General features: G+C 37.6%; 1 protein-coding gene across 4 annotated transcripts; it reads right to left on the minus strand.

Annotated features, from left to right (window-relative positions):
- Positions 1 to 26,680: 26,680 nt before the first annotated feature.
- On the minus strand, positions 26,681 to 48,656 carry PPDPFL (pancreatic progenitor cell differentiation and proliferation factor like). 4 transcript variants are annotated; one of them, XM_041473620.1, is made up of 5 exons: positions 48,500 to 48,656; positions 29,818 to 29,912; positions 28,744 to 28,833; positions 28,561 to 28,660; positions 26,681 to 28,130 (listed from the first exon to the last, which is right to left on the minus strand). In XM_041473620.1, the coding sequence occupies exons 2-5, from the start codon at positions 29,870 to 29,872 to the stop codon at positions 28,118 to 28,120; spliced, it is 258 nt and encodes an 85-aa protein (XP_041329554.1). In that variant the 5' UTR covers positions 29,873 to 29,912; positions 48,500 to 48,656; the 3' UTR covers positions 26,681 to 28,117. The 4 variants fall into 4 exon arrangements, with proteins under 4 accessions (XP_041329554.1, XP_041329552.1, XP_041329555.1 ...); XM_041473618.1 differs by lacking the exon at positions 48,500 to 48,656 and adding an exon at positions 48,355 to 48,493; XM_041473621.1 differs by lacking the exon at positions 48,500 to 48,656 and adding an exon at positions 33,782 to 33,860.
- Between the last annotated feature and the right edge of the window lie 12,292 nt (positions 48,657 to 60,948).

The following is a 60,948-nucleotide window of genomic DNA, read 5'->3' on the forward strand; positions in this document are numbered from 1 at the left end:
ATTCCTATTTATTCACAGAATTCATAGAATGACTGGGTTGGAAGAGACCTTCAAGATCAAGTCCAACCCATGCCCTAACACCTCAACTAAACCATGGCCAAGTGCCACATCCAGTCTTTTTTTAAACACATCCAGGGATGGTGACTCCACCACCTCCCCAGGCAGACCATTCCAGTATTTTACCACTCTTTCTATAAAATAATTTTTCCTAATATCCAACCTGCATTTCCTTTGTCACAGTTTAAGACTGAGTCCTCTGATTCTGTCAGTTGCTGCCTGCAGAAAGAGACCAACCCCACCTGACTACAACCACCCTTCAGGGAGTTGTAGAGAGCAATAAGGTCACCCCTGAGTCTCCTTTTCTCTCCAGACTAAACAACCCCAGCTCCCTCAGTCATTCCTCTTATGCCATGGCAACTTGGAAGATGAGAAATAAAATGTCCCCCCAGGAAGCTAAATACTACCAAACACAGACTAAAATGCTGTCATAGCAAGGGGAGGATTGAAATACAAGCATGTGGCCGCTAAGCTCTTACTTATTCAATAGTGGGTTAAAAACCTCTTGAAAATTAAAACTCTGGCGAGATGCATGAAATCTATACATTTCTTAATTCCCACTTTTCAGATTTGAAGGAATGTTAATTTATTTGGGGTTAATATAGTCAGAGTAGCTCCATTTTTCTTAAACAATAGGTGACAAGCTCACATCTTTGTCTAATCCTTCCCTTATCAACACCAAGATATAGAAAACCAGGCTATTTGTTACTGTGGTTAGGGTACTGTAGACAAACATGTGAGGAAAATAAAAGAAAGATGTACCGTGTTTTGAGGGGGCATCTGCATAGAGGGGCACCAGAGAACCTGGCAGGGTATGAGGCTCTGGGGGGATGAATATTGCACAGGGCACTGCAGGGTGTACACAGGTACAGGTCAGATATCCTCAAGAAGGGTGCCCCAGCCTGCCTCCATTGATGCAGGGAAGGTGAGGTCAAAGATCAGGTCTTTCCTTGGTTTTCCAGCTAGATCACAGAGATGCATCTGAATATCAGCCCTGTCTTAATAAACCTGAAATATTTTGCTACTCTTTTTCTAAATTGAATATTTAGTGTTATTTTCCATGTATAAACTAGAAAAAGAGTGAGAGACTCCTACAATAAGTAATGGAATGTTTCAAGTAAAGTACTGCATTAGTTAAATGTCTTATAAATATCAGTGCTACACTCATCAGTTTCACTGGCCCTCAAACTTACCCTGCAAACTTGAAGAGAATAAATCATTTTATGCAGAAATGTAGATCACGATGTAGCACAGTTAATTATTCCTCTGACCATCTTCCTCAGATGAAACTGGAGAAGCTTCTGTTTGCAAGATTTTGAGATTCATCTTAGCATTTCTGTGGTGTCATGTTTAGACTGTAATGGTAATCTAGGAGCACGCTAGACATTTTCCAAGCAGAAGTCTATACTCCAGGGACATTTTAGTCATAATATATAGTTTTAAAATCTCTCTGTTACAAACAAATGTGCAGTTACCCAGTTTATTAGGCTCTGTTTTTTTTCTTGAATGTTCATATTTGCTCAATATTTGAGGCACTGCCCCATAGAGCACAAGTGAAATGCTTAGTGCCACTGTCAGTGTAGAGGTGTGCATCCCTTCAAACTGGCTAGATCAGAGGACATCATCTTGAAGAGCTTTCCTGGAAGAGTCCTAACTTAGCAGAGATACAGAGGTGGCAAAAGTGCTGAGAGCTCCCTAGGGGATAAAGATTTCCAGTATTTACCTGTGAATTCCAAGTTAGAAAATAGCTTTCAAGTTTGCAGAAGCTTGTTTATATTTGTTAGTGACTTTGTGCATATGTTTGTGTGTGTGAGAGAGAGTGTGAGAACATGTGAGAGAGAGCCTACAAGAATTGAAGCAGAGAAAGGAACCATTTGTGATTAGGAAAAAAGAGAAATGCTCTGCTCTGCTGCACATTTCAGATATGCCAGAGATTCGTAAAGGTCATTGCCAAGAACAGTTTCCTCTGTTGCAGACACACAGTAAATGTGAGAAGTGGCCCTGAGGGCAAGGCTGATAAGACTTAGTACAAACATGTTTGATCTGTGGGGTTTTCTTTCCTTTTTTTGTTCAGTCCTGTAATAAAGCTGTTAGTCACAACCATTTGCAGGCAAAACTGTGTTTTTAAAGCAGAAGATATGAGATCCTAAAAACTAGGATAAGAACAAGGGAAGAAAGTTGCTTAAGGAAATGGATCTGTCAGCTGACACGGAAAAATCATGCAATAAGAGTTGAAGCTGAGCATTTCTGGTTTCTCAGGGAAAGGCAAGGGCCATGTTTTGAACATCTGCAGGCAAAGTTTTATCCTTAATCTTCCTGTTAGGTATTAGCAGCATTAATAAACAGGACATACAACATAAAAGTGCTACAGTTTGATCACCATTTAAACTTCCTTTAACCCCAGGTTCATTGCACTTTTCTTTTTATGTTTGTCTTGCTACTTCACACAGAGAAACAATGTTTCTGTGGTTTTGCACGCCAAATCTGTATTTCAAACATGAAAAGATGCACTTGTAAGGAAAAACATAGCAGGACTTTCTAGCTGAATGAGATATAGATGTTGTAACATGCTGTGTCATATCCCTGTACCATCCAAAAGATTGATCCTCACTACAGTTTTACTCTCAGTATACACATTTAAATCCTTCTGTTTAATTTTTTGATATTTTGCTTTGTTTTGTTTTGCTTTTTTTTTTTTTTTCTTTTAATCAGTAATACTTCCCCAATGTCCAGAGATTGCTAGGTCCTTTCATCTTTTCCCAGGGATTTTTTTGATACTTTTTTCCAGGTAATCTAGTTACAACTACCTAGGCAAAAAAACTGACCTCACTAAAAGACACTATGATTCAGCTGCCCCTTTTCCAACCATACTTTCAGCAAATAGAGTACGGGTTTTTCCTCGTTTGTCTTCTAGATTATTCCCATTCAAGAAACTTAATGCATCATGCTATACTTCAAAGTTTTTAGGGAAGGTTGAATTATCTTGTAGGCAGGAAGGTGATACTGGCTCATTAAATGCCATTTTTCTACCACTCCTGACCAGCTGTCTGAGTGATTCTATCTAGTTTCTGACCAGCTCTTCTGTGTCTCCCAAAGCTTGCTCTAGAAACTGTCCAACTAGTGAGCTACTACATAGCTTCTTTCTTCCTGGGCTGTGCAGTTAATGTAACATTATTCTGGTTGATAGCAGCTCCAACACCTTAGTAGAACAGGCTGAAATTTATTGCAGATGGTGAGTTACACAGCAGACCTTCTTGGTTATCACCTTCTCAAGCATCAGCAGTTTCATTTTATCACAGAAGCACCGCTTTTACTGGGATAAATATTCTTGCACAGCTACTCTGACCAGTAAATGCTGGGGATATGGCTAAAGCTCCTGGGAGTCACATACCTAAACCTAAATTTGACTAAAAGAGCTCACAGACTTGAAGGACACTTTCATTTCTTATCTCAGTAGCCTTCTAGCCATCAGGTTCTGAAATTTCCAGCTTCTTAAAATGTGTTCTGAATGCTAGTTTTCAGAGAGTAAACTGTTGTGGTTACTTAAACCAGAGCTAGGTTAAGAGCCCAAAGGAAAATTGCATGTAGGAGTGCAATTCTTGTCAATGGAATTGTTGTGTATACATCTCTGCATGCAACACTTAACAAGTTAGACAAGTATTTTAACAAACAATTCTCACACATTAGATTGTAGTCAATAATGTATTCGAAGGCAAGGGTAATTCTGCCCTGCTGATTTTGAACAATGAATGCTTTTAAGCACTCAAACATTTTAATGGCATTTTGCTTTTATTCATTTTACATCTGCTTATGGGATATATGCTATCATACTTCACAGAAGCTGTTATATTAATGTGCATTTAATGAATGTTTACTGCTACACACAGCAGCTTTGAATTTTAGTTCCCATTATTTCTGGAAAGTGTTTGAAACAATTTTATGCTGTTGGGGAAGGCCTTGATCAGCAGACCTGCCCTTGAGAGGAAGCATGGAGAAATTTCAGGTGATGATACAAACTCACTAGGGTGAATCAAATCTTATATTGGCTTTTTCTAGAGGACTTTTAAAAGTAGCTTACAACAAGGCATTATCAGGCAGTGTCTAGTTTCAAAAATGTCCAGGAAAGGATCTTGCATAATCTCCTGAGAAGGGGTAGCCTATAGATTAGGTACAGAACTGTCTTCTAGACACAGCACTTGAAATTTTAGTCCCTTACAATCTGGAATATACTCCACCTAGAGCAGAGCTTTGCTTTCTTATACATTTTCATCTGAAAGGTAAGACTTTGCTTAAAGGTATTAAACAAAAATATCTATTTTGCACTAAAAACTGAATTATAAGTTGTAATAGGGAAGGCACATGTGAATGGACAGGTGTAGAAAGATAAATAGCAAAATATTTTCCCTTGAACTCACCAACACTTGACAAAAATCAGACTTAATATGGGGGGAAAATAGAGAAAGACTTATGTGTACTTATACAAGACTAACTTTTCCATACCCAGGTACCATGTGGGGCCAGGAGTTATGAATTATGAGGTATGTGCCCAAGCTGGCCCTCAGCATAATGAAACAAGATGGGAGAGGATGTGAGTTGGAGAGAAGAAGAGAAAGGAACAGTAAGCCTGCACTGATGGCACCAGGCAGAGGCAGAGTTAATATCAGCAATTTCTAGTGAGGTACAGCAACCTCATCATGGAGCTCTTTTTGTAAAGGAAGCTGCAGTACTAACAAAGGTGGTGCCCCTATGTCTGTATCAGTAACACAGACATAGGGAGGTAGATGTATGTGTATTTATTGGTGATCTGCATTAGTAGCCAATGGTCTCACACTTTGATTTTCAGTGTAGGTGAGTTTTATTATTCTGAGGAAAGTTTAGAAATAAGAAATGGTTTATGAGATTTGTTGTAACACATTTTGTTACTGTAATGTGGTTTGACATTACTACTAGAAAGCAGCATTAGCCTGTTGGTTTATGATCTCAGTATTTTGAAAGAGTCATTAAGCTCACATAATTATCTTTTTCAAGCAAGCTAAGGTAAAAAATAAGTATCTGCAGCTGAAAGCAGCCACTTTTTATTTCAATCAAACTTTTTACTGTGTGCTTACCTAACTTAAGCATTTGCAATCCTTTCACAGTCTTCTGAGAGCCTGATTGATTGTGATGTGGCTCCTGGATCAATACCTCCGCAGCATACCAAAGAGTTTCCAGAGCAAGCTGTGCAACTGCTTTGTGGAAAGCAATCTGTCACTTCTCTCTGTCATGCAGATATGCTAATTCAGCTGTTTATCTGGATGCAAAGCATTTTCTCTAAGTGTGATATCTGTGGCATTTTCTCTAAGAGTGATATCTGTGTGTATGCAAAGCGCTTTCATTGACATATGTTTTCTGAATACCTGAGTATTTACTGGACAAAGCGCATTCAATACCAAAATGGGAACCACAAGTAATGTATTTTAATATAGTCTCCAGCTGATATAAAAAAGCTCCCCAGATTCAGGATACTATATTGCATTTTAGCTTGCACCTCAGATGCAGAATATCCATTTCAGGTATTAACCATATTAACCTAAGTTATTAACCATTGCTTGAAGAAGCAGCCTTGCAGAACCCATCCTTGGGGCTTCCTGCTTTGTGTAAGTGAGGGTTTTGTCTTGTTACCTTGTGATAAAACATATTTTTAAAAGTTTCAGTAAACAGTAGTATTTTGTTCTTGGAAAAAGGAAAGAGAGAGCTGAAGTTTTCCTTATAACCTTATCCATTAGTCCTTTAGAAGATTTACAAGGCATGAGCTAGTGAGCAGAGAAAAATCTCAAGTCCTCTTCTTCACAGAGCAACTCACTATTACTAAGAATTGTTCTATTTCTCTTAAGGCTTGATCTTTTAATATCCACCTGAACCATCTCATCATCAAACTAAGAAGGAGCAAATTAATGCAAATATTAGAGATTTGATCCGCATTGTGCGGGGTGGAATGTACCTCCTGCTAATCCTAAAGAAAACAGAAAGATTTATTAAAGGTCAACACCACATCCAAGTTAAAAAATGTTTATTGTGGACTAACTTAGCAATGGGACTCCACAACAGAAGGTAAAGCTGAACAGGGCAGATGTGTTGCAACGGCAGCCATGCCTACCAATTTTAGTAGTTTTTAACAACAATGCAATGCAAGGTTGCTATGTTACTGGCATTTTAAAAACATTTCTCTTTTGGGCCACTGTGTATACTGAAAAGGAAATCTGAAACACATTTTTAAATAAAAGTATATATGGCTATGGCAATTTTTTTGGGTACCCATTCCTTTGCTGTGGTAAAGCAAAAAATTAAAAGTGCTAGTTTCAAATTCTGATGGACTAAACGTCTGTTTTGCAATGATGCCTACATATTATAATTATGTGTATTCAAGACAAAAATCTTTTTTTTGGCTCATCAGTATTATTACAGAACCAAGTAATCACCTTGTTTTCTTGTAGGACACAGTTTCAAAGAAAAGCTTCTAGTTGCCTAATGACTAGCAAGTGTTTAAATTAGATATTTAAACTTCCTACATAAAACTGGAACATAAAATTTCTTTATGAAAATAATACTGTAAGCATAAATCAAATTTAAGTTTAGACACACAGGAATAAAGACTTTTTAGAGCACCCACGTACAACATTTAGGTTAACATATTAAAATGTGTTTGGTTACAGCAACAGTAAATTTAAATCCTGGATCAGCATCAGCAAAAGCAGCAGCAGATGCTTTCAACCAGAGGAAAAGCAAACACTGTCAGCTGATGTTCAAACAGTGAATACAAGATCAAGGTAATTCTCAGGAATATACAAACCTATTTGACCACCTGCATAAACATGTGTAAGGTTCAATTCAATTATAGTTTCTTTCAGGACTGGGGGCAAGGTTTTGTGCTTGTATTGCTAACTGCACTTAATAGTCATGCAAAAGAACTTGAATGTTAGATTACTTAGAAAAACTCCATTCCAGTAACTGCTTAAAAAACATGCTTTGTAAAATGAACACATGCAAAACCAGCAATTCATAGGGTTTTAATTTAATGAGAGTTATAAGAGCAGTTGTATCAAATAGTATCTATATCATTAGTTCAGCAGTTCAAACAGAAGGCAAAGGTAGAGCTGAAAATTCAAATATAAAGCTTGGTAATAAACTAAGCTTGGTCCAGTATGTTTATTTCTTTAAACACTGACCTCTCAAAGAATACAGTAGTTTTTCACCAATCCAGATCAGCACTGGCAAAGCTAAATTTAGGCTTTTAGAGTTTGATCATGAAATGATTGTTTAGAGCTACCTTGTTACTGAATCCTTCCTTTTTTTTTTCCTTAGTAAATGTTTCATTTTGAGAACACTTTCTTTTTTGACAGTATTTATCTTTCTAGCTCTCATGAGGGGAAAAAAACCAAATATGTTCCCTGCTTTGGGTGATGATAGATTCAAGAAGATTGCTGCTGCCAAGGATAGTTCTGGAATAAAAAGCAGAGAACTTAATAATTAAGATTGGGTTATTTGTAAATAAACACTACCAGGGAACATAAGCATGTGAAAATATGTATAAAGCAGAAACCACTTTAACTAACTGCATCCTACGTCACATTTGTCTGTTTGCCTGTGAAAAGAGAGACATAGGCAGAAAATAAGAAAGAGAAGTGTCCATTTTCCAGCTTAACCTAACACCTAGGGGTTTTAGCTTTCATGATGCAAAACTGCATGGATGGGTTAAGATACATTTAAGGTAAATTCAGTTCCTAATAACTGATACTCCAGTGCTCCCAAAGCTCATTTGAGGAGCTAAGCATTTCTTCCCTACACTTCATTGCAATGCCTGAGTACTCTGCAAAAACAATTTCTCATTCATTTATAGAATGAGATGTAATTGACATTACTTTTATTTAATCTTCAATAGTACTTTAATTGTGCTTTTCAGTTGCAAAGGTAGACTGCAAGAAAGAAGGAACAGAACACTAGAAAATCTTCAGGAGACCTCTAAATTTCTATTTTTAAATCAATGACCAGCATGTATTTTTAGATGTGTGGTTTTAAGTATTCAGAACTGAAAATGTGGACCTATGATTTATGGCTCTCTCAGAAGAGGTCTATCTGAAATTAGGGTAAATAATGTCCTGGAAAAAATGTGAAATATTTTGTGACAGGACCTAAATTCAGCCAAAGCCTTGAGATGAACGTGCCTGCTATTTTTCTTAAGGAAAATATGTCAAAAGGAACACAAGATAGAAAAGCTTTCTGAGCACAGCAAGTTTCTGATCAATTGGCAGATCAAAATAAAATGCTTTGGGAACACATACATCCTTCACAGCCAATGTGACCTTGCGGGTTGTTCCAAACTTAATCTCTGTCCAGCAAATTCCAGTGGCATTTGGTGTTGCAGGAGGAAATAACATCCCCACAGGGTCCATAGGAAGCATCTGTCTTTTCTAATCCTTGGAATCGTGACTCTGAGTGTCCTCCACTCCCATCTAGGGTTTCCCTTCCATGTCCTCTCTTACTTTTTCCTACCCAGCAACCTGCATGTTCACACATACACACTCTGGCATGCACTTTGCCATGGCTAATTCATTCACCTGTGGAGGAATTATGCTGTATATAAACCCAATAAGAATGGTTGCTTCTTCTGGAGAGAAGATTCTTAATAAAGGCTCCTGATCATTACACACATGATTGGCTAGATGAATGAAGGCATGCAGAGTCATCATGGTATATTTAAATTTCCTTTAATTCAGTAATTTCATAGCTCAGTAATGATGCCACTGAGTAAAAATAAGCCAACATTTCTATTTAATCCTCTAAAGCGTTTACTTGCATGTGGCGGTGAGGTGTTTCTTTTCAGAAAGCCTGAAGAATATTGTGCAGTGATTGTGTGCATACAGGGTGTGATGGAGCAAAACTATACCTTAATTAAGTGATGATTATTGTCTCAGAAGTTTCTGAAGGCAAAGAATAGTAACAAGCATAGACAATAGATAACAAATAGTTTAAATACTTGCTTTTTGCTTTAATTTAAGAGTTCATTGAGAGGAAGAGGGCTTTTAAAGCCACTGTGGAACAGCCCCAAACCCCAAATGCTTCGAAGGAGATGGTCTTCACAACTTACAAGTCAGTTAACTCCTTTATATATTTCTAATATATGTGTCTGTAATTTTAGGTTCTGTATGAATTACAAAGCTTCAGTTGGATCTGAGAATGTGATTTTCTGTTTTGTTTTGTTTTTTTTTAATTCCCATGCAGTGCTCTACAAGCAATTTTTTTATACTCTAAAAAGTGTTGTGATATTAAAGCCTGTGAAAAATCAACTTTTTTCAGTTAATATATACATAATATTTACTATTAGTTTCAGCTGATTGTAGCAACCTCTGACAAAGAATAGATGGTGGAGACATTCAGATTTAGAAATTTCATTCAGGACTATATAAAATACTGAAGCCTGGAGTTTGGGTTAGAAGTCTGAAGCAAAATTTAAAAGTTAGTCAGATTTGTTTTTAAAATATGCTTCATTATCTCTAATGTGGGTACCCACATTCTTACCTGAGATGGCAAATTGTGGTGAGAAAAAAGCAGTAATTTAATTAAAAACTTAGTTTGAAGTGAGCTTTAAAAAAAATCAAGTTTTTTTTCTTCTTTTTCCCTCGTAAAGACTCTAATTCCAATTAAATTTAGAAAGAAAACCCAACACAATAGCAATTTATGAAAAAATCATAATGTCTGATCCTGTACATCTTGTTCTGGTGAAATTGTCATAGTTGTGTGAGTCCTAATAATTTGTGGGACTGTGGGACTTATTCCTTAATATGAAAGAAAAAAATCAAAACCTATTTCTGGGAGCAGAAGTACATCATACCTTTTTTTAGGAAGAAAACCCCACATTTTATCAACTTTCAGATTTTCAAATTTCCATTAAATGATGAGCTATTTCTGGCTTCACATCCTGAACACAAGAAAGTCACTGATCAAGGATGGACCCATTTGGTTTCTTCTTAAACCAGATTTTTGTCTAAGTAGTAAAAGGAAGAGGTGCTTTAGAAAGACATTTGTTTCTCATTAGGAACAACACAAAACTTTTTGAAGTTTCCAAAACCAGAAAATGAATGACAGGGAAAGAAGGAAGGCTGAAACAAAGTCAACTTCCCTTATTGAAGTGATTGTAATTTTTTTAATCTTTTGAGTAGTCAGTTGAAAGGGAAATTGGAGAAAGGATGAAAGGGAAGTCAAGTTACATTTGTGTAGTCTAAAGTATCATTTTTTGTCAGAACAAGATGAGTTAAGTAATGATAGAAAGTGTTAATATTAGAGCGGAGAATCCTAATGAATGCAAACTTGAGGAGAATGAGTTTTTCACAAAAAGAAAAAGAAAAAAATAGTTTCATCCAAAATTTTATTAAAATAAATATTTTAGCATCTTTTGTGCATATAGGGATAGCATGAATTCCATGTTACTTCATGTAGTTTTTTTGTATGAGAGCTTTCATGCAATTTTCATGTAGTCCTAAAAAATCTAGCTTTAAAAACAATCTCTACTATCAATTATAAAAAAGATCAATTTTATAATAACCTGAGAATTATTAATATAATTAATTATATTAAATATATTATTCTGATTAATTATATAATATTAATTATTCTTAGTTTCTGCAGACAGTTTAAAAATACACTGATCAGTCAAATTCATAATCACTGGAAGTTTAGTCAAGTCAAAATAGAATTTTTAAGTTTTGAGATAGTCAAGAATTTAATCTCAGGATGCATGATAGAACATTCTGAAAATTACAGCATTCTAATAAAACACTAGCATATTCAAAACAACTATAAACATTTCAAATAAAACAATACAACTTTTTACTGCCTAAAGAAATGGAACCAGGAGGAAACAGCAGTAGTCTAGCCTACATAAACAAGTTCATGTGATTTGTACTTTGGATCTGGTATAGACATGGTCCATGCCTACACTAACATCAAGCCACATCCTGGAAGCCAGCTGTTCTACTTCTGTCACTTTTGTAAGTCTTTAATTCTTGAGTAAATGATGATGTAGCCCTCAGGAGCTGCTTCACAGTTTAAGAGCAGTTGATATGCTTTCATATTCACTGAGTTTAAACAATTTTTGTTTTCTCATCTTAAAAAGAAAACTATGCAAATAGCAGTCATTATTGTTGCTGTCCACAGTTAATCCCTTTTTCCTGGAGGCAGCTGGTTTGCATCAACCAGAAGTGTGGAAGTTGGTTGTCTCCTCAGTTTCCTCCCTGTCAGGGCTGTTTCCCCCACTATATTCCCAATGCTACCTCTAATTATTTTATAAGCAAGCAAGCCTATATTAATTTCCAGCACCAATTTGTGAATTAGTAAAAATTCACAAAATTTAATTTTTAATTAAAGAAATTATTTTCTTTTGTTGCCCATTTTAATTGAGCTAACTTATTTTCCTCATCTTGAAAACTTCCAAATACATCAATATTGCTGTCTTTTCTCTTTTTTTCACCATTTATTGAAAAAAGAACTATTATCCCAAATTTATTTGTCTTTTTCAATTAATGGCCTTTCTACCTATCAAGTCTTTCAAGAGATGCTGTCCTTTTAGCTCTCTTTTCTTAGTCAAACTTCTAGAAATATATCAAAAAAAAAGAAAGAAAAATTTTACCCCAAGTGTATGCAGAATATTTATCATTAATTTTGAAAAAAATATAATCTCTTCAAGTACTCAAACTATGCCCATGGTATTTTAGTTGAAAGTGAGTTCAAAGCATAAAAATAAAATTTAGTTGTGGTGTAGGTGGGTTCTGGTGCTGTGCCCATGTGAATGCCCAGTGCACACTTAACTCCTTGAGGGGTTCAGGATTTCCCCAGCCAGTCACATGCATAAGTGAAATAATAAATCAGCTTGAGGCAATGGACCAACCTGAAACCTGACTGACCCATCATTAAATGTTTGATTGATGTTTACAGCAGCCCTGCTGTTGGTAGGTCTGAATGGTTGCATCTATTCACAGCACCTTCCCCTCTGCCTGGCCCTATTTGTTCTCCTAGATGTGCCCATTAACATCCATGGTGGGAGTGTCCCAAAGTGTCACATCCATGGTGTGTCCCATCCATGGAGTGTCCCAAAGTGTCACTCCTGCAGAAGTGTGGGACTGTGGACGGATGAGACATTGTAAAAGAAATCGCTCCAGCAGAAACGGTCACTTAAGAGGCGCTTTGTGAGAAGTTAGGATGTATCCATAACAGCTGTACATGCACTGGGATGATCACACAGCATCACGGCCAGCTGACTTGTAAGGACAGAACAAAATGTCAATTTGAGGAGTGTCTCCAGATTCAGCTGAATGCTGCACTGCGAGGATCCCCTTGACTGAGCCACCTATCACCACCAGACAGACATCAGTCATTCTGATTCAGAGATCTGGTTCTCCATGCAAGTGCTATACTATTCCAAGATTCCAATAAATTATTACTTTTTCCTTTTGAAAAATACTTTGTCCAAATGTCTCTGCAACAAGGCCAGATTTGAAAGACAATATAGTATAGAAAAAAATAAAATTGCATTTCCTACTTTTGCCGGGTGATTTTTCAGTTCTATTGCCTCCTAATGGCAGATTTCTCTGCCAGGAGGCAGCTTTCACCCTTTTCTAAGTGAATCTTTTTAATTCCTCTTGCAGATGAGGTTTCATGGAAAGTAATATTTTCAGGCTGCAGCAGAACATGCACGGGGTATGGAAATAGTTCTTCAGCAATTACAGTTAATTGGAGTTAATTCTTAACGTTTTTGGTGGATTTTTCCCTTCAGAAGGTTTTATCACTGAGCTCCTATGTCTGGAGACAGTTGATTCTCATGAAACAGCATGAGCTGATCCTCATGAGCAGTAGCAACATGGAGTGAACTCCTGGTTTCAGTGAAGAATTGCTTCAAATGCAGTTGCTCCACACCTTTGCCCTGTAAAAGAGCAAGATCTTCCCTCATAACATTAAGTAAGAGATGAACTTCCTAAACAGGCATGGATTTGTGACATCGATTAGCTTTCTCCCTTGGACAGGTGAAGTACTTGCTCCCATGTCATGTCTTTGTGTCCCCGTGGCACAATTCTCCTTTCTCTCTTGATGTCAGGCTGGGCCATCACCTCTTTAGGAAGTTAATATGAACACTGCTCTTTGCTAACTGTTTTCAACCCTTCTCTGATGCTTCCAGGATACTCTGTGGCTCTTGTTTCAGAAATCTCAACATTAGCAGCACCGAGTTAGTACTTCTTAAATTTAAGTGCTGGAGCATGTGGTGACCTGCCTCTTTCAAGCCTCCTTAGATAAACTACTTCACCAGTTTTACTTTGTTCAGTGACTAGCAAGACTAATATTTTTCTCTAGGGAAAAAGGGTACATGGCAAAAATTCTACTTACTCCTTTTTCAGCTGTTAATTAAAAAGGGAGAAATATTTCCCAGGAAAATGAAGGTATCAATGCTTAGTGTTCAGGGCTTCTTTATCCTTGACAGAAAGTCTCAAATGATGTCTCAGAGGATTTGGTTCACTGTTGCTCCAATTTCTCTTGATGATATGTCCCATTTTTAACAAAAAAGATGGGTATTTTCTTTCCAAACATTTTCCCTTTTATATTTCTTGTTTAATGAGGCTTCACAGGTATGTAATATATTTTCAGGATTACACTTCTCCTTTTGGGTAGCTGTGAAGTCCATATCCACTTCAAAGGATTTTCCGAAAAAACTGCCTATGATTTTCTAATTTTTTATGACAACTGTTTCTTGCAAATATCAAATGAATAGAGATTGCTTAATCCTTCTCCATTTGTTTTGTTACAGTGCCATAGCATTTTAGTTTACTTGAAGCTGTTCCACTAACATAGTTTCTTGTGCTGTCAGCTGGTATTCACTCACAACCACTGAGGTCCAGAGAAGTCTGTTGCATTTAATGTCCCTTAAAACAAGTCCTCGTTGTTTAACATGAGTCTATGGCCTGACACACCACCACTGAGGCAAATGCATTTCCCTAAAAATGCTTTAGCTTAAAAAATATTCATTTCCAAATTGTTCTTGCTTTATCTCCACCACCAATGCTGTCCACTAAACCCTGCAGGAGAGACCTGTGTCTCACTCAGCACAACTTTGGGCAAAACATAGTGGAACCAGCAGTAAGGGTATCGCATTCCCTCTGCTTATGTATAAATGCAATGGAAGTAAGAAGACAGGGCATCTTAACTTATCCAAGTCAGTGTTTGGCAAAAGGTAATTCTTTGAACAGAGTCCTTCAGTCTAACTTTTAATGTATCTTTTGCTATCTGGATTACTATTTAATAAAGTAATGGAGAATTTATGATACAAACGAATTAACCCTCTGTGCTGAAGGAGGTATCTGTCCTCTTGTACCTCATTTGGAATTGTCAAAAGTGAAGAAATATAGGAGTCACTTTGTAATCATGTGTGAGCTGAACTGACTTTTAAGGAAAGGGAGAACATTTTGCTTTTCTTGTACTAATAATTCATGACTAGCTTCCTCCTTCAGATGTGCCTTGACTAATCTAATATTTTATTCTTCACGTTTTTCAGAAATGTGATTTTTTTGTTGTTGTTTGGCTTTCATTTTATACTTCAAAAAGTGACTTTTAAAAAATTGACTATTGATTATTCTTAAAGGCAATCCAGACATTGCATGTTAATTTTATGGAACTACGTGTGTTTAGTATGCTGAAAAAAGTCTAGGGTAAAATTATCTCCCATCAAAGCAGAGGACTTTGCTGTCTCAAAAGTCATTTGGTTTGCATAAGGAGTTCTCACCTAAATTCTGAGGAAAACTCAGAATTATTTCTCACCTAAACTCTGTTCATGGGCTCTTGGTTGAGATTTCAGTGACAGCAGATTTCACTCCCATATCTTCAAAAAGCTTAGGAAAGTGGTAGATGCAAAAATTGACTGCCATAAATCCTGATATAAAATTGGCATAAAGATCCCAGGGGAAAAAAACCCAAAACACAGAAGTTCTAGAAAAATAGTGAAATAATGCCTCAAACCAGAACCATGGACAGCAGCTACATTGCTTATTCAGCCATGATTCCTATGCCATGGACCATGGTCGGGTTCAATGTTCTTTCGGGCTGGAATTCAGAAGTTTGACATGCAAATTATGCTTATTTAAAAGAATGAGCCCATAAATAATTAGGAAATATGTACTAAGTTAGACATTTTTGTGCATATTTCCATCTGTTAAGGGATAATTACAAACAAAATTGATTTATATTATCATTGATAAATTATTTGTAAACCATATACTGAGTGGAAACTTGAGTAAGTTGGACACCTATCATCCCATCTGTGAAAATTTAGATGGCTGTCTGAAAATCACATTATCTGACTCATCAAAACAAATGAGGGCTTGACATTACTGGAAGTGACATCTTCTGCAAAGGTTATAACACATTCTTTGTCTTTAAAAAGCTATGTGGCATTTTCCACTGAAACAATACAGAAATAAGCAACTAAAACAAAATAATTCAAATTATTTTTTTTCTTCTAGGCATAAAACAAATGTACTTCCTCCTTACTATCTATGCTGTCTGACTCCTGGCCTTAAGGAGCAGGCAACAACTGTATTTTGCATAGCTCTGAGCACATTACTGGTACCTAGTGTATAGTAGAAAATGTGAATGAGTGACAGCGACCATAATCAGTTGTTGACAGAACACTTCTTTTCTGTCTATGTACTAAAATCATGCCTGGGTACCAATATCCCACATATCTACTTTTCTCCCTACTGGTCTATGCTGAAGAAGTAATTTGTAATTCAGCCACATAGAAAAATAGCAAACAATGTCCTTTTTTCTAGGGCAAAATGTGCTTTAGAATCCTCCTAAGGTGGGAGATGGCTTGGCAATGGGAAGTTATTTAAATTGTTTGCTGTTCTCACCTCCATTTATAACACCTACAGTATTTGAAATTGGCATGTTGGCTCCTCAGTGATGTATTTTCATAAAAACTGGTCATGCCTGCAGCTTTTGTTAGTACTCACACTCAGAAATCCATGTATGGAATTAAAAGGGTTTAATAAACAAAATGGCCACTTCCATACTGCATTAATTCTAAAAGGAAAAGGAGAAGGCCTATATATAAAAAGGCAAAAGTAATGATATATTATGCCACTAACAATAAATACACATGAGTACACTATGTAAAATAGTGAATCCCAGGGACTGCTATTCCACATATTCATTTTACCTGTTGATTCTTTTTCTGATATGGAACACCATTTAAACCCAGCAGAAGAAACTCTTGGGTCCTAGACCCACCAATAAAAGCAACTCCCATTATAAAAGACTCCCAGCAAAATTCACCACTTTTGCAACTTGATTGATCTTTATTTTTGCTGTATTGTCCTAAATATGAGAACTGGACAAGAAGGAAGGGCACACCTGTCCCTGATAAATGTAAGGGAAAATATATGCTCAAGAATAAATGTATATTTAAGAACAAAAATGTAAAGTTCAAAACCTGCTTTAAATGCATAATTGCACCAAGATGATTTGCCTTTCCTGAAATATGTTTTGTTACAGGGACAGCCTCTTCAAGTGGCCTAGAAGTGAGGTCTCTGTTACAGTTATGACTGTGATCATAATCACTATTTTAGTGGAAATAAGATTAAATCTTGAGGTTAGCAGAGAGGCTTTAGACACAGGCTATTACCATCAGGAAAGAGAACTAGAAAACATCTTGGGCCAACAGAGCTGATATTAATTACTCTGGCACAGATAGCAGTTTTCCAAATTATGATCTTACGATTTAAGATCATTGCTGCTTCTGGAGATAGAAGTGCAGATTTTACTACAATGTTTGATGCATGCCTTAGCAGTCATGCATAATACTGGGAACATCTCTGGACTCACTGATTAATTTGAGTTACTGAGAGGTCATTTAGTTTGTTGATGGATCCCTCAGCCAGAAGAGATTAGATAGATATGAAAGGGGTATGACATATGCATAGCCCTGCTTAATCAATCATTAAAACACAAAGCAAAATGCCTCTGGTAGAAGAGTAGCCTCAACTGAGTTTGGACTCGTGATTCTGAATCCAGTGGATATGTAAGGACCATAATGCAGGCTAGGAAACTTCATCCACACAACTATTTTTTTATACCACCTTATCAATAAAAGAAAAGATAAATGTTGTATATTTTCAGCTGGCTTGGTAGATGTTGTGATGAAAGTTGTCATTAACTATGGTGCTTAAAAGATAAACCACATGGGAAATGGTACAATGTAAAATTTTGTTTCAGTCTGAAGCTCAGCTCCAATTAAATAATATTTTAATGATTGCATAAGCATTATCATTATTCGTTACTATATAATGAATATAAAATTACTGGGTCTAATATTACTGCTATATTTCAAAATATAAAAATATTTTTAAAATATACAATGTATGAAAATTTCTAGTTATAAGTTTACGTGTACACAGAAAAAGGTGCATTAAAGTGGTTTTTTTTTTGAAAAATGTAACAATCTGCTAGGAAAAAGAAGACTGCTGTATAAGAATATAGTATGTGCAGAAACAATTTTCCCTGAAGAAATGCAAACACCAATACACAGTGTCCTTGATGATAAACTTTTCTGGTACAGGCCCTGAAAAAAGGCATGATTAATGGTACTTTGGTGTTTTGATATCCTGCACCAGCCTGGCAAAGTTCAAGAAGCATTTGGACAATATTCTCAGGAACATGGTGTAGCTCTTGGGGAAGGTGCTGTGCAGGGCTGGGAGTTGGAGTCAATGATCCTTGTGAGTACCTTCCAACTCAGCTTATTCTGGGATTCTGTGATATGAAACTGAAGAGGGGGAACTACAAAATTAAATAGATTGCTCTATGAATCACCCATTTTATATGAAAGAAAAAAATGCTAATCCAGTTTGAACATTACACAGTTGAAAGAGTTAGTATATGCTAATAAGAATTTCTATGGAAATGCTGAACACTGTATTGATAATTTTGGAGGGAGGTGCTGTAGTTCAATAAATACAATCTCTACTCTCTAAGGAGCATTATAGAGTATTGGGTTGGTTTTGGCTGCGGTAGAGTTAACTTTCTTCACAGTGGCTGGTATGGGGCTTTGTTTTGGATCTGTGCTGAACACAGGGTTGATAAAACAGAGATGTTATTGCTATTGTTGAGCAGGGCTTGCACAGAACCAAGGCCTTTTCTGCTTCTCGTGCTGCCAGACTGGTGATGAAAGTGAGTGGGCACAGGAAGTGGGAAAGAGACAGAGAGGACAAGTGACCCAAACCTACAAAGGGATATTCCAGACCACATGGCATCATGCCCAGTATATAACGTGGAGGGAAGAACAAGGAAGGGCTGGATGTTTGGAGTGAAGGCTTTTGTCTTTTCAAGTCACCATTACATGAGATGGGGTCCTGCTCTCCTGGAGATGGCTGAACACCTGCCCGCCCAGGGAAGCAGTGGGTTAATTCCTTGTATCACTTTGTTTGTGCATGGCTTTAGCTTTCCCTGTTAAACTGCCTTTAGCTCAATCCACTAGTTTTCTACCTTTTACCCTTCCCATTCTCTGCCCAATCCTGCTGCTTGGTGGGGTTAGCAAGCAGCTGCATGGGGCCTGGTTGCTGGCTGGGTTAAGCCATGACACATGTATCTGTGTATAAAACTTCTAAATCATTTCCAGAAATACTGGAGTTTGTATTTAGTTGGATATAGCAATGATGCTTTATTTTATATTTATCTAGGTTTTTGAACAACATTTTAGCTGATATTGAAAGAAAATAGCTTGTACCTACTGATATTAGTTTTAAAATCCAGCTTTTAGACCCCATATGTTAGAAATCACTGATGTTAACTATTCCCATTCCTGCCCAGACAGAGTCTAAACTGGCAAGAGTAAAACAGCTATAACATGGGAAACAGTCAATTGATAATAGTCACCTGAGTTTGCAAAGAACTGTGAAAAGAAGAAACCTGAAGGCAAGGTGCTTTTATCCCACCTTCTCTGTTCCTGTTTCTCCCTTCTCAAACATATCTTTAAATACTGACTGTAAGTCTGGCATTCTGTTGATGTTTTTAATGTACACTTCATGAAACAGCCCCTCACTGCCCCATAAATTGAGAACTCTTTGTGTCCTCATTTCATGTTTTGTAAGAAAGCAGGAATAATTAGACAATAATAAAGGAAATCTTGGCAAGTCTCAAAAGAAAATTCTCAAAAGACAGATTTTACTTACGTTTTTACTGCTCAAATTGTGCCTTCTCTTTGAGATGACCCAAAAACTGTGGTTCAATAAACACTGAAAGTACAAAGAATTCTCTCTCTCCTTCACTCCCATGTGCCTTCACACACATTAATGTAGGAGGCTCATAAAAGTAAAGCACCAGGGATGAGGGCCTTTATTTAGCTGAGGCATAATAATTTAATACAAGTGTAATGCACATAATGTGTTGACTTGCAAATGGAATAATCTAGGATCTTCAAATGCACACTTTCAATAAAACAGTAATTTAAGAACACTTTTTTGAACTAATGCATTCAGACAATGTATGCCCTCTCTCTATTACCTATTCATGAAGTTGCTTCTCCCTCATACACTTGAAATAAATGTTGAATTGACTTTCTAGCTAATTATAGAACAGTGTAAAGCAAGTCACAGCACAGTAACTTCAGCTGTCGTGTCCTGTGTGACTTATGTAAGACTAGAGGCACTTGGATTTCTTGGAAATAAGGATCTATTACTAAGGCAAACTCCTCAGCCTGTATTTGTAGTACACTCTTTCAGCAGACAAACAAGCAGTGCTCTTTCTAGGTCACTCCTCCACATCAGGGAAATGGGAGTGAGGTTTATTAACTGAAATTTATTTTCAGCTGTACATTCTTTTCAATCCTGAAAAGCCACCATAAAATTGTCCTTTATCTCTTCACACTGAAAGTGCATCCCTCTCATCAACTAAATGGATACTAAAACAGCTGAAACCTGACTAAAAACATGTCCTTACCTACATTTTTCCATACACTGCATAGTCATTCTTCAGATTGCAAATTATAGAAATAAAAATTAACTTCAATTAATAAATTTGATTATTACTAACTAAAGCATATCAAAATAATAATATTATATAGTTGTATAGTTGTGCTTCAGATAAAAATTCTCAGGAGATAAAAGCTAACAACATCAATCTTTCAGCATGCATTTGCCCAAGAATTTTCAGCTCATTAGAGGTTCCAGTCCCTACAGCCAAAATGTTCATCAGACTAAATAAATAAATAAATAAATAGTCCTGACTGCTTAACTGTAAAATAATGAACAACTTCCACTGGTTCTGTGCCAAGATATTTGTCATGTTCCGTCAGGACCCCAGATAAATCTGCAGATTTTCTTTCTGATAATTTGCTGCAGCCAGTCAGGGTTTGGTTTATTCATCCTCCTTTCCTACTTTCAGCCTGCTTATTTGGTGGCTCTGGTCTATTTAGTGGCATCACTGTTAGTGCTTTTTAGTGGAAGGAAGAGAGAATTTAGCCCCCATATACAATTTACTGCAGCATTTAATGTTGCTTTCTCAGAGATTAGTAAAATTCTTGCTCTCTCTGATTTGCAGGTAAATGCTAAATCCAGGTTATTCCTCACTCTACATCTTATAGAAGTCATTGTTATGAGCAGTCAAAATGTTTTGACATATATTTTCTGTTCCTTCACTGAAATACTGCATATTTTTAAAAAATCATGAAATTCACAACATTGTGAATTAAATGCACACATGGGGTATGTCTCAAGGAGCTTTTGCTTAACTACAGCCCATCACCATGTGCCCCATAAACACTTCATCCACTTCAATGTAACATGTGCATAAAACTGAGGGGGCAGGGGCGAGGGAGGGACAGGACAACATTGCGACGAGGAAAGCAATTTCTGAGAAGATTAGCCCATAAAAGAGGTCTTGAACAAAACTCCTGTTAGCCACTGCAGGAACATATCCTGTCAACACATTTCAGGGATGCTATTTTTCAGCCTAAAAGTCAAGGTTTTATTAAGGTAAAAGATTGTGCTGCAGTCCTGCCTCCTGTTTTACAGCCACACTGTGGTTTCTTTCCATCCATTTTCCTTCTTTAGAGTCGGCTCAGTATAAAAGATATGAGGGTTTGCTCTTTCTGAGCTTCTAATATTGCCTAGATTATTTCTTGGCCACAGCAAAATACTTTTGTGTTGGCGAGGGGGTGTGGGGGAGAGGTGGGCAGGGGGGGTGTTGACTTTTTTTTTTCTTTAACCAGTGGCAGAAAATATGTCCTAAGATAGGCTGATCCATTCTAGGCTTTAAGGAACTGCTGACTGCCCTGGCTGCCCTTTCTTTCTCATTTTCCTCTTTTTGTGTAGGTGCTAAAGTGAAGTTTGTTCTTGTATTGTTTGTTTGTTTGGTTGATTTTTTTAATTAGTGCAGAGAAAACCAGGGGGAGATGAGAGAAGAGTAAATGAGCATTGATAAAAAACTGTAAAAGTCTTCGAGTCATAATGATCCCTAACTATAATTAGGATTTTAGGTAGGTGTGAATGACTATCGCAACCATCCACCTTGTGATCCTTTTTGTTGTTTTTATCTTTTTACTTCAAATCCATCATCAATTAGTTTACATTTATTTATTACAAAAAGCACTTTTACTTTCTGTGTATTTTCAAATGCCACAGATGCTTTAATGTCCAAAGGGAAGTGAAGGGACATCCATTTTCAGAATTAGTCATAAAGGCCCTATATAATTTTATAATGCCAAGCAGTTGATGCCTTTCAAGATTAATAGGCAATGCTATGTTGTAAAAATGCAGAATAAAAGTCAATCCTTACATGAGAGAGTTACAGCCTAAGCACATTTATCTCAGAAGGTCTGAGCTGACTGATTGAGTTACTGGAGCTCTATTTTAGTGGTGAATAGGTGTTTAAAAAGTATTAATATTCACCATATTCACCATAAAGGTGCCCCCTCCAGACAAAAAAGTAGTTAAATTCACAGTACAGTGACAGACACATGGAAAAACAACTTTCTCACTAGCTACATTATACAGTATTGGAGAATAATTAATTTAGGACAATAACTATAACACCAAGTAGAACTAGCAGTGGAAGTAACAACTTATTTGCAAAATGTATTTCTGTTTTGTCAGTCTTTTGCAGCCATATTAGAAAGAAATACAAAGGAAGTAATACTTCATCAACAAAAATATGTCTCTGGAAAGCACAAAATGTGAAGGAGGAGGAAATATTTTTTTTTTGCAGTTTAGTTTTGGTTTGTTTTTTTCACAAAATGATTTTGTATTTTGGTGGCATAACAGAATGTGAAGGTATTACTACATAAAACATAGAGTTACCTTGCATTTTACATGCAATACTCCACTCAGTCTGTTGCTGCCATGGAGATATTGTGGAGCCACTAACACATTCCGTCAGTGTGATGCTATGGTGGCTCCAGATTTCATCTGAACTTAAGCATATGGAGGGTCACAGCTGGAGTCATGACAACATTAAATTAACCTGCTTAAAATATGTTGGGAAAACACCTATTCAAAGGAACTTATTTCATTGTGTATTTTACCCCTAGTATTATCTTGCACTTCTGGACTATTATGAAAGAGTGAAACATGGCTTGTATAGGTTCTTAGAGAGATATATGATACCCAAACTAGTATTGTAAAAATCTTTCAGAGGTTCCAAAATTTTGTTCAAAATGTAAAGTGGCTTTTTTTCAAGACGAAGAAGCTACTCTCTATATAATGTAATAATGTGTAATAAGGGATTTTTTAAAAAATTAAAATATATATTTTATGAAAGAGAGGATTAAAAGTTATTTTAAAATTAAATTTCAAAAATGTGAGTTCTTGTGTTATTTCATACAAGTATTTAGTTGTGATAAGTAGAAGTCTTTAAACATATTATTTTATGAGATATTAAAGAACTTACTCATTAAATTTCATTTCAAAGTGGTAGTGGGTGGCAGTTCAGGATCCAAGATTTCAAACCGGCTAACATTTTGATGCCATGCCAATACTGCACCAAAGTGCAGGAAATACTGCACTTTTTCCTTCTCATTTGGCTCACTTAGCAATGTAAACTAGAGTCCAAAGTATACTCTGGGAGCTTGGCTTTTAGCTTTGACTCACAGAAGCAATAAGCTCATCTATAGCTGCTTCCACCCATTGTTCCACTTCTACAGTGCTGAAATACTTCTTGAAGTCGGTATACCTGGATATTAAACAAAATGATGCAACCTCTTCGCACAGATCCTTGAAGAGAAGGCGGAATCAGCGCTTTCAAACTTTACTTGTTATTTAAGTTGTGCATGTATGACTAGCAACTGACCTGCTGTTCACAGAGAAATTCAAGTCAGTACCAGTGGGAAAGATCTTTAAAGATTAAGGTGCTCAACCACAAAAAAAAAAAAAAATTATTTTATTTTCTTTTACTTTTAGGCTATTTTACAGACCCTCCATCCCTGACTACTTCAAAGTCAGGATGAAGTGATTTTTCACTTTGTGCCAAAAGAGCAACAGAAAACAAAATAAACAGAAAGGGAAACAAAATCAGAATACCTTTCTGAAAAGCTACTTCCAGTACTGCTGGATTCTCCTGGACATCCAGGCATAAGTCTGTCCTGGAGATGATCTGCGCAGGGTGGCTGACATCAATCTGTACCTTGGTTCTCCTCTATAAACTGAAAAAGGGTTTTATCTTGCCCTCAGTGGTGTTACTTCAACTGAAAAAGTGAGATCATGTCTTCTGTGTCACAGGTATAAATGAAAATTAATTTTGTTGATGCTAAAGACAGTTGAGTTTGAAGGAGACACAATGGTTGACATAGCTAAGAAAAGCAACTTTTTGAGTGTACAGGCCCTTTTTTATTCCTTTTGTGAGCTGCTCTAACATTATATCTATGTCCAGATGATGTTCTGTCATTTTGACTAAAAGCACTTTTTATAATTTTATTTTTGAGAAAAAGTCAATAGAGTGTCTCCGAACATACCATCAAGAACTGTAAGTGGGACCTGAATCTTCTCTTTTTTCATAGGCCTGGGAACAGCAATTTCTTTCCCCACAGTTTCTGAGTGGGATGGAAATGGAAAAAAAAATGAAAAAAAAAATGTTTTCCACAACTTCCTCCCAAAAGGCTGATCTGATTCTCTTCCTTAGCGATAGTTTCTTTCTATTACAAAAACCTATCTTCCAGTGATTACAAAAAGTATATTTCACATCTGCTACTGCCAGAACAGCTTAAAATGGCATATGACAGAGTGCATGACAAAAGAAATCTGACAGAATCCCTCCATCAATGAAAAGTCAGCCGGGGCAATGAACATGGTCATGGTCAAAATTTCCAGTCAGCAGCTGTATGTGCAATAACCCGAGAAATGTTTTGCAAACAATATTAATCCTGGTAGAAATGTCTGAGTAAACCCTGCTTAGGTTTTCCTTCACAGAAGAGTTGAGAAGTGACAATAACAGAGAGCCTTCTTTCAAGAAGAAATAATGAACTAACATTTGAGATTGCAAAATAAATGAAGAGGGATTTGCAATTATTTTCAAGTGTCAGGATGTTGTAATATCACAAAGAGAAGTAACCCTAACCAAAAAATTACAAGGATATTACTTACTCCTAAGAACTCAAAATTAGTTTGATTTGCTGTTAGATTTTCTCTTCATTCTTATATTGAAAACCTGTTGTATTTACCTCAGTCCATTTATCATTCTTGCTTCTACAGAAAAAGCGAGTTTATTAAAAATAAAAATCCCATTTCACTGCAATAGCTACAATCTTTAGAGTTAATCCTCACTATTGTCCATCCACAATATACAGTATTGCTTACTTCACATACAGGCAAGAAAACTCCAGGAAAGAAATATAACTTTACAGTATTTCTTCCAAATAACAACAACTGGGGAAAAAAATTCATTATTATGAATTTCTTTCTCTAAATGCGCAGAACAGGCAGATTTCCTCCTTCTTGAATCAAAACAAAAGGTACAAGAATTTTCTTCTATTTTAACTTTTAAATAGGATACTACTAGGACCAGGACACTATGACTTAAATTTCCCTTTAGGAAAGAAATGGAAGTCTATTATTAAGTATCATTGCTATACATGTGCTTAAGGTAAAGAAAAAAAAAATCTTTCACAAGGCCAGCTCTCCACTCCCAATTTGGTTATGATAGTTGGATCTAACTTGGTATTTACATGCAGGCATAATTCTTGTGCCTAATACTTACTTTTTTCCAGATGGATAACAATATACAGATTAACTTCAAATAGATCTCTAAAGACAGACCTTATAACAGCAAAAAGCAAAAAAAGGGTTTCTTTTCTATTACAATTAATCATTGATCAAACATTTGTAAGATCTCTACTTATAGACCTTATAACAGCAAAAAGCAAAAAAAGGGTTTCTTTTCTATTACAATTAATCATTGATCAAACATTTGTAAGATCTCTACTTATAGACCTTATAACAGCAAAAAGCAAAAAAAGGGTTTCTTTTCTATTACAATTAATCATTGATCAAACATTTGTACCTGTCTTGTCCAGACTGGCACACATAATCATACTATTTTCCTGTTTTTCTTATTCTAAGTTTATACTATACAATATAGCTTCCCCTTCCTATTTATCTCAGCTTCTCTTTAAATCAATTAAATTTTGGCTTTCCCCTCCTCTCAAAGGTGCATTGAATTGGCATGTAAATCAAGAAAACTAACACTTCCCTATTACTGAGGCATAAAACCTGCAGCCCTTTCTTTGCAAGCACTTTCATGTCCCATTTACCCATATCCTCTCAGGAGTTTGTTACAGCAACATTAGATATTAATTAATGGAGCTGGCCCATTGCATACTTTGAAGAACTGGCACAAATCACTCTGAGTTGGCAGGCTGCTGCCCAAATACTGAGCTGATCACAGTAGAAGAGGATCTGGATGCCATGAGGACACCTCTCCAGAGCAGGGATTTCTATCACATTGTTGCCATTACAAAAACAAGTTGTTCATAGGGCCTAAGTAGATGAAAGCAAACAACATGCAGCCTTCCTGCCCTCACCACTCCCTGAAATATAACTGTGTTTTGGTTTAGGGGAGTTTAAGCCCGTTCTGCACCCCAAGTCTTGGCTCTGTAAGGACAGAAGCGGCTCAAGTTCAATGACTAATATGGAAACTTGCCACTTCTTTTCCACAGTGTTTCCTGAATCTGGTATTTCACATGTGTAATAATAAGGCTACAGCATCTCTTTCTTCTGAGATTTCAAGAGAGATCTTCAAAGAGAGCCTCAGTCACCCTCTTGTAACTATGGTGTTGCCTTGCCCTTTTCCTTTACAACATGGTGTTATAGAAAAAGGTGTAGGGGCTTTTTCTTAGCTTGCACTCCTTTCCCAAGTCATATCAGACCTTAAAGTGACTAAAGGAAGAATGTGATGCACATACAACATAGACTTTTGAGGGGGTTTTAAATTTTTCAAATACTTTGTTTTAAAAAAAGAAAAATAAATACTCATTCAAAACAGAAAACCCAAACCCACACAGCATCTCCACCACAGGCAATATGGAACACCAGTTTGTTTTTGGAGGCCAAAAATAAGTCAGACAAAATATTGATTAAATCTTTATTAATAAAAAAAAATCTTAGTATAAAAAAGTAATTCTGCATATTTAGAGAACAGACAAAGATGAAACTATACAGTAGCAGTAAAGTAAGACACAAGTTAATTTAAAGACCCTTGAAATCATGTTTTCAGAATTGTTCTCTTTTCTGTTGTCATCTGCCATTATTGCCTCCATCAAGAGTGTGAACTCCCTGAAGCAACCACTTGATACACCTTGGAGTTATGCAACGATTAGCCTATAATAAAAAGATGCTGCCTACATTAATGTTTGCTACTGTTAGTCCATCCAGTGATGGACAAATATACAGCAGGTTTAATGATAGTACATCAAAAAGTTGCATAGATAATTGTAACAAATGTTACCATCCAGCCAAATACTTGTTGTTTTCCATAATCTTTGATGCATTTCAGTCATGCCCAGCAGAATAAACAATCATTATATTAATTAGCTTCATTTAGTCTTCAGCATTGCAATGTTACAGTGCCTTTCAAGAGCATGACAAAGGTACACTTGGATAACAACAATAATGTGATTATTTTGAGTGGAATCCTTTGCCAGATCTAGCTTTCATAACTAATCTGACAGCAGAATATTGATAGAATTAGTTACTTAGGAACAAGTAGATCTTTAAGCCACAACAAAGCAGGCAGAAGAAATCTAAAAACTAACTAGAAGTATCAGCTCTGATTAAGGTTGCTCTTCTCCTTGGAAAAGGTCAGTTTCCATTAGGATTACTGTTTCTTGTGCATCTCCTCTATTCTGTCCTCAAATACCAGCATACATAGGCAGGAATGAAATTGGTACCTGGGTATTTGAAGGTGGGATCTATGCACTCTGCTTTATCAAAGAAACCAAACCGATTATTGCTTGTTCATGTAATTGGCTTTCTAAAAGCAAAGCTATTGACAAGCATTCTTGTAAACTTACACCCTGTAACTGGTACACAAATACTGGATAAAAGACATGTGCCACACAGCAGTCTTACTCTGGATTATATATCTGAATCTTGTTTACATCAGTGCAACTGCCTACAGAGCTGGTATCTTAAAGGCAACTTAACTGAATCACCTATTGCAAAGTCATTCAATGCACTTCTTCCTCCTAAATCTATGACGTCTTATTTCTTCTGTCACCTTTCTCTAATTATTCAAGTCATCAGGATGTTTACTCCTGGAAACTTTCATTAGAGAGACATCACAAATTATGGCAAATCTGGAAAGAACACATGGATATGGCCATGGATATGTCCATTAAGCAATATCATTTTAGCTACTGAAAAAATATTTTGAAAATACACTTTTCCACTCTCCTAAAGGTTTTGTTTTCTTCTTGCAGCTGAACCCAGACATTAGGAAGATCCCAAGCCTCTTGCAAAAACAAGTCTGTATCATCTCAGCCAGAAAAGCCATCATGCTGTCCTTTTCAACTGTTGGTACTGCAGAAATATATAAAAAGTAAGGTTATAAATAGAATTTTCACTGTATTTACCTCAAATATATTTATCTGCCTAAGTATTTTTGAAGGCATTCATATCAGCTTTTTAACATAAAGTAAAATGGCCAAACTGTATAAATGGTTATGCAAGTTGTAGAGGTAGATGATTGAATAAACATCACCATAAGTGTGAAACAGTAATAGGCACTGCCACCTGCATAATGTGCAGTAGCATATGAGTTCATTTGTTAAAATGAAAACACGGAAAGGTTGCATAGCATTACACTTGATGTATATTCTACTTAAATCATCAAAACAGCATTGCACCTCACCAGATGGTTGTAGCTGATTATGACTTGTTTGCTAACACTGTTACCAAAAGGAAAGCAGAGCAATTAAGTTATCCCCACCGTTTTAAAGCCAGGACTCACCTGCTTGCTGACAGTGTTTTTCTGCCAACAGTTGGTGGAGAGGGTTCACTATGGAAGAAGCTTTTTATCCACCAGTGTTTATCAATTAACTCTGGTAACCCTGCCAAAGGAGAAAAGCCCACAACATTGGACACTGGATGAATAACAGGAAACTGAAAAGTGTTTCAAAGAAGGGAACAATACCATGCAATGCTTTGTCCTGGTCTGTGATATTCACAGCATCCAAACAGCAGGAGGAGCTGGAAGAAACGCTGGATTCTGAGTTCAGTCTTGCTGTTTGTGGAAAACAGAGACACATGTAACAAAAAAAAATGCTTTGACAGAGTGCACTCTTTATATGTCAGGAGTTTTTCAGACATGCTGCTACCTCAGAGGAAACAATTTCACTGAGCTACAGAGTGTAACTGTTCTACTACAGTTTTCATAAGATCTTTTGTATCAGTTTCTCACTCTACTCACACTGCCCTTAAAAGCATACTGAGATCTGTCTGCATAGCTTTCACTGAAATCACTGACAAAGTTTAAGATCATGGCCACACTGCTGTCAAGACAAGCAAGTACATCCTTTGACATTTAAATCCACAACAACCCAATTGCCATGCTTTCCCTTGCGACACAACTAAATATTACACTCACATTAGTGTCCATCGTGGATCTAGGAATCCTAATATGCCATGTGTACTCTCAAAGCAGTGATCATTTCACATATTTAGAAACAAAAATCTGAATTGATTTGTACTGTGTCTAAATTTGCAAAGTAAATAGGAAGTAAATAGGAAGTAAATAGGAAGTACAGGTAGAAACCATGACTTGCTAGGCTAGCACTTTTTTGAGGTCATGTTTTAAATAGATACATATATGTGTATGTATATAGATAGATAGATAGATAGATAGATAGATAGAGATACATGATAACCCTAATAAATAATTCTAAATAGAGTAATTTTTTTTAAAAAAAGGTAGATTAATAGCCAGAAGCAGATGGTCATTAAAATTAAAGCTCTATGATATGAAAAACTCTCCAAGAAATTAAAAGCTATTTAGGTAAAGACAACTCCTTGCCTCCAGCTCATCCAGACATCATCACCTGAAACACTTTCTGACACTTTTCCTGAGTACCACTTTCTCGGGAGAGGCTTGGGGGCTCAGCCTCCCTCCTCCCGAGGCGCTCCCCAGACAGAGAGAAAGGAAGAGGGGAGAGACGGGCGGGGTGCGTTTGGGGACAACACGCAGCTCCCGGCCCCGCCGAGCACTCACTCCTGTAGTACTGGTTCTTGGCCAGGAGGCAGCCGGCGGACGGGACGGAGGCCATGGCAGCGACAGACGGGAATCCGGCTTTCTCCGGGAGGAGCCTGCGGGGGAAAGGACGCGCTGTAAGGGGGAAAGGATGCGCTGTAAGGGGGAAGGACCCCGCTGTGTCCCGTGGACCCTGCGGCTCACCTGTGTCCCAGGGCGAGCGGCCGTGCAGCGGCACGAAGAGAGAGAGGCCCACAGCGCAGCGAGCGCCGCCGGGCCCGGCCGCCCTTTATGGGGCGCGGCAGCGGCTCCCCCCGCCCGGGGGCGGTGGCACGGGCGGGACGGGAGCGAGGGGACGGCAGGGGAAGGAGCCCTCGGCCACAGCCGCCCGGCACCGCCCGGGTCGGGCCGGGACAGCCCCCGGCCGTGCCCGCGTCCCCGCAGCGGCCCCCTCGGCCCCTGCTCCTGCCCGTCGTGCCGAGCGCATCGCTGGAGCGAGGACTGGGAGCTGCTGCGTTAAATATCTCTTCCCTGTGGGGAATGGGAAGAGCGGGGTGAAGCAGACAGGTGCCGGTTTGGGTAAAGATTTTTGTTCAGAAACGCGAACGTGGCTATGCAAATACACTAATTTAGTGAAGCCAAAGGAATTACCTCCACTCTCACGGTAATGATTAAAACCTGTGATCATGTAGTCTTGGTAAAATTAGAATGAAACCTAGATCACAAAACTACTTTTACCTTCCCAAGGTAAATGCACAGCTCCTTTTCATTGTTGTAATCCTATTGTATGGCAAAACTAGTCCAACAGTGTTTGTCCTCACCTTTCAGAATTGTCAACAGAAAAAGCAACAAACAGCTTTAGCTATTTGGTTTGCTCCCGCTCCATGACAAAACTTTTTGTCCTTTTTTCTTCCCTAGCAGGAGTTGTGGGTAAGAACACAGAGGTGGAGCGTGTGTGATAAGATGTTACTGTCACATCTGCTTGAATAGTGAATTCTATCTCAAATGATAAGGACATAACTTACAATAGCTCCTAGCATATTTATGAGAGTGTAAACCACACTGCAGGGAAACCACCTCTAAAACAATACCCACACAACATTTGTAGCAGGTAAGCAGAGTGTATTTTCATAGGCCTTTTTACTGATGTGCTGTCAGAGTCTTGGCATTGTGATGGTCTCTCCTGGGCAAAGATTGAAGGCTCACCACTGAGAAATGTGCATGAGAGACACAGAAAATTATCTGCAGATGAGTTCATACCAAGCACTAACACCAGTTACCCCATACATTTATCCTGTTATGTAAAAAAGCACTGTAAGAGTAGTAGTACTCACTGTTGCAGTTACTGGTTTATGGATATCTAAATGTATTAGCTTGTTAATACTATTAGCCATTAATTCAGTGTATCAGTCACCTTGTTGCCTGCCTTAGTAATCAATTTCCGTTTTCAGTCTTGTTCTATTTGAAGGCAATAAATTTCTGCAACATCCCATTTGTTTTTGTCACCATAAATGCCCTCACATTGAGCACTCTCTTGAATTGTCAGCTCCATTCCTGAAAGAGAGGAAGTATCTTCCCATAAGAAATAGTCTTCTTGAGCTGTGAGGGTGGGCACTTGTAGTGATAGCACTGTGTCCTAGACAGAGCTAGTAACATTATCATTTATTGTATCTGGTTTTGTCTTTCAGCTTTAAAATCCTGTTTTAATGTTTTGGTAATGTTCATTGGTTTGTCAAGGACATTATCAGAAAAGCTGTTTAGTCTCTAACATGCCCATGGTATAGGCTTTGTATTTTACAAGGAAACGGATATAATTATCTCTCTTGCAAGCCTCACAAACATCCATCCGTTTCAGAGCCATACCAAAATACTCAGGAACACCAGGTCTGTAAAATTTTCAATTGTTTCACTGCTGCATGTGTATAATTTGGCTTTATCATTTAGAATACACGGTCATTTATCACTTTTGGTTTGGAGCCTTTTTTAATGCACTGGAATAGAAAGGGCTTATTTAATGAGAAATTTTCCACTATTTCTCTCACTCAATCTGTCATTATGTCCCATCTATTGAATTTTCTTCTAGTAAGAATACAGAATCCTCTGAATATAGAACTGCAGGTTTCCCCAGTGTTTTTTCGTGCATGGTCATTCTGGCAGACTGTTTCTAAAATACTGGCACAATTATTTTAAAGTATTGCTACAAAACCAAGGCATGCTATTATCTTCAGCTAAGAAGAGGGAATTCTGAGATCCATAGGAGATAAGATAAAATTTACCAAAAATCTTACATGTCTCATATGAGAGCTGTTTAGAGCTTTATTTTTTTATAACTGCTTCATGCCGTACTTCATTTACCCACTTATAGCTCTCATTTACTTCCGATCCAGATTTAAGTACTCAGTGTGTTGATAAATCAGATTCTCAATCAGACATTGAAAAACTTGATTAGTGGCTACCTACGATTAAGTAACTCACAAAGCATCAATTACAAACTCAGGGGCAAGGTTACAATTTAACTTTCAAGACAGCATTCAATTGCCTTAACCACTGACCCATTATTTTCTCCCTGAAAGCCTTGGCTGCATCACTTCTCAAATTCTGTCATGAATATGGAAGTAGTGTATTAAATACATGCTATACTCTCTTGAATATAACAAACTTAGTTCATATCCATGCTTTATGCAGAAAGAGGCAGGGGCCCTATGAAATAAATAGTACATCGTCCCCAATTTTGTAAAAATGTTTTTACAAAATGTACATTTCCAACTCTTCGAATGGCTAATACTATGACCTTAACAACAGTATTAATATAACATTTATATATGCATAACAATTAAATAGACACAGTACTGAATTATTTGTGATTCCATGAAACATGGATACTTATCAGAAAGTAACTTGAAATTAAAAATTATATCAATATGACTGATTAAATGGATCAATCTCCCACCGTATTGTGCCAGGATTACCTGATATAACCCTTTATTGTACATTAAAAGCAAAACATCACTGTCACAAAAAGAAAAACAAACAGTCTATATTGAGTTATACTTTGAAGCTAACCTGTTAATTATTCACTAAAAAAAGTTTTTCTGATAAACTTAGCTACTCTTTCACTTCTTGGAACATCTGTGAGCCTGGTGCTTTCTGGGGACTTGTTTTGGGTATTTACTTCCATGTACTTTTATGACTTTTTTTTTTACTTTTCCTTGTCACTTAACCTTCTGTAAGAGTACTGTGGCATTAGAAATTCTACAGTGTTGCTTCAGGGCTGTGTCCTGTGTATGATAATATGGGTGCTCTGACATTGTTTAGAGAGATGTGAACAATTTGAGTAAAAGCAGCTTTCCAAATGAACATGCAGAAAGGTATCGTTTTGGCACATGAAGGTTGAATATTCTCTCCCCACAAGCCTCTGGAAAAACAGATTTTGCACCTTTTCCTAAATCACAGAAGCACAAAATAGTCTGAGTCTAAAGGCACGTAGAAGGATCATTAAGTCCAGCTGGTAAGTGAATGGCACATACAGGGATCGAGCCTTGACGTTATTAGCACCATGCTCTAACAAACTGAGCTAATCTCAAAATTAATCTTATTACCCATCCACAGCTAACATTTCATTCCAATTTTTTACAGAAAGTAGAAATCACTCTTTTTTTAAGGCAATTGTGTACCAGTTTTCCATGAGAAGACAAACTTCCCTGAGCAGTATTTTGTAATGGATGTATATTGACTTTTTTAGAGAACTGTCAGAATCTTTTCCTTCATGGATCTGTTAGTAACTCTAATTATTCACTATTTATCTCAGCAAATTATTTTGCATACCTATTCTGTCAAATTTTGGAAAGAGTCTATAAAAGAGGCTTGCATTAAAGAAATTTCATAGTTCCACGATGTGAAGTAAAAAAACTTTGCCATGCAAAATTTACTTATCAAAACCTGTTTAGTTTGTTAGCTGCTTCCAAGGACCAGTGCCATCACTTACTTTTTTCATTCATTTATTTTGCTCTTCAAATATTCCTCCAAGCCAAACAGCTCAGCAGGAATGCAGGGCTCATCTATCAAAAACAAGAGGAATTGAGGTATTGATGAAAAATTAAATGGCAGAGTGAGACGTGGCAGGGGAATGGAAATTCATATTGTATGTAGCCTGCAAAAGATACATGGAGCCATAGAGCTGCTGGGGAGAGCCTGAGCACAGAAGGGACAAGAAAAAATTTTCTTCACCACTGCAGTGTGTGACACCACTGCAAATCATCAACTCTGTAGTAATGACCACTCCCAGTAATGAAATGATTGTTTACTGAGAGCTGCAGCACTTTCTTTCATTGTTTTTATTTTCAATCTTTACTACAAATGTGAATATAAACTTGGCAAAAAACAAAATGAAGAAACACATTTGATGAAGAGAAAAAGATTACTTTTTCCTGACCATTTAAGATATTGGATGAGAGAATACTGAAAGCAAAGGGTAGCTACTGATCTCTAGAGTGCATGGAATACACCCCTGAATGATGCACATTGCCAGAAATGTCAGTAAAAGCAGGGAAAATGCATACTTTTACATACAAACTTCATGGCAAAAACATTGAGAAAGACTGCATTTCTAAATTGTTAGTACATCTTTGTGCATTTACTGTTAAATGACAGTTTTCAAAGGCTAAAATACAAAAAATTTCTCTTTATGCAGTCCAATTCAGCACTACACTCACACAAAAACATTTTAGCATTTGTCATTTTATTTTTATCTTAGCACTTAATTGAAACCCATTTTTCTTTGCATCCAAATGCAACAAGCTACACAAACTTCTTCCAGCAAGCTGCATCTTTTACATCTTTCTCAGAATGATTATGAATACTTGGACTTCTTGTTACTTTTGTTTCTCAAGTATTCTGAATAAGAAGACTTAAGCTCCCAGTATCACAAAATACAAGGATTATAAATTGTATTTCTACAAAACAGAATATGTAATTGATTGAAATGTAACTGAATAAAGCAAAATTGAAACTTAGGCATGTTTATATACCTTTTTAATATGTCCCTGGAAATTTATTGATCTATAGAGATCAGAAAAGTTGGCTGGTTATCCAATTTCACAGCCATTACTGAGATGCAGGGCCAAATTGCATATTTTTAATATTCTTGTCCATTTTGGTTAAAACAAACATTTTATTGAATAGCATCCACTTTTTCAAATTGCTGTAAAGAGTACTGTGCATTTTGATGTACACCCACAGACTCTTCCCTCATTCACTTCTGTACCTACTCTCTCTCTGTCCTTGCAGGTAGAATGGACTGAGGCTCACCAGTTTGAACACAACCTGATACCTCTGCAAAAGCATACTAGAAAGTTGTAGTAGCCCATCATGCCTCACAGTGCAGAGACACTATTCCTCAGAATTGAGACATGTTGGCATCTTCATTTCTTTACTAGTTGTTCTGTCACCAGGCCAGATGCTCAGAATGGAGCAGCATGAGGTGCAAAAAGCTTCAGGGAACTTGTGAATAAAAAGAACATATTCATAATTTTGCAGCTGGAAAATTTCCCATTAACTGAGCAACAGAGCTGGCCCAGGACATCACAGAGCAGAACTGTTCCAAAATTAAGAAGCCAAAGTGTACTTGTACAGCTGTCTTAGAGCAAACTGTTCATCCTGAAGGTGTGGCAGACTTACGTCTACATGGTGAGGTTGTGACAGCAACACCTGAAGAAACATGGAAGCCTTAATTCAGTCACAAATCCCTCCAGCCTGCAGAGGAGGAAGGCTGGCTGTGTCTGACTTATCAGACCAGGACGTCAGGTCAGATCCTCAGTTCATTGTGCTTGTTGTTTCCTTCTTCCCTCAAAATTTAACCAGTTGACCTCAGAAGTGCAAACACTATTAGGACTGATCAGAGACTCTGCCATTTTTCTAGACTCCCACACGCTTAAATTTCATCTGAAATTGTAGTTTAAAAATGCTTAGTACCATTCTTTGGCCCTGAAGAGAACAGAAATGGCCAACAAGCATATTATTTTATACTGCAAAATAAGATGTTTACAACCAAAATGATGAAGAATTCTCTCTTGCTTGTGTTAAAACCCAAGCTGCTTGGCAGTTTTTTGGGAAAAAGCCAGGGAAAGCCCTAAGCCATTCCAGGACATTTCTAATTATCTTAATAGCATGGACAATCATGTTCTGTCTCCTGTCAAGGTTCCCTGGCATTAATTCAAGGGTTAGTTAATTTAATGTGATGTCACCGATGCCTAGTGTAAGATCCAGAGTCCAATAAGCTGGCAGACAAATGACTCTGCTAGGCATCCATTTGAAAACCTACCGTGTTTAACATTTGGGTGTAGATGGCTAATTAGGGTCCAGTTATTGCATTTCTTTAGATCTAAGGCAGTGGCTGTTTCCATCTCCACAGATGCTGCTGGCGGGAAGTCTTTCTCTGAGGCTTTTGCAAAGCTGCCTCCGCAAGAACAGTGCCAAGTCTTTTAGCACAGCAAGGGCCAGAGCACAGTACCGTCCACACAACCAGGGAGGGCCTTCAGCCTTAAATATGCAACACACCAGCAATAAAAAGAGGAGAACAGGCACAGGCACTGCCAATCTCTGCTTCTGTGATCATTTAGGAGCCAAAAAAAAAAAAAAAAAACCAATTCAGAAAACAGGAGAGAAAATAGCCAGACATAAAACTTATTTGGGATACCATTCTTCCCAGTCTCAATCCTAACTGACACCATTGCTGATCCTCTAAGCATGACATACTGACACTGCACTTCGATTTGCCTTATGAAAAAGGAAAGGTAGCCAAGCTGAGCACTTCACAAGGTAAAAGTGCCCAGCATCCCAGCAGAATTTGCTCCAAATATGAACTCATCTCACTGGCAATGAAGGCATAGTTGGCAGCATTTCCTGGAGCTGAGGAAAGACAGGAAGAGCTTCTTCATCCCATCAAACTATAAGGTGGATGCAAGTGGTCAGTCTGTGTCAGGATATACTGTTTACATTCCCACATGGGGATCTGAGGCCATATTCACTGCTACTGAATCACTAGAATTACAGGTTTGAAACAGTAGTAGTACAGTTCAAGAAACACAGAAGAGGATGAAATTAAATTAAATTAAATTAAATTATGAAATAAAGTATGGCAAGGGTCCTTCAATCCAGAGTGTCTTAATCTGTAGGATGTATTTTGCCAAGGCACTAGCAAGAAGACATAAACAATTCCATTCTCAACACCATTCTCACCACAGAGTTACGTTGAGTGAATCAAAAAAGACAGTAATTTAAATAAGACCAACTCAGTTGAGATGTGTTCCTTCAGTCTTCTGCCTCTTATGACACAAACTGCACTGACAAGTGTTTGTCTACTTCCTGTGATGCTGAATCATATCAAAATTGATGAAGAATCAGAGGAATTGCCACTGATGTTCTGCTGATGGGGGAGATCTCCTTCAGATAAGTGGGAGTGTGACCACAATGGTGTTGCTACAGGTGCCTCTCCTCAGAATGACTAGACTCAACTCTGAATACAGCTGCTAGACAAAAAAATCTCATTCCTTGACTTTCACTTTTCTTATCGTTTAAATAATTCCATACTTGCAGAAGTTTAGTCCATTTTTTTTCTGACAAATGAGAACTGAGGCCTACCTGTAGCCTTGCAATTTCAGGAACACAAGTATACCTGTAGTATGATTTTATTGGCTAGGTTCACAGTAGGTTTTCCTAGCAAATGCCAATATGGAAAAACCAAACATAGACAAAGGTCTAAAGATTAGAGTTGATAGTGCAGTCAAAGTTTGATACAGTTTAATGAGGTTTTCGCATTATTTTCATTTGGTCAGTGTTCTGTCTGCTTCTGATCACTAGATCAGTTGTCAAGGGTTGAGTTTATCTATTTTCTGATTTACCAGTGAAAATAATGATAGGCAGTTTTTAATTTATCTTCATCCTACTGAAGTACAACAATTTTAAAATAGTTTTACAAGGGTCAGTGTCAGGTATGAGGAGTCTGATCAGACAGAAAGTGCATAGCCCATTTTCCTCACCCTGCTTAAATTCATTTTTTTCCTCCCTTTTGCTGGCGTTGCAGTTAACTGCAATTTTCTCAAGTGAATTCAAGTCCAACAGATCCTTTATACACTTTGAATGGAAAGTATTTCACACTCTCAATGCAAGTTGACTTTTGGCAGAATACTGGAATTAGCTGTAATCAAAAGGTACACTAAATAATTATGTATGTGACAGAGGTTATGATTACTGCTAATTTGTTCCCTCCATTCCTCTTCCTGTTTCCTGTCATGCATCTGTGACAATGCAACCTAGTGCGTTTGAAGAATTTTGTTGAGAAAAGCAAGTTATAGAAGACTGCGAAATTAAAGGAGATCACCAAAACTGTTTGTACATCAAAGTTATAAAAGGCATTGTAGGACACACCAAGCCTTATAATGAAACAGAGCAAGAAGGTGAAACAGTTACTCCAATAAAACTGTAAACAATTAGTTGATGGTTAGTAATTTAAAATGTTCTAGAGGATATGATACAGGACATGTGTCTGTCTTTTGCAAGAGTAAAAGGGGCTGTGAGAAGTGCTGGGTTAATTTCACATATCACTGTCAGAACAAATGCAGAGAATAGATTGTTTGAACTCAGCAAGAGAATCTTGAAACATCTAGGACTGTTTTATACAAATCTGAAAATGTCACTTCCATTTGGTTCATCTCATTTACCTTCAATTAGACTTTCCAGCAGCTTAGAACCGTATCAGTCAAGAGAGAAGAGTTTATACTTGCCTACAAGTGTTCATATTCACACCTTTGCCTTGGAGAAAATAAACTGCTGCCAGCAATTTAAGGTGATTATCAATCCTGCAGCCACGGTCTTAGGCTGTCCTCACTTGTTAATGCAGCAGCTGCTGCTACCCTGAGAGGGAACTGCTGCCACATATTTGACCAACCTACTTCAGGCCCTTTCAGGACTGCCAAAAAGGTACTGGCCTGCAGTTTGAGAAATAATTGTTGAAAAGAACAGTTTTCCATTCTACCCAGAGTTTTCTTGTAAGTCACCTTTGGGGAACAGTAGTTCTGTGTGCCTGAAAGAGCTTTGGTATTGGAGCTGGGTCATGCACAGCAAGGTTAAAGTCAGGCAAGCTGCCAGAACAAAGTCGTTTTGCTCAGCATTGGCTTCAACTCTTACACATCTGCTCTGTAATTCACCAGCTTGGTGCTGTCAGCCTTTGGAAGGACCAGCGCCTGAACAGAATACAAGACAACTGTTTCTAAATATTTCTGTGGATCTGGGTTCAGGTACTGTTTGGTTTAACAGCAGAGCTCTATCCCTGTAATTTCATCTGGGTGACCCAGGGATGCCAAACACCTGAAGTTATTTTTATGAATATTGTTGAAGAGATTAATTCTCAAAATCCCACCTTTTTTTAAATTTTACTCCATAAAATCTTGAAACTTTTTATAATGGATTTTTTTCTCCTAACTAGCTTGTTAAACAAAATATTCACAAATAATTGCAGCTCAGATTTAATAGTTTAAATCTTTAGGTATATTTGTTTATGTATGATTTGCAATATTCAGAATTTCAGGCACATGTGGACAAGATCGTTCTGCATTAATCAAAACAGGTACATAGAGCAGGGGAAGTTAGTCAGCAATAAATTAAAAGCCAACAAGTCCTATCCTCTAACATTCACATTTTGCACATAATTAATATGACTTTTTTCTATCACAAATAGAGTTTTCTATTTTTTTATTTGTCTGAAAGCGTGGTACATATAGTATAGGCAGAAAATGGCACCTGAACCAAATAACATTTCTGAATATGAAAGCAGTGTTTCAGATACATTTATTAACAATTAATTAATTAATTCCATTAATTCATTAACCTCATTAATTTTAATTGTTACCCAGTTCAAAATTATATCCTTTTCTATTACACCATAATGACTTATTTAATTTGCCAGAAGTACAAAAAATAAGAAAAAAATATCAGAAAATCTTACTGCAGAATTTCAGTTTTCTCACAAAATATAGTCACAAAATATTTTTCTAATAGAAATTTGTATTAAAGTGTGAGTGATTTTATAGTTTTTGAATTGATGGGAAATTTAATAGTTCTGTAATGGATAGTGTTTCATAAATTTTAAAGCATTCTTTCCTTCTCCTTGACTCGTTTATTTAGGGTTTCTCAAATGAATTGTTTAAACTCAAGCACTTAATCCACATCAACACTTTCATTTATGCCATAGTTAAGTAAGCTTAGAAATTAGGAGTAAATCGTGTAGTTTGGCCCTGTCACCCCCTCACCACAAACACTGGAGCTCAAAACCAGGAGACTGAACTGGTGCAGGTGTCTGCCCAAGGAGCAGGGTTCACAAGAATCACCAGGGTGGCACTGGCAGCACCTGAGAAGCACAAGAGGGCCTGTGAAGCATCTGTGTTACCAGCGAGTAAACACCTCTCCCTGTGGTTTCCCTGCTGTACTATTCCAGGTAGTAAATGAAATCTGGCTCACCTTGTTCTTTGCATTGGCAGCAGGCTCAGCTTGGAAAGGAGCATCTCTTGGCTGCCTTAGGGCTCCAAATTCCACCTTCTGTAAATTTGCATCTTGCCAAAGGGTCATTAAAGTAAATTTTTTCATTTTTGGTTTTTTAAGAGGAAAAAGGTACATTCTTAATACATGCATAAAAGAACTCACTTTTTTACTTTTTTAATTATTATTTTTTACTGAATGGAACATCTGAAAGCAAGTATTTGAACCTTATGAATTCTATAATAAAGTTTGGCAATGCACTATTAGCACTGGCCTTTTATATATGCACATATCTGAGCTATGTGGAATCCTGACAAAGGCAGATATTTACCTGTTCAGCTGTTTCTTTCATGGGTCTGCAGTGCTGCAAGACAAGCAGGCAGAATTAACCCCTGTCAGCACCCTTCCCAGGAGCACAGGAAGGCGGCCCAGGCTGCAGTGCCTTCTCTGTGTCTGCAGTTCCCTTAGTTTGCTGCAGGCATGCTGTGCTGCGCCAAGGATGAAGCCCTCAAGGCCGTGACTGCAATCATGCAAGCTCTCCTTTGAAAGATGTCTCTTGCTCCTGCACAGACCTACAGGACCTGTAAGATCACTGCCTGCTGCTGCCTTACAGCATCCACGCTGTGGTCACTCTATTACAGCAAGCTACAGCTTGTGACATTGTCAAAGGACAACAGAGGTGACAAAAAGCTCCAGGTACCCTCCAGATTCAAGAACAGTAAAGCCCATCTTCCCAGATGGTTTCTGGAGGCCATTCAGCTTCTGGATCTCCTTCGCTATGCTCTTCAAAAGTTGTGCCAGCACCAAATGAATGTCTGATTTTCTGATGCACTGAAAGCATGCCAGATGCACCATCAAACTCAGTTTTGCCAAGCCTTGATAGCTCTGGATATGCACCATGAGCCCCTCCTGGTGCTAATTTTTGGTTCAATCTCAGAAACTGCTCAGTGCTGGAGAGGTATCACACCTGCTTCTCTTTCCACTTTCCAAGTTTAGAAGTGTATGGGCATTTTTTCTTGAAAGCCATTTCTGCCAGACTCCTTTAGACCCATGGAACAGCAGGCTGGTGTCAGTAAAGCTATTGTGGCTGTGGATGCAATGAAAATCTGCAGGCCACCACCAACTGCTATTTTCCTGTCTGGTGAAAATCTACACCATCCTGGACATCTTTGCTGCATTCACAGGGGATAGCACTCTCAGCTGTGCTATGTAGGATGTGATGATGACATTTTTGCCTGCTCAGTGTTCCCTGGGCAAGGCCAGTGCTTAACACACTCACGTGGGCTGAGAACCCAAAGGCAATGCATGCACACAAGACTGAGCCATGCACACATCTGCTACAGGTAGAAAATCTGAAAATTAGCATCACATACTCTATTATCTTTATTTTTCTTGTTTTCAGGTCTGCATACATAAAATAAAAAATTCAGTGTACCCATTTAGTATAATCTGTTAAAATTTTTTTACCAAATCTTCAGCTGTAGCAGTTGAAAATAGCATTTTTTCAAGTATTTTAATACAGTTTGACAGGTAAGACTATGAAAGCAGTAGCTCATTATTTTATATTTATGAACCAAGTTGAGATTCTATAATATCCTGTCCTGATGTGATCTATTGTTGTACTCTTATTTCCAGCCACTTTTATCTGACTGCTGCTAGAAATTCTACCCATAGGTACTGATGCGTTGCCTTTGAATACAATCACATATTGTTGCCTGTTCTCTCAGTTTGATTTATTTTGGGTGATAAATGAACATCTTGAGGCAGTCATCAGACTTTAATTTGACTGAACAGATCGTAACTGAAAATCACAATTTTCCTAGAGCACTGTTGAAGAGCAGCCAGTCATTTCACATTACCCATACATTGTTGGCTGTTTATTGGTTCTCTGCAACATGCACTAGGATCCTTTTTGCAGTATTTACAGCACTATTCACATATTTTACTATCAATGTTTTATAAGCTACCAGCAGCAGGAAAAAAAAATTACAGAGCATGTGATACTAGGAAGAGCATAGAAATGCAGTGCAGTTATCTATACACATCCAAAAATATACTAAGTTGCCTCACATACTATGAAAGAAAAAAAAAATCCTTTATAGCTGCATATTATAACTTTTTTTTTTCCTTCCTGAAAGCCTCTGCAGAGCCTCAGGTGTGAGAAATGCTATACTTTCCCTTGCAAGGCTTTTTTAACACAGCTGTCTGTAGGTCTTGCTCTGCTGTTCCATTGATGTAAAACTGTTGCTGACAGAGGATTAATTTCTGATTTATAAGACTGGAAATGTTCTATCTCTTTCCTCCCCTCATTGCTGTCTTTGCTTTCCCTTGCATTTTTTCAGCTTCACATTGAGTTTAAGGACTACTAAATAAACTAATTCAAGCTTCTGTACAACATCAGCCACAGGATATTGTCCTCTGCTGTGCACAAAGACTTCTCTCTGGCTGAATAATATCTTTCAGGAAACACCTGATCTCATTTTGAAGGCAGCAAAAGAGGGAGACCCTGCCACTTTGCTAGCTGGCCTGCATTTTCCTGTAATTTCAGTTTTCTAATTTATGGACAATGGCATCCAGAGTGGTATCTTTTGCTACTTTTGGTCACTGTTGATTGTTAAGCACATGTAGAGTTCTAGTAAAGCTGATACACAAGAAAGGAGCCTTTCTTATTCTAGCAATTACATCAACTGGAGCAGCAGCTGATTTTGACAGGATTTATTTACTTTAAAAGAGCAACATTTTCTGGCTGAGTTCTGATACAACAGAATAAGCATGGTCAGCTTTCATGAGGAAACCTTTCCCAAAATTTTCTGTTTTCATAGGAATCCCACCAGAGTGCTCTTCCTGCACTGTAAACCCAGTACCACTGCAGGCTCTGCACTCTGAGTCATGGGCTGCACCACTGACTTCTCTGCAGGGCAGGGCTGTAGGGCTCCGCAGGGACAGGAGGGACCTTAGGTTGTACATTTTTCTAGTGCTCAGCACAGCAAGGCATCTTTTGTTCCATTTGATTCATCTCATAAAGGATTCGTGTGAACTTAGCACTTCTGTGTGGCAATCCCTCTGTACCAATGGAATTCCAAGTTAACCCCTGTATCAGAAGTTTAAAACTTACACCATCCTCTGAAAGGTTTTGAACCCTCAAAACTACATATTTTTAAATTTGATCCTTTGTACCTACTTGGTACTGGTTTTACTACTGTGAGATAAAAAGCAAGACTTTGTTGTTGTAGTCCTCAAAAGTTGAATTCTCTTGCTAGGTCCACCCTATCACCTAGCTGATGCTTTAGATAATTTTCTGTTGAACTATTTATGCACCATTTTTTCTGAGAAGTATATTTATTTTTGCTACAGATACAAGGGAAAGGCTGGCCTTTTCTACCACTTTTGGTGGGAAAGATGTTTTTATACAAATGTTTGGATTTCTTTAGTTATTGTCTTTGCACCTCATTCAGAAGTCCTGGAACAGAGTTTCACCTGTCAAAATCCATAAATTTCCTGCTAAATTAATTTAAAACTATACAAAGGATAGAAAAACCAACTGTATGACCTGCTGCCACAAGCAGATAGATCTTCAGGGAAAACCATTTGTTGCCATGCCTTGCTTTGAAACCATCCTGGGTTGCTGTTGAGAAGTATTTTTCACTGCTCATGCTTCCTCAAGTCAGGAAACAAGGTAAAAACATGGTGAAGATAAAACTCGGTATGGACTCTGTGCTGAGCTTCTTTAAGGAGGTAACTTTCAAAGACACATGTGGAAGAAAATACCTGCTGAATTCTTGTTGTAGTGTACATCTTTTGTGTAGTTTGGCCTATAGATCCTATTTATTCAGAGTCTGCAGTTGCTTTATGTTTTATGGAGTGGCTGAAAATTATATGATTGTAATTATGAGAAAATCTGTTTGGGAGGTGAAATAACTTAAGTTTTAAATAGCTTATAACTTCTTGTGTAAAATACTTTTATTTTTATTTTGAGCCAGCCTCAAATGCTGGTTCTCTTGCATCAAGGATGCTGTTGTCAGTCCCTGGCATCAATTCAGTTGGAGAGAGACTAAGCTGGTGAGGAAGTTCAAAATATTGCTCCATCTTTCAAAAATGTGTTCAAAACAACATCATGTACTTTTCAGCTGTAACCTCTCCTGCCTCTCTTCCCAGCATCAGGTGAATGAGATACAGGGGATTACTGGAAGAAACAGAGCAAATATGCATTAGAGCATCTGGAAGCAGAGCATGCCAAGTTACATACTGCACTGCTCAAAGTCCACTGGAATTCTGAGAAACAGGAAACAGCACTAATTTTACCCTGAAAATCCCTGTTCTTCAGACATAAACAAAGTTCTACTATGTGCCCAGCCCTCTGTGAGTCATCTCCACATAGTGCTCTTTAAGGAAAACTTGACTTGACTAAAACAGTGTCCAGTGAACATCAAACGAATAATGAATACATGTTCCATGAGCTATTGTAAATTCTTATGTAATTCACTGGCAGTGAAATACTCTGCCCCCTAAACTAGCCCATGAGATGGGCTGACAGGCTTAGAGGTGCCTCAAGCCTGGCTTTGCAAGGCAGGCAGGATGACCTTCCCATTCTGTGGGACACACTCAGGACTAAAGTCCCATCTGGGCAGGAGTGTCAGCCCAGAGTGCAAGGCCAGCTCAAGGCCCATCTGAATACTCATCCATAGTGGCAAAGCTTTGCACTTCAGAATGAGTTGTACACAAGGTTGTACTTAGGCTGGCAGATTAGGGGACAGTTTTCAACTTGAATGCTGGTGGTGCTCATCTGGAGAGGGGAGTTCATGTGGTCCCTCTGCTAAAACTGCCATTTTCTGTACTCCAAACCATGTCTGCCCACCTCTCGCGTTTTTTTTTTTTATTTATGTTCCTTAGAATTAAGCCCTGTCAGTATTATTCAAGTGGGGTAATTTAAGACAACCAGTCAGTAAAGTCAAGCCCTAAAAGAATATTATCCTTTTTCTGCTGAACCACACGTAGGAGGAGTAACAGGAATAAATTGGTTCATCCTATTTTATATTTCCAGCCAAGGCATTCAGCTGCCTTGATATGAAATAGCTCAAAAGTAAATTTTCTCCATTTAAGATATGTAACAGTGGAGTTGCATTCAAAAGATTTGTGTCAGCAGCTCCTTGTTTCAAGCCTTCATATTAAAAAACATGATTAATGTTATTTTATGCCTGTATGTTCACGCCAAGCAATTTATGGTGTTTAAAAATGAATACAGATTGAAAAGCCTTTGATAATGCAAAGCTCAGCACTCTGCATTTCCTTTTGCTCCTTTATATGCGCTGCCAAAATATTTGCTAACCAACTGTAACCTTTACCCCAGTTTACTGGCTACTAAAATAGACTGTTGTGCTGTAGATGTGTTCCTCTGCTTTTAATTTGCTGTTCACGTATACTACAGCATGTAGTAACCAAGAGCCTTTTGTAGGGCAAAGGTAACCCAAAGGAATACAGTGAAAACAGCAAGAGGAAAACATCGAAAGTTGAATCCTATGTGCAAGCAACATCCTCTGACATTTAGTGAAACCCAAGTTCAGATTTCTGAACAGAATGCTCATGATCATGAGTCATATCTAAAGCATTTTCTATCCCATCTCTTTTTTTTTTCTTTGCTACAAACTCCCTATATTCTGATTTAATTTTTAAGCAAGGAATTTTAACGTGTATTAAGCTAACATGCTTCAGGACCTCACCACAACTATGAGGAAAATGAATAATTTCATTGTCTTTCTAAGCTGTTTCTTTAATGCAGCTTAGAACAGTTTAAGCCCTCATGAAAATAGGCAAAACAAGCTAGGATATTTTTCTTGGTATATATTAATAATAACATACAGACCAAATGCTAATTCAACTAAAATCCTCTTGATCAGGTTAAGTGAAAAAAAAAAGGCTTCAGGGAAAAGTCTTATAACTGAATGAAATTTGCAATATGCAGCACCTTTTGTCTAAGGGTTTTATAAATATTAAAATCCAGAATGCAATACATCATTGCAGTCTTGACTAAAAGGAGTATTTACCCTCAAACAAAGAGTCAAGGTCACAGTCACAATTTCAGAATTCAGGACTATTCCCTGACTCAACAACCACGTCCCAAAAGACATAAGAAAAGGAGCCATTGCAAACTGGACAAGGTTGCCCAAAGGTATTTAGCCTATTATTACAGGCTACATCAGGCTGCAGAATAAATGATCTGCACCATCCTGATTAGCCTGCAGATTGGGAAGGTATTAAGCATCATTGTATTGCAAATTCCTAATTACATTCTGCCTCATGCAAGGCTCTTTGCCTCTGTGGCTGGAAGCCACAGTTTGAGCTTTTTTCTCTATTTTAGGCTTCTTAACATGTTTTTCACAGGAAGCCAATGGGATATGTCTCAAAAATATATTGCTTTAAGAATGTGTACATTCTGGGATTCCTAGCAACATGAAGAATACCAAACCTCTGTGGATTTTAATGGCTTAACCAAGTTTGTTGATATTGGATTTAAAGCTGAGAAAGAACACATCTCTGCTGCTGGAAACACTGGAAGAATTCTGTCCTTAAATTATTTTCTGTGGTACGAAAACTCTCCCATTTTGATTATCCCTAGGTGCCTGTGTAAGTCTTTTTAAAATACCATATTGTAGCAACAAAATTTTCTCTTAACGTAGTCTCTCTGTATTTATGTATTCTAACATATACACTCCACCCTAAAACTAAATGCTGAAAAGTCACACATACATATATATTTTTTAATTATTCATAAATACAAGTGACATTTAAGAAAATTACCATAAGACTAAAATCATCAAGTTGCCAGAGGAAACCAACGTACTTTACAGAAAATGAAAAGAAAACCTCACTCTTCTCCCTCAGCCTTCTGCCCAGATGTCAAAGAGAAGAAAGATGTATTTAAAGCCAAACTTTCATAAGGAATATTTTTCTTACATATAGAGATGCCAATCTTCTACATACATAAAATATACATGTTCTGAGGGAAAAAAAATCTACTCTTTGACTGATAGAATAGTATAATTTGCAAACGTTTGAATGGTTATATTTAAAACACTGAGATGAACTGCTTCTGTGTTTTCTGGTGTCTGTTACATGTCTATCAACACAGAGGTGTTTTTAGACTTGTTCAAGAACAAAAGAACAGAATCCATAGGCTAAAGACACTATACACTTAAGTGTTATCTCAAATTTCTTCAGTTAAGAAGCTTTAGAATCCTACTGCAAACCATGAGTCTTGTTTTCATTACAATGTCATGTATTCAAAATGTTGATGTATGCATAGAAGTAAAAGAGATACTGTAAGGGTTCTGAAAGAAATGTGTATGCCTGTGCATGTCTCACAGTTCTACCTAGCTCATTACTTGATTTTTTTTTAATTCAGTTGGTGGGGATGGGGATTGTTTGGCAGAATAATGTGTTCGCTGCTTTAATGTGGATGCAAGCATAAAAGCAAGAAAATTAATTGTTAGGACAAAACCTGCTGACTCAACCACTCAGCAGTATTTCTTGTTCTTAAAATTATCTTGTATCAGCACATAGTTTTATGACTCATACAAACTATAAAGGATGAAGATTAAGATTAGATTAGAGAAGGCATTAAACCTAAATTTGTGTGCTTTTCTAATTTTTTAGTTTACCTTTAATATTAAGGAAGGGTGAAGTCTCAAATTTCAATCACATGTGAAAGATTGAACCATTACCTTTCACTGAGGAAACTGAGATCGGTTAGAAACACAGTGAAAAAAGCAGAAAAGAAGAAAGATAAAATATCAGGTGAAAGAGAAACATGTTTGAACTAGATTCAGCATTTACCTATGTGGGCACATCTACATGGGGACATCAGTGTGCTAGGTCTAGCATCCACTTTCTCCATACTGTACATTCATACTGAAATAATTTGCCCCGTACTTGATGTCAAGTCAGCTGCATCACACAAAAGTACTTTTGGGGCCAACATATGAAATCAGATTTTTGAAAAGTGATATAGTATATGAAATTAGAGGGCATTACCTTTCATGTACAGAGACCCTCACTCTTTCTTCTCCTGGAGACCTTGTTCCTTTATGAACCCACTTGTTCATGGACTCACTAATTAAGGGAATCTCATATCCAAGACCTAGAGCTTCTTCTTGGGAGTCAGGGTGATTTGCCTTACCTCTGCACAAGGCTCTGCAGCTAAGAGGGCGCCAGGCTGTCTCCTTGTACAGCCTTGTGCTGGTGCTGTGTCTCTTCTGCATCATATTGCATCTGAGCTCCTGCCAGGTCACCCAAGGCACATGGTGGTCTGATTTCCATGCTGTTACCCACAGAGCTCCATAACTGGGTCAGGAAAACAGGAAGATGTATTTTAATTAGTCAGCCTGCCGTTCCTTCATTCCTGATGTTCTGCGCATGCTTCCTGCACAGATCCTTCTTATGGAGCGGCTCATCACTGCCGTGCCTGTCTCCTGACTTGCCTCACACTAAGCTGCCCATACAAGCAGTCCTTTAGTACTAAAATAGGCAGCCCTGGAAAGGTGTGAGTTTGCTTTGGTTGTGTTATGAGTTAACACACAGATCAGCAGGCTCAATGACCCTGCCCTACTAATGTGATCCATTGCATGCGGCCCACTCTGTGGTCAGGGCAGGGGGAGAACAGAGAGCAGAGTATTTGTGTGTTTGTGTTGGGGGATCATAGCTGAAAGTAATCACAGGGAAAGGTCGTGGGGACACATACCAGCAAGGTTCCAATGAACACTTTACCTTTCTGTTCAGGAACTTGTAAAGATAGATACCTCATTACATGAGTTTAACTGGACAGGCCTCCCAAAGTTGCCAGATTTTGGAAAATAGTGTGGCCCATGTCACAGTCTCCCTGTGTAGAGCCCTCTCCTAAGAGTGTTCTGCTCTTCTGCAGCACATGCTTGTTGCAAAGAGAAAGGAAATAAAACTCTTTTTCTAATCTCAGTCGAACAACAACAGGAAAAGGATCAGGGTCTTGCACTGCAGCCAGAGATAAACTCTCTAATGGAAAGATCATTGAGTAATGAAGACTGCCCAGGGAGCTATAGTGTCTGCCTCACTGGGGTTTCTTTTGAGCAGGACATAACACAGCCATCTGTCAGAGATGATTTATATAGAGCTTATTCTGCTTTGGAGCAGGGCATAGTCTGACCAAACTTTTTGGATCCCTTCCAGACCAGTTTTCTGTTCTTTCCCATGCTTGTGTAGATATGAAGTATGCTTTTACACTCTTTAGTACTCAAGGGGAAAAACCCTTATCTCTTATAATGTATCTATTTCCTGAAAAAAATTCCATTTCATTAGGTGCAATTACAGTTTAATGCACATTTATTCATGCTATATATATGTATGTATTAAAATAAATTCATCTGTAACTCTGAAGTACTGGAACATAGTCACCTTTACCCTTCCCTTTATCTGAAGTTCACAGCTCTGCCAGGATTAGGACTCTAGGATTAGGATTAGGACTCTGCCCAGATCTGCCCAAATTTTAAAGATGAGGGATAGAGCTGATCATCTACAGAGATGATTGTTTACATGTTGTTATCTGAAGCTGGAAATTAAAGCCAGGCGGAAACATAAGAAAAAGCTGTGGCACAGGAAAACAAGCAAAAAGCAGTGCACAAGCAGCTTTCTGTAATGGCTGGCTGATCACTGCCACATGATGGAGTGCAGCATCTTTGGTGATGACCCTGTTTTTCTTATCCACAGCCACGTAGAACCCAGTGATTCAATAGGTCATCTTAAATTGTTTGCCCTAACTGCACAGGGAGATAGGCAAAGGCAGATTATTTTAAGCTAGTAATGTCTACTGTTGTCAAAGATATCTTGAAAGCAAAAATAAATTCTGTATTAATGCATAGTGCCTTAGGCACCATGTCCAATTCATTACCTTCTTCAAAGGGTTTTTTAATGGAAATTATCAGTTTCTATTGACTGATTAATAATCCAGTCTCTGCTTTTCCCTTTTGTTCACAAATTAGCTTGTGATAGACATTTAATACATTCTCCTTTATGTTATGCAGAACATCTTTTGAAAAACTAGTAAGAATCAGATTTTGCATGCTATGCTGGTGCTGTTTTGTAAACAGGATATCCTGGCAGATTCTTCTTGTGCCATTGAAATAGTTCTAACATGCTGACAAATTAATTGACGACTCTATAAGAGTGGTTTTTGCTCAAAATCCTGTCACTGCCATGCACATAAATTATCTTTACATACTTTCTATTAAAACATGTACCCAAGTAAGTAATTCTTCACCGTAAGCCAGTCCCAACAGGTTTTTTTAAGGCATGTAGATGATCTGTGAGCTATTTCATAGAAGAATATGTTAGGAATACTATTTTAACAGTAACTGTGACCCACTAGGACCAATGGCTTATGAAACAATTAGTGTGGTAGACCTCCCCAGTATTTATTATTAAAATAGGTGCATATGCATGTGCATATGTATGCTTAGAATTTAGGAAAGTCTTTATTTATGCCTTTCTTCTTGACAATCCTGGAAAGTGGGCAGAGCTGGGCTAATTGTTGTATAATGATTCATAGCACTAGCTGAGTTATTAACTTCAGTCCTTACCAAAATACTATTGCTTTACCTTTTTCCCCATTATCTCATCTGACTGTAATGAGACCTTTTCATTTTCCTGTCCTTGATATAGAGCAGAGCTGCTGAGGTCGGGAACAGTCTTGCCCTACCACCTCTCACCTACTGCAGACCAAAGAAAATTAGAGCCAGAGCATGTTCAATACTGTTTGCTCTTGCTCCTTCTCCTGCCCAAGTTTGTATCAGGTCCTGGGCTCCTCTTCTCAAAGGCTCATGATTCTTGATGTCAGTGGGAGAAAAGAGAGAGCCTGTTTCATATTCATGACCCGTTAAAGAGGGCATGTCATTTGAGGTGAGCTGGCAAATAGAGAGAGATCACCAGCTGCACAGCTATAAACACACAGAACTGGGTCTGGTTTCTGGGAAAGGTCATAGTGTGCTTTCTAACCATGGCATGTGGATATACTTTCTGCTTTCCAGAGCAATCTACCTCACACTGACCTGTGGACAGAAACCCTGGTCTATGCCAGCCCTAACACCACACTCCCACAGGAATTGTGTGGCAAAGATTACTTGGCCTGAACTGAAGTTATGCCAGGAAGCATGCTAACAAATTTTTATTTGTTTCAGCAAAATGCTGCAATTATGTGATGATTCTTGAGCTAGTTTCCTTGTTCTGTGTCATAAACTTGAATAGGTGCGGAGTCAGTTTCTACACAAGGCACAAATCCTGAAAGTCACAAAAAATTACGTGCTCACAGCATGTGAAGAAGGGGCTATATCTCAACCATAGTGACAAAAGCAACTCTGCTGCTACCATTTTCCCTCATGGAAAGCGCTCCCTCTGGATCCATACCAGCACCATGGTAGGAAGTGTACCTGAGGGACAGAAACAGAGTTAACAGGAGCACAAACTCTTTCAGTCTGCAAGATCTGATATGAGCTACATCTTCCCATTTACTTGTCCATGTACAAACACAAAAAAAGACACAGGCATACTCCTAGGACCCACCAACCAGGCAATTTACTTGGATGTTGCTGTGAATGAGTCTTCAAGTATTACTGTTCCTTTTCCCAACTGGACATGCTCCAGAATGCATGGTGCATGAATTTCAACAGATCATTTCTGCTTTTATAATGTTTAAGCAAAATTAAATATTGCTGACTATTTTTATTACTGTAAGTGCTCTTGGGTAATAAACTGATTAATAAAGTTTTGTAATTGATTTACTGGTTTAAAAGAGGGAATCAATACATTTCATTAGCAGAGTAATTAATGGCTTCATATTATCTACTTATATAAACCTAACAGAAAAGGGCTTTGATCCCTTACTACATCCACACAGAGAATCTGAGCCTGTGGGTGTTATAAAAGGTAAGTTATTGCTCTCTTAAGTACCAGCCCATGCTTATTTAAAAATTTAACTCCACCTAAAGGCTTCTATGCCTGCCATAGTCTGTCCTGTCTTGTTCTCAGTGTGCCCCACACAGAAATTCACCAAACACTGGCATCTCTCTTTCAGACAGAGGCAGCATTCTGAGCTGCCTCTGGAGTGGCAGGGTCATCACCTGCAGAAAATCTTGGCCCAGGGGTGTTGTTCACTGCCATCATTATTCAGTGTAAGGTTTCTGTAATACTGCAGAATTTCCTTTGTGTATTTGTACTGTTTAGTATAATTTAAAACTAATAATAATCTGTGCACTTGGTATTGTACTACTGATTCTGATTTTACAGCATTTTCACATGAGAAATTGCAGCTGAAATTCACCAAGAGTTTGCATTTACCATTATTTGCATAGTGCCAGTAATGTTAAGGTTTCTTGCATTTCAACATGTAAGAAAAAGACTGAACTACATTCCCTTCTCATTAAGGAAAAAACTGAACTACATTTCTCTCTCATCTAACCATTTTAGATTTCCAGAGTGTTTTTCCCTTTCAATTTCTACCTAAATTTTTAACAAGCCCAAAATAATTGGGATAAGAAAATTTAAGAAATTAATTTTTTTTTCATTTCAATCCAAGTCTTGTAGTGTGTCTATCAGTTTTCAAGGTTATTAGCTTCCAAAACATAGACTTTCAACACAACATGGCAATGCATTTGCACTCCTATTAGCGTTAATGAAATGTTCATCACCAACTCCCTGATCTTCAAGCTGATAAAATTTGTACTTATGCTTTTTTGTGCTTCTTTGGCTTTATTTAATTTTCCAGCAGTTACACTCTATGTTATAAATACTGTCAGAGCTTTGGTAATTGGCTAATTTACCTGCTCAGTTCTGGAAGGGCAGAGATTATTTGCCAGGGTTGCTTGGAAAATATCCATTAAGGAACAGAAGGGACAGAAAAAAATCTTGGGTCCTTGGGTACATAGGACAGTTGTCTCTTATATATTGAGGTTTTAAAAAAAAAAAAAAAAAAAAAAAAACTTCAACAGTCTAAATCACCTTGGGAAGATTAAGGGTGACAAAGAGCAGCTGTTCTTTTTATGATGAACCAGCCTCAACATAAAAAAAAGTTACAACAAGAGTGAGTCTTGGGAGCAGAAAAGCATTGTGATGAGAGATATTAAGCTTCATGACAGGTGTGACCTACAGTGAACTTTATCCTGTTTTGGTGCATCACTTATATGGCATTTATAATCACTTTAAAGACGCTGAGTTGTAATTATATTTTAGGGTTGAGTTATTATATTAAAAAGAAAGCTTAATATCAAGCAAAGACACTGTCTAGTACTGACCCCTACATGATGATATAGCAGAGCTTTTTATAGTGCTGGCTTAAGCAATATGAGGCTGAAATTAAGAAATAACAAACATAACTATTTAAACGTTTATTTTATAACACAGCTGTCTATTGCAATACGTTGTTTGGTCAAAAAACAAAATGCTCCTTTTGAGTTTCCAGTGGAAAAATTATTAGACTTATTCAAATTCAAAACACAGTGTTTCCTCTCTACAGATCCATTTAGAATCTTAAATCCTATGCCATAGAGGGAAATTTGGAACTGGTGTTGTTACAGCAGGCATTATCTTTTTATTAAGTATCTGGACATAAACTGGGAAAAAAAAAGCATTTTAGCATGATGATTGTGGTATTTTCAAATCTAAATTCTCTGGAAAAAGTTTTATCTCCTGAGAGAAACTTAAAATTTTATTACTTAAAATGAAAACACTACAGATTGTGAGAATTTACCCCCAGGGTAAAATCTGGTGTTCCAGCCAGCTCAGCAGCTACTCACTGTCCCCTGGAGTGTAAGTGCCCCGCAGCCCTCACCCTCCCGCAAGAAGCCCTCAGAGAGGAAAGCAGAAATCTTATTAGCCAGTACTGCTACAATACTATTTTAGTAATGGATTTAAATCCAAGAAGAGACTTTATACCTCAGCAACAGTACAGTTTGCTTGAAAATGTAGAATCAAATTTTTCAAGAGAAAGAAAAGAAAGAAAGAAAGAACGAAAGAACGAAAGAAAGAAAGAAAGAAAGAAAGAAAGAAAGAAAGAAAGAAAGAAAGAAAGAAAAGGAAAAAAGCAGAAACAGTTTCTCCACTTATCACATTGAACAGTTAAACTGCTTATGCCACACACACCTCTGTAAATAAGGAAAAACCATGTCCTGGATATTCAGTCAAGCTCTCTTTGAACACACCTGACATTTGCCAAAGTGCAAAATCTTTTCCATTATTTCAATTCAATATCTATATTGATCCTGTATTATAGGCAATTCATTCTTTTTGCACCACTACTGAACTTTCAAACAAGTTAAAAATCATTCCAAATCAGAGAATATAATCCAAGACTGGAAAAAAAAAAACAAACAAAAGACGGATTTAAAGGTATATATCAACCTATTGACTCCCACTTCAACTACTGAAAACTAAGGGCAATCTTTCACTTTCTCACTTTTGTGTTCTCTCTGATTTTCAAGTGAAGGAAACAAAACATTGTCTGGTCTCATTTAGATAATATCTGGACCTTCAAGCTAGCAAATGGATTTTCATACTCTTTTGCTTACCCAGGTTTTGGTCACTGCAATGTAAGAAAGATCTAAAGCGATTAGAAAACATCCAAAGCAGAGCTACAAAGATGGTGAAGGGTCTGGAGAGGAAGCTATAAGAGGAGTGGCTGAGGTCACTTAGCCTGTTCAGCCTGGAGGAGAGGAGATTGAGGGGAGAACTCATTGCAGAATACAACTTCCTCATGAGGGGAGGAGAAGGGCCAGACAGTGTTTTCTCTCTTGTGACCAGTGATAGGACTCAAGCTATATCAGAAGAGGTTTAGGTTGGGTATTAGGAAAAAGTTGTTCACCCAGAGCGTGGCTGGGCACTGGAACAGGTTTCCCAGGGAAGCAATCACAAAACTTGCCAGAGTTTAAGATTTTGCACAACATTTTTAAGCCCAAGGTTGAGATTCTTGGGGCTGTCCTGTGCATGGCCAGAGCTGGACTTTGATAATCCTTTTGGACCCTCCCAGCTCAGGATATTCTATGATTTTAAGATGTGCTGACAACCTTAGACTCTAGTTCCATATATTTGCTGACATGGTGCATTTAGCAAAAGCTATCAAACTTCCCTCTCTTTACAAGCTGTTGTGCTTGTCTAACTCAGTTCTGTGCCTCTAGAAAAACACATGGTTTATAAAATTGTCCCCAAAAGAGTATGTTTTCTTAAGTTTTCTTCTAGGCAAATGCAGTGTGTTTTGTTCCTGGAAAGGGGTATACAAATCTATATTTTTTTAAATGTTTGGAGGCCATGTTGTTTAGATATCCTGGGCTGTGCAAAGGTGATCTGTAAACAGCACACTTAAAAGTATAAAGCAGGGATTTATTGCTCAACTCACACAGAGGGTGGTGGCTGAACTTTCACAGACTTCAAGGCTAGACATTAGCACATTCTCCACCCCAACAAAATACTCAAAAGATATTCTGCCAGTGAGGAGAGGATCAATCAGTGGAGGAGGAGAGTCAGGGAGCTGGAAATGAGCCCCTGACTGATGCTGAGCTGCTGTCATACCCCAGTTCCATCAATACTGACACACCAATAGTACTGACAGTTGGATGAATCCTCATCACCTTCTTCCCTTGAAGATTTTATACCCTGTTGGGCCAATATTTTTCTCATCAAAATGTTGGGCTCCTCGTTTGCCGTGTCTCAAAAATTCTTAAAGACTTGGCAGACATTGTCAGAATTTTGTCTCAACTTAGCAACTTTCTCAGCAGTCTGAGTCAAGGCTGTGTACCCAAAACATATCAGAGGTGGGCTGTCAATTCTTGAAACATTGACAGATGAAGGTCTCACAGTCAGTTTGTTATAAAGAAAACTGCAGACAGAAGAGGTTATATTAAGGAGAGCCACCATCACAGTACAAATCTAGATGTATCAGTCTTCATGTTTGCTCTAGAAATAGCAAAAGGTGACAACTACTGATGTGAAACAAGGCACTGGCCATATATTTGAACTGCTTTTTTTTTCATACCAACCAAGATCTTCCCTGAGACCTGTGTTATGATCATGTATCAACCACATGTCAGGCTCCACAACCATTAGTTAACTTATAAACCATAAAATTATATGTTTTGATTAAAAAGTTATAGCCAACATCATTTGGCTAATGGCATAGTCTTTTAATTTCATTCCTGCAATAGAATACTGATGAGCAATTTACTGCTTTTGAATACACACGGCAATAGCATGGGCATTTATTTATTGTACTCATTATCATCTAGGAAACCTAATCAAATCCTCCTGTATGAGAAAAGAACAAAAGTTTATAACACCATTATTAAACAACTTTGAAACAAACGGGTGTGACAGATATAGGGCATAAAGACATCATGCCTGGCCTCGTGCCCAGAAATCTTAGGACAGTGAGCGATACCAAGGTGTCATTGTGGTCAAAACTTGCCATGCTAAAGAAATAATTGCTTTTTCTTGTCAGGGACCTTCATGCAGATCACCTGCTTTTTATTTTGGCACTGAACTTGCACTGTCCTGTGTATCTGTTATGTTGAGAAACAGCAAGATTCTCAGCCATGTTTAGCACCAGGCTTATAAGGAACCCTCTACTGGTTTTTTTCTGATTGCTTTTTTTGTTGTCTTAGGTAAAAGCCTCCTCTGTTAGTGAAGGGAACTAGACAAACACAAAATAAAGAGAATCAACAAGTTCTAAAACAGATTCTTTAGGAAAAGTGAGACTTGAGCTTCCTTTCATGGGTAGTTCAAAGCATATTTGGGGCTGACCTGCACAAAAGACATTCTCAGGAAATGCTGAAAGATTCTATCTTCACATACTATATATCCATACTCCTGAAATGCACCTAGTTCTTCCACAGTTTCCCAGATGAAAAAATAGAATTAATTTAGAATGGATGATCAGGGGACCAGAGATGACGCTTGAAAGAAGTATAATTTCAAACTGAGAGAGAAAATGTAGAAAGGAAATTATAATTTCCTCAGTCCAACAAACAAGAGAGACGATGCCTAGAAAAGGCTTTGCTTTGTTTACATAGAGACTAAAGGACATGATACAGCCTACTCAGTTTCTGTGCCAGCTTAATTTCAACTGATGAATTATAAAAATGTGTTAATCATGAGAAATTCTGGGAAGAATCTGATCTGGCAAAATGTAATTTCCCAACAGTTTAACCCCAGTACTACTCTGTTGATTCCATTATGTCGCCCCAGATTTACCTTTGACACAAAGCATAGGATAATGGATGTCTTATATTAAGTGGGATGTTTCATTTTTAATGAAGAGAGGTTGCTTGTTGCTTGAGAATTGCAACTGTATTTATCCTCCAGGGTATTGCACTGAAGTCAGCAGAAAAATAAAGACCATCCTATACATTTGTAAAACTTGCTTCATATTTAAAAAGTGAAACTAATACCAGTCCTATTGCATCACTATTAATTAAATGAATTACATTTTCTTTTCTCATTCACATGTTGTACATTGCTTGTCTTTTTAAATTATATATTTTTGTGATAGATATATGTATTCATGTAAAAAGTATCACAAAGCACCCCTCTGTGGAGGTCCTGTGGGCTGCTTGGAGTGCTTGAGAAAAGCAGCTCATGCAAACATGGAACAGTGTCTCAAAGACCACCAGATAATGAGGGAAATTTAGTTTTCCCATGTTCCTTCCCATTCCTGCTCATGTGCACCCATCCTGTTGTGTTTGTTTATCTCACTCTTGCCATTTCTGGTGAGATACTACAAGCAGTCACACATGGTAGGAAGAACCCAGGAAGAACCATCAGCAGCATTTTCCTCATCATATAAACAGAGTGTAGCTCTTGTTTTCAGGTAAGAAAGGATAATGGACCTCATGCAGTAGCATTATTTTCACTATATCTTGTATGCTGATTATCACAGGACCTCGGGCCTGTTAGACCTGGAATGAAGACTCAGGAAAAAAAAAATAAATCACAACAAAACAGGAAAGAGTTGAGGAGGAGTTGTATTATTTTCAGGGTATTATAGTTTTATCTATTAAGATTTACCTCTTAGTCAGCCCTGTGCCTGTGTTCTTACATGGGAAGAAAGGGAACTCAGCATCAAAGTAACGTACTGCCAAGCCACCAAAACTTTTGAATCGTCTTACAAGACTGCACAAAAAAAAACCCAAAAAGAACAGTGTACAAACATGCCTGTGAGGTTTAAATTACCACAGTGCAACCAGAGTGTATGTAGCTACATATCTGTAAAGATTGCCTTGGTACCATATCTATAAATCCTCACAAATCCATTTCTGCAGGGGCAAAGGTCATTTTTGAAGGAGAATTTTATACTATGTTACAGAAAATTCATGTTCTGTTGTCATAAAAGTTTCAGGTTCGTTCTCAGTCTTGCTATTTTCCCTTAAATTGAGTTTAGATTGAAAACTACTGTGTTCTCCAACTGTGAGAAATATAATAGCCCTCGGTGACTGCTTGGCTGTACAACGTAACCAAGAGCATAATCTGTTCACTAGCTCTTATTTGCAAGTTTCAATTAACAGTCAAAATGCTCAGTTTCTATTAGGAACTCACAAAATCTCACTTTTTTGATGAACTACATTGTAAGTAATTTTTTCAGAATCAAGGTGAGGTAAAGAAAAACTTATTTCCTAAAAAACTCTTGTGTCTTGACTCTTCAGACCCCTAGCACAGTTCATATTACTAAAGCAAAAGCTGCCTCTCTCACTGATATTTTTGGGGATAAGAATATGTAATCAAAATGTATAATCCTGTTCAAGAAAATTTGCTTTGTTGAATAAATAAAATAAAATAAAATAAAAACAACTCTAATTTGTGCCTAAATTCAAAATATTTATCTGTTTGATGTAAGCCTATATTTACCTGGCATCTTACCCTACCACAGAATTTTCTCCCTGTTTCTTGGACAATCAGACAGGGATATCCTTTTCCAACAGGTAACATTACAAAGCAGATCTGTATCACCTCCTTAATCTAGCAGATGTCAAATTCCCTATAAAGGAAGCTTGAAGTTCTATGTACGTTTGCTAGAAATGACCACAAACTTGGAGGAGTTGTCACTGCTTCCAGGTTAAAACACAGAAAATCAGATGTGTATTTCATTAAAGCAGTCAACAGAGAAGATGAAGAAATCTAAATCAATCACCAGGTGCTCATGACAGGTCTTCCTTGTGTGACAGCATAAGCACTTTGGTTAAGCTCAGAAGAGCTCTTCTGAAGTCATTGTCTCTACTTGGTTCACAGGATGAACTGTACTTGCACCTTGTGAAGATGATTTCTTTAGCTAAAATAAGCCAGAAAGGATGCTCCACAAGCAAACATAAAATCTCCTGCTGCTTATTAAGTCTATGGAATGAAACTAGGAAAACTACAAAATAATAAATAAATAAATTTTTAAAAGGTGTGGTATTGCTATCCTGTTAGATTTATGTATTTATTTTACCATGAGAGGTAATAGGGAATCTAAATATCCTCAGAGATACTCAACTGTACAAATACTTAACAATCTAATTGAGGCAGACCTGCTTTGAGCAGGATTTTGAACTAGGTGACCTCCAGAGTGCCCCTCAGATCTAAATATCCTGGTTGCAGTGTTATGAGGTGGACTTTAGTATAAGAGTGACTGGCAAGGAGGACTGTAAATATGCTCAAGTGATTCTGTAGTTGGAAATAACCCCTGATAAACAAGTGTGAGCAGCGGGCTGGTAATCCTCTGGCATGGACTGAGTTCAACAGCATGTGCATCTCTGCCTGTGTGCCTCTGCCCTGGAATTGCTTCAGGCATACCCCAGTAGTGAGGTAAAGGAAATAAATTTACTACTTGTGCTTTAGCCATGGGTTTGTGGTTGTCCCAGCTGCTTGCCTCTGCCAAAATACATGATAAGTAGTGTAAAAATTTTAGATACAGAAAATTATTAGGGTGTAGTAAAGGTCAAGACAGATGGAAGATAGAAATTTGAGAAGCCAATACAAGAGAATGTCAAAGAAATAATTAGGAACAGCAGTACATTACACTTTTTATTAAATTAGCATCCAAATTTTCCTGGACTTATGCCAAGATGAAATGTTTCAAAAATTTGAAGTCTGTCCTTTCTCACCTTAAACCTTAGAAGACCAATTTGTAAAATACTAGTCAATCTTTATTAATATCTATTATTATTATGGAAGCAAAATCTGTTTTAGAACAGCAAATAGTATCCTTCTTGGTGATATTTTAAAAGACACTTCTAATTACAACAAAATTCAACATACTCAAAGCTGTTCATTGACTTTGTTGTGCCCTCACTTAAGCCAATATACCTGATGTCCTATGACTCCACCTACAGTGTGAATACATTTATTTGAAAATCAGCTAATTCTTCATTAATATAAAACATAGAAAACAGTACTTATGAAGGGCAGCTGAGAGAGCTGAGTTTGTTTAACCTGGAGAAAAGGAGGCTCAGAGAGGAGACCTTATCACTCTCTACAGCTTCCTGAAAGGAGGCTGTGGCCAAGCAGGTGTCAGTCTCTGCACAAGTAACAAGCAGTAAGACAAGAGGAAATAATCTAAAGTTGTGCCAAGGGAGGTTTAGTTTGGAT

The sequence above is a fragment of the Pyrgilauda ruficollis genome, unplaced genomic scaffold (assembly GCF_017590135.1).
Source record: "Pyrgilauda ruficollis isolate IOZ18807 unplaced genomic scaffold, ASM1759013v1 scaffold30, whole genome shotgun sequence".
NCBI lineage: Eukaryota > Metazoa > Chordata > Aves > Passeriformes > Passeridae > Pyrgilauda > Pyrgilauda ruficollis.

Bases quoted from the DNA above. Each gene is read 5' to 3' on its own strand.
- PPDPFL (XM_041473618.1), bottom strand. From the start codon at position 48,425: ATGAACAAGTGGGTTCATAAAGGAACAAGGTCTCCAGGAGAAGAAAGA. The intron at 29,913-48,354 runs GTAATGCCCTCT...TTTCCCCCGCAG, and splicing joins AGGGTCTCTGTACATGAAAG to GCTCCTCCCGGAGAAAGCCG. The intron at 28,834-29,817 runs GTGAGTGCTCGG...TTCCACAAACAG, and splicing joins CAAGAACCAGTACTACAGGA to CAAGACTGAACTCAGAATCC.